We start from the raw sequence: 72089 nt of genomic DNA, 5'->3' as shown, positions 1-72089 counted from the left end.
ACACTATCCCCGATAATGTCACGGCTAACCTGGTGGCTGAACTTTGTGACTTTGTCCTTACCCATAACTATTTCACATTTGGGGACAATGTATACCTTCAGATCAGCGGCACTGCTATGGGTACCCGCATGGCCCCACAGTATGCCAACATTTTTATGGCTGATTTAGAACAACGCTTCCTCAACTCTCGTCCCCTAAAGCCCCTACTCTACTTGCGCTATATTGATGACATCTTCATCATCTGGACCCATGGAAAAGAAGCCCTTGAGGAATTCCACCATGATTTCAACAATTTCCATCCCACCACCAACCTCAGCCTGGTCCAGTCCACACAAGAGATCCACTTCCTGGACACTACAGTGCTAATAAACAATGGCCACATAAACACCACCCTATACCGTAAACCTACTGACCGCTATTCCTACCTGCATGCCTCCAGCTTTCACCCTGACCACACCACACGATCCATCGTCTACAGCCAAGCTCTGCGATACAACCGCATTTGCTCCAACCCCTCAGACAGAGACAAACACCTACAAGATCTCTGTCAAGCTTTCTTACAACTACAATACCCACCTGCAGAAGTAAAGAAACAGATTGATAGAGCCAGAAGAGTTCCCAGAAGTTACCTACTACAGGACAGGCCTAACAAAGAAAATAACAGAACGCCACTAGCCGTCACCTTCAGCCCCCAACTAAAACCCCTCCAACGCATTATTAAGGATCTACAACCTATCCTAAAGGATGACCCAACACTCTCACAAGTCTTGGGAGACAGGCCAGTCCTTGCCTACAGACAGCCCCGCAACCTGAAGCAAATACTCACCAACAACCACATACCACACAACAGAACCACTAACCCAGGAACTTATCCTTGCAACAAAGCCCGTTGCCAATTGTGCCCACATATCTATTCAGGGGACACCATCACAGGGCCTAATAACATCAGCCACACTATCAGAGGCTCGTTCACCTGCACATCCACCAATGTGATCTATGCCATCATGTGCCAGCAATGCCCCTCTGCCATGTACATTGGTCAAACTGGACAGTCTCTACGTAAAAGAATAAATGGACACAAATCAGATGTCAAGAATTATAACATTCATAAACCAGTCGGAGAACACTTCAATCTCTCTGGTCACGCAATCACAGACATGAAGGTCGCTATCTTAAAACAAAAAAACTTCAAATCCAGACTCCAGCGAGAAACTGCTGAATTGGAATTCATTTGCAAATTGGATACTATTAATTTAGGCTTAAATAGAGACTGGGAGTGGCTAAGTCATTATGCAAGGTAGCCTGTTTCCTCTTGTTTTTTCCTACCCCCCCCCCCCAGATGTTCTGGTTTAACTTGGATTTAAACCTGGAGAATGGTCAGTTTAGATGAGCTATTACCAGCAGGAGAGTGAGTTTGTGTGTGTATGGGGGTGGGGGGGATGTGAGAAAACCTTGATCTATGCAGGAAATAGCCCGACTTGATTATGTAAAGAGTTGTCACTTTGGATGGGCTAGCACCAGCAGGAGAGTGAATTTGTGTGGGGGGGTGGAGGGTGAGAAAACCTGGATTTGTGCTGGAAATGGCCCACCTGTTGATCACTTTAGATAAGCTATTACCAGCAGGACAGTGGGGTGGGAGGAGGTATTGTTTCATGATTTCTGTGTGTATATAAAGTCTGCTGCAGTTTCCACGGTAAACATCTGATGAAGTGAGCTGTAGCTCACGAAAGCTCATGCTCAAATAAATTGGTTAGTCTCTAAGGTGCCACAAGTACTCCTTTTCTTTTTGCGAATACAGACTAACACGGCTGTTCCTCTGAAACCTGTCATTATGCAAGGCACTGCATTTAGCCGTATGGAGTGGAAATCTATCAACTGCATGAAGAAACTTGTACAGATACAGACAGACATCATCTTCCTTTCCAAATGCAAACAGATGGACATCGTACCAAAAGGACTGAAGGTCAAAAATCCATTACAATCTACATACCACACAGACTATGCTGACAGCTTGTGCCTCACGCTCTCAAAGAAACTGCGGAATCACCTGATCAAGATCCTCTACAGCAAACAGGGAAAGATTAAGAATGAGCTCTCAAAAATGGATACTCTCATAAAGAACCAACCTTCCACACAAACTTCCTCGTGGCTGGATTTTACTAAAACTAGACAAGCCATTTACAACGCACACTTTGCTTCTCTACAAAAGAAAAAAGACACTAAACTTTCTAAACTACTACATGCTACAAGGGGCCACAGCAATGGTTCCCTCACCCCACCTAGCAATATTGTTAACCTATCCAACTATACTCTCAGCCCAGCAGAAGCAGCTGTTCTATCTCGGGGCCTCTCCTTCTGCCCCTCCACCCCCACGAACATGATACAGTTCTGTGGTGACCTAGAATCCTATTTTCGACGTCTCCGTCTCAAGGAATATTTCCAAAATACCTCTGAACAACATACTAATCCACAGAGGTCTCCCTGCCAACACTACAGAAAGAGGGATTCTAGATGGACTCCTCCTGAAGGTCGAAACAGCAGACTGGACTTCTACATAGAGTGCTTCCGCCGACGTGCACGGGCTGAAATTGTGGAAAAGCAGCATCACTTGCCCCATAACCTCAGCCATGCGGAACGCAATGCCATCCACAGCCTCAGAAACAACTCTGACATCATAATCAAAAAGGCTGACAAAGGAGGTGCTGTTGTCATCATGAATAGGTCGGAATATGAACAAGAGGCTGCTCGGCAGCTCTCCAACACGAGTTTCTACAAGCCATTACCCTATGATCCCACTGAGAGTTACCAAAAGCAACTACAGCATTTGCTCAAGAAACTTCCTGAAAAAGCACAAGATCAAATCCGCACAGACACACCCCTGGAACCCCGACCTGGGATATTCTATCTACTACCCAAGATCCATAAACCTGGAAATCCTGGGCGCCCCATCATCTCAGGCATTGGCACCCTGACAGCAGGATTGTCTGGCTATGTAGACTCCCTCCTCAGGCCCTACGCTACCAGCACTCCCAGCTACCTTCGAGACACCACTGACTTCCTGAGGAAACTTCAATCCATCGGTGATCTTCCTGATAACACCATCCTGGCTACTATGGATGTAGAAGCCCTCTACACCAACATTCCACACAAAGATGGACTACAAGCCGTCAAGAACACTATCCCCGATAATGTCACGGCTAACCTGGTGGCTGAACTTTGTGACTTTGTCCTTACCCATAACTATTTCACATTTGGGGACAATGTATACCTTCAGATCAGCGGCACTGCTATGGGTACCCGCATGGCCCCACAGTATGCCAACATTTTTATGGCTGATTTAGAACAACGCTTCCTCAACTCTCGTCCCCTAAAGCCCCTACTCTACTTGCGCTATATTGATGACATCTTCATCATCTGGACCCATGGAAAAGAAGCCCTTGAGGAATTCCACCATGATTTCAACAATTTCCATCCCACCACCAACCTCAGCCTGGTCCAGTCCACACAAGAGATCCACTTCCTGGACACTACAGTGCTAATAAACAATGGCCACATAAACACCACCCTATACCGTAAACCTACTGACCGCTATTCCTACCTGCATGCCTCCAGCTTTCACCCTGACCACACCACACGATCCATCGTCTACAGCCAAGCTCTGCGATACAACCGCATTTGCTCCAACCCCTCAGACAGAGACAAACACCTACAAGATCTCTGTCAAGCTTTCTTACAACTACAATACCCACCTGCAGAAGTAAAGAAACAGATTGATAGAGCCAGAAGAGTTCCCAGAAGTTACCTACTACAGGACAGGCCTAACAAAGAAAATAACAGAACGCCACTAGCCGTCACCTTCAGCCCCCAACTAAAACCCCTCCAACGCATTATTAAGGATCTACAACCTATCCTAAAGGATGACCCAACACTCTCACAAGTCTTGGGAGACAGGCCAGTCCTTGCCTACAGACAGCCCCGCAACCTGAAGCAAATACTCACCAACAACCACATACCACACAACAGAACCACTAACCCAGGAACTTATCCTTGCAACAAAGCCCGTTGCCAATTGTGCCCACATATCTATTCAGGGGACACCATCACAGGGCCTAATAACATCAGCCACACTATCAGAGGCTCGTTCACCTGCACATCCACCAATGTGATCTATGCCATCATGTGCCAGCAATGCCCCTCTGCCATGTACATTGGTCAAACTGGACAGTCTCTACGTAAAAGAATAAATGGACACAAATCAGATGTCAAGAATTATAACATTCATAAACCAGTCGGAGAACACTTCAATCTCTCTGGTCACGCAATCACAGACATGAAGGTCGCTATCTTAAAACAAAAAAACTTCAAATCCAGACTCCAGCGAGAAACTGCTGAATTGGAATTCATTTGCAAATTGGATACTATTAATTTAGGCTTAAATAGAGACTGGGAGTGGCTAAGTCATTATGCAAGGTAGCCTGTTTCCTCTTGTTTTTTCCTACCCCCCCCCCCAGATGTTCTGGTTTAACTTGGATTTAAACCTGGAGAATGGTCAGTTTAGATGAGCTATTACCAGCAGGAGAGTGAGTTTGTGTGTGTATGGGGGTGGGGGGGATGTGAGAAAACCTTGATCTATGCAGGAAATAGCCCGACTTGATTATGTAAAGAGTTGTCACTTTGGATGGGCTAGCACCAGCAGGAGAGTGAATTTGTGTGGGGGGGTGGAGGGTGAGAAAACCTGGATTTGTGCTGGAAATGGCCCACCTGTTGATCACTTTAGATAAGCTATTACCAGCAGGACAGTGGGGTGGGAGGAGGTATTGTTTCATGATTTCTGTGTGTATATAAAGTCTGCTGCAGTTTCCACGGTAAACATCTGATGAAGTGAGCTGTAGCTCACGAAAGCTCATGCTCAAATAAATTGGTTAGTCTCTAAGGTGCCACAAGTACTCCTTTTCTTTTTGCGAATACAGACTAACACGGCTGTTCCTCTGAAACCTGTCATTATGCAAGGCACTGCATTTAGCCGTATGGAGTGGAAATCTATCAACTGCATGAAGAAACTTGTACAGATACAGACAGACATCATCTTCCTTTCCAAATGCAAACAGATGGACATCGTACCAAAAGGACTGAAGGTCAAAAATCCATTACAATCTACATACCACACAGACTATGCTGACAGCTTGTGCCTCACGCTCTCAAAGAAACTGCGGAATCACCTGATCAAGATCCTCTACAGCAAACAGGGAAAGATTAAGAATGAGCTCTCAAAAATGGATACTCTCATAAAGAACCAACCTTCCACACAAACTTCCTCGTGGCTGGATTTTACTAAAACTAGACAAGCCATTTACAACGCACACTTTGCTTCTCTACAAAAGAAAAAAGACACTAAACTTTCTAAACTACTACATGCTACAAGGGGCCACAGCAATGGTTCCCTCACCCCACCTAGCAATATTGTTAACCTATCCAACTATACTCTCAGCCCAGCAGAAGCAGCTGTTCTATCTCGGGGCCTCTCCTTCTGCCCCTCCACCCCCACGAACATGATACAGTTCTGTGGTGACCTAGAATCCTATTTTCGACGTCTCCGTCTCAAGGAATATTTCCAAAATACCTCTGAACAACATACTAATCCACAGAGGTCTCCCTGCCAACACTACAGAAAGAGGGATTCTAGATGGACTCCTCCTGAAGGTCGAAACAGCAGACTGGACTTCTACATAGAGTGCTTCCGCCGACGTGCACGGGCTGAAATTGTGGAAAAGCAGCATCACTTGCCCCATAACCTCAGCCATGCGGAACGCAATGCCATCCACAGCCTCAGAAACAACTCTGACATCATAATCAAAAAGGCTGACAAAGGAGGTGCTGTTGTCATCATGAATAGGTCGGAATATGAACAAGAGGCTGCTCGGCAGCTCTCCAACACGAGTTTCTACAAGCCATTACCCTATGATCCCACTGAGAGTTACCAAAAGCAACTACAGCATTTGCTCAAGAAACTTCCTGAAAAAGCACAAGATCAAATCCGCACAGACACACCCCTGGAACCCCGACCTGGGATATTCTATCTACTACCCAAGATCCATAAACCTGGAAATCCTGGGCGCCCCATCATCTCAGGCATTGGCACCCTGACAGCAGGATTGTCTGGCTATGTAGACTCCCTCCTCAGGCCCTACGCTACCAGCACTCCCAGCTACCTTCGAGACACCACTGACTTCCTGAGGAAACTTCAATCCATCGGTGATCTTCCTGATAACACCATCCTGGCTACTATGGATGTAGAAGCCCTCTACACCAACATTCCACACAAAGATGGACTACAAGCCGTCAAGAACACTATCCCCGATAATGTCACGGCTAACCTGGTGGCTGAACTTTGTGACTTTGTCCTTACCCATAACTATTTCACATTTGGGGACAATGTATACCTTCAGATCAGCGGCACTGCTATGGGTACCCGCATGGCCCCACAGTATGCCAACATTTTTATGGCTGATTTAGAACAACGCTTCCTCAACTCTCGTCCCCTAAAGCCCCTACTCTACTTGCGCTATATTGATGACATCTTCATCATCTGGACCCATGGAAAAGAAGCCCTTGAGGAATTCCACCATGATTTCAACAATTTCCATCCCACCACCAACCTCAGCCTGGTCCAGTCCACACAAGAGATCCACTTCCTGGACACTACAGTGCTAATAAACAATGGCCACATAAACACCACCCTATACCGTAAACCTACTGACCGCTATTCCTACCTGCATGCCTCCAGCTTTCACCCTGACCACACCACACGATCCATCGTCTACAGCCAAGCTCTGCGATACAACCGCATTTGCTCCAACCCCTCAGACAGAGACAAACACCTACAAGATCTCTGTCAAGCTTTCTTACAACTACAATACCCACCTGCAGAAGTAAAGAAACAGATTGATAGAGCCAGAAGAGTTCCCAGAAGTTACCTACTACAGGACAGGCCTAACAAAGAAAATAACAGAACGCCACTAGCCGTCACCTTCAGCCCCCAACTAAAACCCCTCCAACGCATTATTAAGGATCTACAACCTATCCTAAAGGATGACCCAACACTCTCACAAGTCTTGGGAGACAGGCCAGTCCTTGCCTACAGACAGCCCCGCAACCTGAAGCAAATACTCACCAACAACCACATACCACACAACAGAACCACTAACCCAGGAACTTATCCTTGCAACAAAGCCCGTTGCCAATTGTGCCCACATATCTATTCAGGGGACACCATCACAGGGCCTAATAACATCAGCCACACTATCAGAGGCTCGTTCACCTGCACATCCACCAATGTGATCTATGCCATCATGTGCCAGCAATGCCCCTCTGCCATGTACATTGGTCAAACTGGACAGTCTCTACGTAAAAGAATAAATGGACACAAATCAGATGTCAAGAATTATAACATTCATAAACCAGTCGGAGAACACTTCAATCTCTCTGGTCACGCAATCACAGACATGAAGGTCGCTATCTTAAAACAAAAAAACTTCAAATCCAGACTCCAGCGAGAAACTGCTGAATTGGAATTCATTTGCAAATTGGATACTATTAATTTAGGCTTAAATAGAGACTGGGAGTGGCTAAGTCATTATGCAAGGTAGCCTGTTTCCTCTTGTTTTTTCCTACCCCCCCCCCCAGATGTTCTGGTTTAACTTGGATTTAAACCTGGAGAATGGTCAGTTTAGATGAGCTATTACCAGCAGGAGAGTGAGTTTGTGTGTGTATGGGGGTGGGGGGGATGTGAGAAAACCTTGATCTATGCAGGAAATAGCCCGACTTGATTATGTAAAGAGTTGTCACTTTGGATGGGCTAGCACCAGCAGGAGAGTGAATTTGTGTGGGGGGGTGGAGGGTGAGAAAACCTGGATTTGTGCTGGAAATGGCCCACCTGTTGATCACTTTAGATAAGCTATTACCAGCAGGACAGTGGGGTGGGAGGAGGTATTGTTTCATGATTTCTGTGTGTATATAAAGTCTGCTGCAGTTTCCACGGTAAACATCTGATGAAGTGAGCTGTAGCTCACGAAAGCTCATGCTCAAATAAATTGGTTAGTCTCTAAGGTGCCACAAGTACTCCTTTTCTTTTTGCGAATACAGACTAACACGGCTGTTCCTCTGAAACCTTTGTATTTACATTGTTTTCTCAGTAAATCTGCTTTGATTTCTTGTGAGTTTCATTCCCCTGCTTGAAGTCCTGTGCAGACCATAATAAAACATCTTTGGTATTTCTAAACTATACAGCTGATGATTTTCTAACTCAAAAGGTGTTGTACCCAACACAGGATAATTCTATTTTGGACCTCATCCTGACTAGTAAAAATGAATAAATCCCTGGACACAGTACAAAAGGTATTAAAAAAATAAAGGATTCCATTCACACTCTATATTTTGCTAACACATACTTTAATTATGTACATTAATTATTTTTCTCCATTTCTTTTCTCCATGATTCCTTTTCAGAGCAACTTCAAGAGCAAAGGGGTGAGTTTACTGAATAACTATCCAGTCAAAGGGCCAAACCCTTCAGCCCGTCCATGGCCTCTGACAGTCCCACATGCAGCCAGGATATTATATTAGCACTTCCTAGGCAGTTTGGGAAGTGGAGGGACCATGCTGAGGGATCCCTTGTGCATCACGGAGCTGAGACCTTACCAGCTGTCTGCAAACCAGTGCAGAGGGGAGAGACTAAAGGCCAGTGTGCAATGAGCATGATCTCATCTACAAGCTCCAAGAATGGAGCATATTGGCTCTGGATGAGGAATGCAGCCAGACAATGCTGCTGGAGCTGTGCCTGGCCTATAATAGTTTCCCCCAAATCTGGGCACATACAATCTCTGCAGGAAAACCAGAGGAGATCCTTGGAAACTTCTTTTCAGTGTCTCAATGCCTGGGTTTTCAATGGAGCTCAGCATGTTGCGTGCTGAGCCCTTTTCAGACTCTGGCCATGTGTCCCTGTGGCTGCTGCTGGGTGCTGACACTTTAGAAAATGGGCCTCAGTTGTTGTTTCTGAGTCCCTAAAATTATGGTATGAAGCTCTTTGTAAAACCTGGTCTTGAATATTTCTAGATTCCTTCACCCATCCCCTACAGCTAGGTGGTAACTCTGTAGGGTTTTATTAGCATCCTCCTCTGTCCCATGTGGACTCTTGGAAACTCTGAGCCAAATCATCCTGTACCATGGGGGGAAATCAGCTTCTGGGAGTTCCAGCAATCTCTCAGTTGGGTGTTTCCTCTGCATCCCGTGGCCAAGGGGATGGGGGTCTGAACTCTTAGAGGAAGCAGAGTCATAGAGAATGACAGGAATAAAACGAAACTGTAAATTCAATCCCTTTTTCATTGGCATCAATAGAAGTTTGTCATGAACTTCTTGGGGAGAATTTTAGTCCAATATTTGTGTGTGTCTTTGGTGTGTCTTAAAGACAAAAAGGAACTCCACATTTAATTAATGAAAATTGTGTGTTTCTTGTCCTTGTTTAGAAAGAAAAGAAGAGTTTCCTGAAGCAGGTAAGGTTCCTTTCTGCTTCCATCAGCAAGGATCAAATCTCTGCCACAGTGGCCACATCTACTTTTGGAGCTAGATGAGTGATTCCCAGGTCATGTAGACATACGCGCGCTAGCTCTTATCTGGTGAGGATGGTCGAAAAAGTAGAGTTGCTGGGGTAGCACAAAAAGAAAAGGAGTACTTGTGGCATCTTAGAGACTAACCAATTTATTTGAGCATAAGCTTTCGTGAGCTACAGCTCACTTCATCGGATGCATACTGTGGAAAGTACAGAAGATCTTTTTATACACACAAACCATGAAAAAATGGATGTTTACCACTACAAAAGGTTTTCTCTCCCCCCACCCCACTCTCCTGCTGGTAATAGCTTATCTAAAGTGATCACTCTCCTTACAATGTGTATGATAATCAAGGTGGGCCATTTCCAGCACAAATCCAGGGTTTAACAAGAACGCTGGGGGGGGGGGGGGGAAGGAATAAACAAGGGGAAATAGGTTACCTTGCATAATGACTTAGCCACTCCCAGTCTATATTCAAGCCTAAGTTAATTGTATCCAATTTGCAAATGAATTCCAATTCAACAGTCTCTCGCTGGAATCTGGTTTTGAAGTTTTTCTGCTGTAATATCGCAACTTTCATGTCTGTAATCGCATGACCAGAGAGATTGAAGTGTTCTCCGACTGGTTTATGAATGTTATAATTCTTGACATCTGATTTGTGTCCATTTATTCTTTTACGTAGAGACTGTCCAGTTTGACCAATGTACATGGCAGAGGGGCATTGCTGGCACATGATGGCATATATCACATTGGTGGATGAGCAGGTGAACGAGCCTCTGATAGTGTGGCTGATGTTATTAGGCCCTGTGATGGTGTCCCCTGAATAGATATGTGGGCACAGTTGGCAATGGGCTTTTCCTGGGTTAGTGGTTCTGTTGTGTGGTATGTGGTTGCTGGTGAGTATTTGCTTCAGGTTGGGGGGGGCTGTCTGTAGGCAAGGACTGGCCTGTCTCCCAAGATTTGTGAGAGTGTTGGGTCATCCTTCAGGATACGTTGTAGAGCCTTAATAATGCGTTGGAGGGGTTTTAGTTGGGGGCTGAAGGTGACGGCTAGTGGTATTCTGTTATTTTCTTTGTTGGGCCTGTCCTGTAGTAGGTGACTTCGTGCATGTGGCTTCATGGGCCAATATTCATGCTAATCAACAAAGAAAGGATCTCATTCATCCTCTTCAATTCATAAGTCAATGGACAAACCCTGAACTGTATTCTTCTTCTCCCCATTTTTCTTTTGCTGAGGAACTCCAGGAGCAAATGGGTGAGTTTGCCTACTTTACTCAATACTTACAGTCCACTGACCAAACTTCATGTGCCCTGTATTAGTTCCAACAATTTCAACTGCAGAAGGGATGCTCTCATTGCATGCCCCGTGCATCTGGGAAGTGGAGGGTCTGTGTAGCTTATTCTGGAATCGTGGTATCTCATCAACCTGAGACCTCACCAGCACTTTGCAAAGAAAGTCAGAGGGGTCGGGGTTCAAGGGAAGTCAGGCATGTGAGAAAAAACATCCATGTGCTACAGGAACTGAACATATCCACTGAATGGAAAAGCTCTGAATGGGGAGTGTGGCAGGACTGAGTTGCTAGTGCTGTGCCTGACCTTGTAGGAGCTGAGGCCATGCAGACACTCCAGCTTGTACATCAGGGATGGAGGGAGAAATGTCTTCCCCAAAGAGCTTCCCCCAAACTGGGAACCCACATCCAGTGCAGAGGACCCAGAGGAGGCTCTTTCATAATTCCCTTACAAATGAAGTGCTGATAGTCACACAGAAATGTTTGGAAGAGCAGGAAATAGAACCCAGATATTGTCCCTTCTGGTCCAGTGTATTCACTACTAGACTGAGGGCTGGTCAAAAACTTTCCATGGGAACATGTCTATTTCTAAAAAGAACTGTTTGGGGGCAAGCAAGCAAACAAGCAAGAAATTATTTCAGTCATATTCTAACTTTCCTTTTGACTATATTGAAATGGAACCTTTTGATTTTTTTATTTCACAATGACATTACTTTTGTAATGAAATTTTCAAAACTGGAACAAAATGTTTTAATTTTATAAAAACAGAACGTTTTGATTAACCTAAAAATGTTGCAGAGAATTGCAAAATTCTGTGTGTGTGTGTGTTCTCTTTTGAAACAAAAAGTAATTTTAAAATCCTGGAAATTCCCACAAAATGCAAATTCTGGTTCCTCTGTAAGTAGACCATGTATCTTACTGTGAGATGTCTTTTCCCAGACTCTAACTTCCCATTGAAATCAATATAAATGTTAAGTGAACCATCATAAGTTCTTGAGAATGGAATCTGATTCAATAATTGCTCATTTATGAAACTGTGTTCAATCATATTTCTACTTACTCTGTTCTCTTTTGAGTCATTTATTGAGTTCTGCACACATTGAAATTTCTAATGCTAATCTTATCAAAATTGCTCTGTCTTTCTCCATATCTATGACACCTTGTATAGTTTGGTTTTCATTTGTGGTTGGTTGGATTAATTCTCCTCTTTTAACTAAGGAAACACGCAGTTCAGAGAAATGATGCTTACATTTCAGTCTGAAGATGGTAAGCTGCAGAGTGGTGTTTTCAACAGACAGACACTCTAGTCTCAGTCTTGCTCCCATTAAAGTTAAAAGATGTTTTCCATTAGCATCAATGGTTGCGGGATTGGGCAATGGGAAGATGTGTTTGTGTGTGTGTATGTGTGTAGACATGAGAAATACAAATATGATTAGTCAATGAAAAATGTTGTTTTCTTCTCCACATTCAGAAATGAAAGAAGATCATTCTCAAGCAGGTTAGATTTCCCCTCTCTCTCTTTATCCATTAGCAAAAGTTGTCTTTTTTCACAGAGCAATGGTATTTACTTTGATTCCTCAGTAAATCTGTTTGACTTCTTGCCAGTTACACTCCACTGCTGGAAGTCCTGTGCAGACTGTCATAAACACCATTAGCATTTCTAAAATATACAGTAGGATGGGAAATGATGAATTAATCACTGAGCTGGTTCTGTAGGCACCTGTGATTAACGCCTGATCACATTGAGGATGGGGAAACAGAGTGCATTCCCAAACAATTATATATATATAGTTTAGACTTCAGAAGGGCTAATTTCCCAAAGATAAGGGAAAATATAAGCAATATTTTCTGAAAATAAAAAGTTAAACTGAAAACTGTGAATGAAAATTGGGAGTTCTTTCAGAAGAGCTATAAAATGGACCAAAAGACAATTTGACAATCATGAAAGAGGCCAAAATAGGAGCATTGAGTGCCTTTTTTGCTAATTAGTTTTGGCCATGAGCCTTCTTGTTAAATGGATTCAAACAAGAATAGAATCTTGTCTTTCTACTATCTTGGGGGAAAGGGATGGGACTAGCCCACAGATTGACTAATCTATGAGCAGTCTTCACTAGCTATGGCCTTTCTTTATGTTACTCAAGAACGAAAAGATCTCATTCACCCTGTTAAATTTGTAACTCCATGGATATACACTGAACTGTTTTTTCCCTCTCCCTATTTTTCTTTGCAGAGGAACTCCAGAAGGAAATAGTGAGTTTGCCTATTTTATTGAACACTTACAGTCCACAGACCAAACTTTCCGTCCCCCATATGGGTTCCAACAGCCCTAACTGCAGCAGGGATGTTCTCATTGCATGGTTCTTAGGTCTGGGAAGAGGAGGGTTCACTCTGCAATGATTTATATCATATCTAGGAAAGAGCTCTGAATGTGGAGTCCAAGACTTGAGCCATTCTTCACTGCATTCAGTGGCAAGACTTCAAAGGGCTACACTGGGATCTGGACTGGGTCCCTAATTTGATAACAATAAAGTCCATATATTGAAAAGGTCTTTTTTTATATATATTTTCTTTTGAAGCCCAAATCAAGGAGGACAAGGGTAAGTTGGCTTTGACTTCTGCAGTTTGAATCATAGAATCATAGACTTTAAGGTCAGAAGGGACCATTATGATCTTCTAGTCTGACCTCCTGCACAAAGCAGGCCACTGAATCTCACCCACCCACTCCTGTAACAATACCGTGACTTATGTCTGAGCTATTGAAGTCCTCCTCAAATCGTGGTTTAAAGACTTCAAGATGCAGAGAATCCTCTAGCAAGTGACCCCTGCCCCATGCTGTAGAGGAAGGTGAAAAAACCCCAGGGTCTCTGCCAATCTGCCCTGGAGGAAAATTCCTTCCTGACCCCAAACATGACGATCAGCTAAACCCTGAGCATGTGGACAAGACTCACCAGCCAGACACCCAGGAAATAATTCTCTGTAGTAACTTAGGTCCCACCCCATCTAACATCCCATCACAGGCCATTGGGCACATCTATCGCTAATAATTGAAGATCAGTTAATGGCCAAAATTAGGCTATCCCATCATATCATCTCCTCCATAAACTTATCAAGCTTTGTCTTGAAGCCAGATATGTGTTTTTCCCCCACTGCTTCCCTTGGAAGGCTGTTCCAGAACTTCACTCCTCTGATGGTTAGAAACCTTCATCTAATTTCAAGTTTGAACTTCCCGATGGCCAGTTTATATCCATTTGTTCCTGTGTCCACATTGGTACTGAGCTTAAATAATTCTTCTCCCTCTGTGGTATTTATCCCTCTTACATATTTATAGAGAACAATCATATCTCCCCTCAGCCTTCTTTTAGTTAGGCTAAACAAGCCAAGCCCCTTGAGTCTCATAGAATCATAGAATATCAGGGTTGGAAGGGACCTTAGGAGGTCATCTAGTCCAACCCCCTGCTCAAAGCAGGACCAATCCCCAATTTTTGCCCCAGATCCCTAAATGGCCCCCTCAAGGATTGAACTCACAACCCTGGGTTTAGCAGGCCAATGCTCAAACCACTGAGCTATCCCTCCCCCCATAAGTCAGGTTTTCCATTCCTCGGATCATCCGAGTAGCCCTTCTCTGTACCTGTTCCAGTTTGAATTCATCCTTCTTACACATGGGAGACCAGAACTGCAAACAATATTCCAGATGAGGAAGGGTCAGGGTCAGTCATTTCCCCATTCAGAGAAGTGCAGGTCAGGGCCTTTCACCTTTTTCAGTGAGCGGGAGGTGAGTGAGTTTTGCAATTGGGACTGAGGAGAATATGGGTATTTTTCACTGGCAAGTTGTCTCTTTTTGTTCAGGTTTGGGGTGTCAGACTGAGAAAATACATGTTCATTAACCCAATGTTAAGCAAAAACAAATATGACACATGGAGGTGTTTGTCATTTGGTAAAGTAGTAGCTGTATGACAAGGGTGATCTTGCTTTGATTTCTGAGATGATCACAGGGAGAGGGGTTTTATCAGGAAAATGTTTAGCAGTGAGTTCTAGATTGCACCAAGAAACTCTCTGTAAATCTTAAACCATGTGGTGGGCTTTAATACCCTGCCACAAAGGGGAATGCTTCATAGTGAAGGGCCAGAGCATGCCCTTTGATGGGAAACCTCTGCTAGGTACTTGAGGGGCCTTTCACTGTATCCTCCACTGGTGATGAAGGTTGTCCCATCACACAGCAGAGTGCAGAGCACCTTGGAATCATAGCAAAGCCAAAAGTCTGCTGGAAGCCAGGTCTTGTGCTCAGAAGTCCTGTTTCTTTCTGAGAGAAGTGTCCTGGTTTCTTCTGCCCCCGGCAGCCGGGTGCTGAGGGTGCTGTCCACTTCCATGCCTGGAATCTCCAGGAGGAGCTGTTAATCTCTTGAGGCACAATCCTATCCAGAGCTCCCCAGAGCGGTGCAGTTTAGCAACCCACTCATCTTGCCTAACACATGGCTGGGCCTATCCCAAACACATGCTCTGTGATGAGGAGAGGTGGAATTTCAGTCTCAGCAGGGCTGTACCCCTTTTGCTGGACCTCACAAAACCCCTTCTGTATGAAAGTATTGGCTAGGCACCAGGCCAGAGGGCATGGGGATAGTCTTAACTAGGACTACAGAAGTTATATTGCTCTGTATTTTGCTCTGATGCTAAAATACTGTGTGCGGTTCTCATGTTCCCAACTGAAGAAGGAAGTTGACAAACTGGAGAGGGTTCAGAGAATGGAACCAGAATGACTAAAGGATTAGATAATATGTATTATAGTGATAGACTCAAAGAGCTCAATCTTTTTAGTTTAACAAAGAGAAGGGGTGACTTGATTACACTCTACAGGTATGTACACAGGGAACAAACATTTGATAATGGGCTCTTCAGTCCAGCAGAAAATGGTCTAAGAAAATCCAATGGCTGGAAGATGAAACTAGAGAGAGACTAGAAATAAGGTGTACATTTTAAAGAGTGAGGGTCATTAGCCATTGTGACAATTTATTAAGGGTTGTGGTGGATCCTCCATCACTAGAAATTTTTGAAATTACGATTGTACATTTTTTTCTAAAAGGTCTGCTCTCATACAAACATGAATCATTTTGGGGAAGTTCTCTGGCCCATTTTATAGATGATGAGAGTGATTCCTTCTGGCCTTGGACACTGTAATACTCATTGTGTTGCCTGCTCCCTCACAGCTATTCTCCAATAAATACAATACAGCTTTCAATATTTAACTGTTAGTAGTTACCTTCCTCTTTGATCATATAATGGCAATAGCTGCTGTCATTATCATTAAACATTTGTTTCTTTCTTAGGAGACATGGAGAAGAAAAGAAGTAACTCTGTTTCCTTTTTCTTCTGTGTGCTCTATTATTGTGTAGGAGTCTTGCAGAATGAAAAAAAAAATTAGATATCACCCCTCCTTCCTGCTTTTGATAGAGCAAGTTACTTGGCTAGTTTTGTCAATAATACATATGAGCATCTGTTGATTCTGAGCAGTGCGACTCATTCATTGTTGAAATTTAAATAGACTAGCCCAGTTCTGTTTTGTATTCTCCAAGAACCATAACACTCCTGCAAAGAGACACAGTATGAAAGGCAAAGGTAAATGGTGTTATTGCTCCTTTCGTAGCATATCCCATATTAGCAGAGCATCATCGTGTGTCATGTTTGCCTCTTTTGCTAATTAGTTGTGTCATGAAGCTTCTTCTTAAATTTATTAAAGCAAGAATAGAATCTTCTTTTTCCTCTCTAGGGGGATAGGAATGGGACTAGCTCATGGATTGCATTGCTTGCCTCCCATGACCAATATTTATGCTAATCAAGAAAGAAAGGATCTAATTTACCATCTTCTATTTGTAACTCAATAGACCCTGAACCGGTTTTTTCTCCCCATTCTTCTTTTGCAGAAGAACTGCAGAAGAAAATGTGTGAGTTTGACTACGTTACTCAATACTTACAATCCACTGACCAAAGTTTGTGTCCCCTGTATGGGTTCCAACAGCTTCAACTTCAGAGGGGATCTATCATTGCACGGCCCATGGATCTGGGAAGGGGAGGGTCTGTGTAGGTTACTTAGGAATCATGATATGTCATGGAGCTGAGACCTCACCTTCACTTCGCAAAGAAAGTCAGAGGGGAAGAGGTTCAAGGGGAATCAGCCTGTGAGTGAAAACATCCACGTGCTACAGGAGCTGAACATATCCACTGTATGAAGAAGCTCTGGATGGGGAGTGCAGCAGGGCTGAGTTGCTAGTGCTGTCCCTGAGCTTGTAGTAGCTGAGGCTATGCAGACACTCCACCCTGTGCCTCAGGGATGGGAAGAGAATAGTTTTATCCAAAGAACTTCCCCTAGACTGGGAATCCACACCCTTTGTAGAGCACCCACAGGAGGCTGTTTGATGATCCCCCTAAAAGGGAAGTGGTAATAGTGAAACAGGAATGTTTGCTACAGCAGGAAATAGCATCTAAATACTCTGGCTTCTGCTCCAATGTATTCACTATGAGGGCAAGGTGATGGCAGAAAATTTCCATGGGAATGTGTGTATTTTGAAAAAAAAAAGGATAAAAAAAAGAATGAAATGAAAGCATCTCAGCGGTCAAAAGTTTCTATTTCTTCCATATTAAAAAGGAACATTCTGTTTTTTCCCTTCAAAATGACTTTTCCTTTATTTATTTTTCTTACAATAAGCCTAATCTGCTTTCACAAAACATATCCCAGGAGACATTGTTAAGATTCCATTCAGTTACCTAATCATGTGGGGGCAGCATAGGTGTTTCAGGAGAAAAAACCCCTAGCGTTATCCAATCTATCACAATGGTCTACATCTCTCCCACCTACCCCAATATTGAAGTTTTGAGAACTTGGTTGAGGTCCCGAGACACCTCCACCTAGACCATGTGATGCAACAATCAAAAATTATCCACCAGTTTGGTGACCATCTGATCCCATTCTACCCAGCATAGTAGAAAATCACCTCAGATAAGTGGGTAGTGGAAATCATCAGCAATGGATACTTGATTCCATTTCGATCCCTTCTATCCCTTCACCTGTCCTTCTTCAGGACCTTTCTCAAAAATGCCTTCTATGGGAAGAAATAAACCACTTTCTCCACTTGGGTGCTGTAGAATGAGTTCTGTTTCAACATAGAGGGAATGGTTTTAATTTCAGCTACTTCTTAATTCAGATAAAGACCTGGGGTTGGAGACCTATTCTAGACTTAAGAAAACTCAATAGGTCTCTCAAACTACAATTATTCAGAATGGTCATGCTAACACCAGTTATCCCAGCGCTGGACCAGGGGGATTGATTCTCGTCCCTCAACCTCCAAGACACATATTTTCACATTATCATACATCCTTCTCACAGGAGATTCCTCACATTCGTTCTGTGGATGGATCACTACAAGAATAATATACTACGCCTTAGCCTCTCTACAGCACCTAGAGTATTTTCCAAAGTCCTGGCGATGGTGGCAGTGCACCTCATCAAACAAAGAATTATGATATTTCCACACTTGTCTAATCAAAGGCCCTTCTCGAGATGACATGCTAGTTTCTAAACAGAAGGCTGTGGAATTTTTCTCACAACTAGGCCTATAAATAAATACTGGAATTTCAACATTGACACTGGCACAACACCTAGAATTAATAGGGGCCTACCTCAACATGGTGGTGACCAAAAGCCTTTTTACTTACACAAAAATTTGTAACCCTAGTCAACTTGATATCTACTGTGCAAACCAGTCAGAAGGTTGTTTACAACTTAACTTGTTTACAACTACTAGGATATATGGCAGCAACCACCTTCGTGGTAAAACATTCCAGACAACATTTGTGCTTCCTTCAGGGCTGACTCTTGACAGTATATGTCCCGCACAGACATAGCCTGATCAAACCTTTCTCAATACCGATCAGCATCAATTGGACTGGTTGATGAAGCCCCACAAAGTTTGCACTGGATTTCCCTTCCTCCAACCACCACCATCACTAATACTGACAAGAGACACCTACCTACTGGGTTGGGGAGCACACCTACAGGACTACACCATTCAAGTCAAGTGGTCCTCATTAGAGACAATGTTACATAATCTGCTGGAACTATGTGCAGTTGGGAACGCATGCTCACACTTTTTAACACTACTCAAGAACAAAAACATAAGAATAATGGAGGACAACATCACCTTCATGTTTTACATCAACTGGAAAAGGGGAGTTAGTCCACAATCCCTGTGCACTGAAGTAATAAAATTGTGGAACTGGTGCATACAACATGGCATCAACATTCGGGCACATACTTACTGGGTCATCAGAACACCACAGCAGACACACTGAGCAGAAAATTCTCACACAAAAAGGAGTGAGTGTAAGATACTGCAATCCTACAGAAACTATTCAGCAGTTGTGGATTCCTGAATATAGATCTTTTTTCCCACACCAGGAAACAAGAAGTGCCCACAATTCTGTTCAGGAGCAAGCCTGGGTCACCAATCTCTGGGGAATGACTTCCTTATCAGATGGAATGCATATCTCTTCAATGTCTTTCCACAATCAATAGAATGCAGACTTATCCCGAGAACTCCTGAGTAAGTGTATAACAGGAGTGGAAAATCTATAGAATGCAGTAAGGAAGCATCGTGAGACAGGAGCAGAATTAAGGCATCTACAAGCTAATTAGCTCACATTTAAAACTTCAAACAAGATACAGGAAAACATCAAAAAATCTAATAATAGAATTATAGAACTGGAAGAGATCTTGAGAAGTCATCAAGCCCCCTCACTCATGGCAGGACTCAGTATTATCTAGACCATTCCTGACAGGTGTTTGTCTAACCTGTTCCAGGGCTTAACCACCCTGACAGTTAGGAAGTTTTTCCTAATGTCCAACCTAAACCAAATTTGCTGCAATTTAGGCCCATTGCTTATTGTCCTGAACTCAGAGGTTAAGAAAAACAATTTTTCTTCCTCCTCCTTGTAACAAGCTTTTACATACTTGAAAACGATTATCCTGTCTCCTCTCAGTGTTTTCTTTTCCAGACTAAACAAACCCAATTTTTAAAATCTTCTCTCATCAGTCAAGTTTTCTAGTCATTTTTGTTGCTCTTCTCTGGACTTTCTATAATTTGTCTACATCTTTCCTGAAATGTGGCTCCCAAAACTAGACACAACACTCCAGTTGAGGCCTAATCAGCATGGAGTAAAGCGGAAGAATTATGTCTCGTGTCTTGCTTACAACATTCCTGCTAATACATCCCAGAAGAGTGTAAAAGTGTTACACTCATAGCTTTTCATGTATGGTCCCCAGATCCCTTTCCGCAGTACTCCTTCCTAGGCAGTCATTTCTCATTTTGTACATGTGCAACTGATTGTTCCTTCCTAAATGGAGTACTTTGTACATGTCCTTATTGAATTTCATCCTATTTGAAATTTAATGTTGATAAATGGAAAGTAATGCACATTGGAAAACATAATCCCAACTATATATACACAATGATGGGGTCTAAATTAGCTGTTACCACTCAAGAAAAAGATCTTGGAGTTATTGCGGATAGTTCATAGAATCATAGAATATCAGAGTTGGAAGGGACCTCAGGAGGTCATCTAGTCCAACCCCTGCTCAAAACAGGACCAATTCCCAACTAAATCATCCCAGCCAGGGCTTTGTCAAGCCTGACCTTAAAAACCTCCAAGGAAGAAGAGTCCACCACCTCCCTAGGTAACCCATTCCAGTGCTTCACCACCCTCCTAGAGAAAAAGTTTTTCCTAATATCCAACCAAAACCTCCCCCACTGCAACTTGAGACCATTACTTCTTGTTCTGTCATCTGCTACCACAGAGAACAGTTGAGATCCATCCTCTTTGGAATCCCCTTTCAGGTAGTTGAAAGCAGTTGATATCACCCCTCATTCTCCTCTTCTGCAGACTAAACAATCCCAGTTCCATCAGCCTTTCCTCATAAATCATGTGCTCCAGCCCTTTAATAATTTTTGTTGCCCTCCAATTTTCCAGTTTTGTCACATCCTTCTTGCAGTGAGGGGCCCAAAAATGGACACAGTACTCCAGATGAGGCCTCACCAATGCTGAATAGAGGGGAATAATCACGTCCCTCGATCTACTGGCAGTGCTCCTACTTATACAGCCCAAAATGTTGTTAGCCTTCTTGGCAGCAAGGGCACACTGTTGACTCATATCCAGCTTCTCGTCCACTGTCACCCCTAGGTCCTTTTCTGCAGAACTGCTGCCGAGCCATTCGGTCCCCAGTCTGTAGCAGTGCATGGGCTTCTTCTATCTTAAATGCAGAGCTCTGCACTTGTCCCTGTTGAACCACATTAGATTTCTTTTGGCCCAATCCTCTAATTTGTCTAGGTCCCTCTGTATCCTATCCCTACCCTCCAGCGTATCTACCACTCCTCCCAGTTTAGTGTAATCTGCAAACTTGCTGAGGGTGCAATCCACGCCATCCTCCAGATCATTAATGAAGATATTGAACAAAACCAGCCCCAGGACCGACCCTTGGGGCACTCCACTTGATACCGGCTGCCAACTAGACATGGAGCCATTGATCACTACCTGTTGAGCCCGACAATCTAGCCAGCTTTCTACCCACCTTATAGTGCATTCATCCAGTGCATACTTCTTTAACTTGCTGGCAAGAATACTGTGGGAGACCGTATCAAAAGCTTTGCTAAAGTCAAGGAATAACACATCCACTGCTTTCCCCTCATCCACAGGGCCAGTTATCTCATCATAGAAGGCAATTAGGTTAGTCAGGCATGCCTTGCCCTTGGTGAATCCATGCTGACTGTTCCTGATCACTTTCCTCTCATGCAAGTGCTTCAGGATTGATTCCTTGAGGACCTGCTGCATGATTTTTCCAGGGGCTCAGGTGAGGCTGACTGGCCTGTAGTTCCCCGGATCCTCCTTCTTCCCTTTTTTAAAGATGGGAACTACATTAGCCTTTTTCCAGTCATTTGGGACCTCCCGGGGATTTTCAAAAATAATGTCCAATGGCTCTGCAATCACATCTGCCAACTCCTTTAGCATCCTCGGATGCAGCACATCCAGCCCCATGGACTTGTGTTTGTCCAGCTTTTCTAAATAGTCCTGAACCACTTCTTTCTCCACAGAGGGCTGGTCACCTTCTCCCCATACTGTGCTGTCCAGTGCAGTAGTTTGGGAGCTGACCTTGTTTGTGAAGACAGAGGTGAAAAAAGCATTGAGTACATTAGCTTTTCCACATCCTCCGTCACTAGGTTGCCTCCCCCATTCAGTAAAGGGCCCACACTTTCCCTGACCTTCTTCTTGCTAACATACCTGTAGTAACCCTTCTTGTTATCCTTCACATTCCTTGCTAGCTGCAACTCCAAGTGTGATTTGGCCTTCCTGATTTCACTCCTGTATGCCCAAGCAATAGGGGGGGAGGGATAGCTCAGTGGTTTGAGCATTGGCCTGCTAAACCCAGGGTTGTGAGTTCAATCCTTGCGGGGGCCATTTAGGGATCTGGGCCAAAAATTGGGGATTGGTCCTGCTTTGAGCAGGGGGTTGGACTAGATGACCTCCTGATGTCCCTTCCAACCCTAACCTTCTATGATTCTATGAATATTTTTACACTCATTCCTGGACATTTGTCCAATCTTCCACTTCTTGTTAGCTTCTTTTTTGTGTTTAAGATCAGCAAGGATTTCCCTGTTTAGTGAAGCTGGTTGCCTGCCATATTTACTATTCTTTCTACACATCAGGATGATTTGTTCCTGCAACCTCAGTAACAATTCTTTAAAATACAGCCAGCTCTCCTGGACTCCTTTCCCCCTCATGTTATTCTCCCAGGGGATCCTGCCCATTAGTTCCCTGAGGGACTCAAAGTCTGCTTTTCTGAAGTCCAGGGTCCGTATTCTGCTGCTCTCCTTTTTCTCTTGTGTCAGGATCCTGAACTCGACCATCTCATGGTCACTGCCTCCTAGGTTTCCATCCACTTTTGCTTCCCCTACTAATTCTTCCTGGTTTGTGAGCAGCAGGTCAAGAAGAGCTCTGCCCCTAGTTGGTTCCTACACTTTCCAAAAACTTCTTGGATTGTCTGTGCATTGCTGTATTGCTCTTCCAGCAGATATCGGGGTGATTGAAGTCACCCATTAGAACCAGGGCTTGTGATCTAGTAACTTCTGTTAGTTGCCTGAAGAAACCCTCGTCCACCTCATCCCCCTGGTCTGGTGGTCTATAGCAGACTCCCACCACGACATCACCCTTGTTGCTCACACTTCTAAACTTAATCCAGAGACACTTAGGTTTTTCTGCAGTTTCATACCGGAGCTCTGAGCAGTCATATTGCTCCCTTACATACAATGCAACTCCCTCACCTTTTCTGCCCTGCCTGTCCTTCCTGAACAGTTTATATCCATCCATGACAGTACTCCAGTCATGTGAGTTATCCCACCAAGTCTCTGTTATTCCAATCACATCATAATTCCATGTCTGTGCCAGGACTTCAAGTTCTCCCTGCTTGTTTCCAAGGCTTCTTGCATTTCTGTATAGGCACTTAAGATAACTCGCTGATTGTCCTGCTTTGTCAGTATGGGGCAGGAGTTCTCCCCTCTTGCGCTCTCCTGCACATGCTTCCTCCTGGTATCCTACTTCCTCGCTTACCTCAGGGCTTTGTTCTTCTTCCCCCGGTGAACCTAGTTTAAAGCCCTCCTCACTAGGTTAGCCAGCCTGCTTAAGAAGATGCTCTTCCCTCTCTTTGATAGGTGGAGCCCATCTCTGCCTAGCAATCCTAGCAAGTTCTCTGAAAACATCCACTCAATGTGCAGCGGCATTCAAAAAAGTGCACAGAATGCTGGGAATAATTAAGAAAGGAATAGCTAATAGGACAGAAAATATCATCTTGCCTCTATATAAATCCATGGTACGTCCACATTTTGAATACTGTATGCAGATGTGGTCGTCTCATCTCAAAAAAGATATATTGGAATTGGAAAAGGTTCAGAAAAGGGCAACAAAAAGTATTAGGGCAATGGAATGGCTTCCATATGAGGAGAGATTAATAAGACTGAGGCTTTTCATCTTGAAAAAAAGATGGCTAAAGGGAGATATGATTGAGGTCTATACAATCATGACTGGTATGGAAAAAAGTAGATAAGGAAGTATTGTTTACTACTTCTCAGAACAGAAGAACTCGGGGTGACCAAATGAAATTAGTAGGCAGCAGGTTTAAAACAAATAAAAGGAAGTATTTCCTCACACAACACACAGTCAACCTGTGGAACTCCTTGCCAGAGGATGTTGTGAAGGCCAAGACTATAACAGGGTTAAAAAAAACAACTAGATAAATTCATGGAGGATAGGTCCACCAATGGCTATTAGCCAGGACAGGCAGGGATGGTGTCCCTAGCCTCTGTTTGCCAGAAGCTGATAATGAGCAACGGGATGGATCACTTGATGATTACCTGTTCTGTTCATTCCCTCTGGGGCACCTGGCATTGGCCACTGTCAGAAGACAAGATACTGAGCTAGATGGACCTTTGGTCTGACTGAGTATGGCCATTCTTATGTTCTTATGTTCTATTTACTTCAGACTATCTCTCCAGTTTGTCCAGATAATTTTGAATTTTAAGCCTCTCCTCCAAAGGACTTGCAACCCCACCCAGCTTGGTATCGTCTGCAAACTTTATAAGTCTACTCTCTATGCCATTATCTAAATTACTGATGAATATATTGAAGAGAACCATACCCAGAACTGATCTCTGTGGGACCCCACTCGCTATGCCCTTCTGTCATGGCTGTGAACCACTGATAACTATTCTCTTGGAATGGTTTTCCAACCTGTTTTGCACCCATCTTATAGTAGCTCCGTCTAGGTTGCATTTCCCTAGTTTGTTTATGAGAAGGTCATGTGAGGCCGTGGATGTTTTCAGAGACCTATCGTGACTTCAAGGGCTCTTTCTTGGGTGGTAACTGCTAATTTAGATCCCATCATTTTATACATATATTTGGGATTATGTTTTCCAAGGTGCATTACTCTTGGGTGAATACCATCTGGCCTGGTGATTCTGCTTTCAGTTTCAAACACAGGAGTTAACCTCAAAATGACTGCAGTCTCTTTCTCATTCAGCACTTCTGACACCATGGAATGATTTTGGAATTCATTAAAGAACAAACCACTGAGTATCTGTGGTAAACTGCTGTAGACAGCTATATTGTGTGTTCACCCTCTGTTTTCAGGGCACAGATCAGAATTCCTATAGCCCTTTATGAGCGAGCATCTCTAAATAATAATCTTGCACAAACACATCTCCACACCTGCTGTCCCTGCAGTGGGAGAGAATGGATTAGGTGACATCCACCCAGCTGCCCTAGCAGGTGATCCACGTCCAGTGCTTCCTTATCATAAACTTGTCCCTGTTTTCCATTGAAAAAAGTTTGAAAATTTTCACCCAGCTCTGCTAATCCCATTCAGAGATGTCTTCAAAGCAGTACATGGGATTTGGGCTGGTATTTATAAAGGAACCTAAGGGCTGTTTACCTGAGTTTTGCAGAGCAATAAATCCACAGCCCTACCTGCTCCCTTACTGCCCATCCCCCCACTGAGAAAGCTGCTTTCATTTTTCACTCCTCACTTAACAAATAACTTTGGGAAATGACTGCTCCAGCTTCACTATCAGCAATGACGCAGTGCCAGAGTTTAAAGGTAGCAAGCAGCCATAACCAGCCCCACCAGCTACTCAAGGTTACTGGATTTGGATCTCCAGGAAGCATGGGTGGAAGTTACTGAAGGCCAGGGAGGCTAAGCCTCCCCTAACCCAGGCCATGAACCCACCTGCACTCCACCCTGAGACGATGCCCCTGCTCCCCCTCTCCCCTGAAGTTGGTGGGGACTCGGCTCCAGCCAGTGGCCTGGAGCTCAGGGCTCGGGCCAGGGGCTAGGGGAGCCAGAGGTGGCTTGGGCCGGGACTCAGTCTGGCCAGCAGTCCAGGACAGCTAAGGCTGGGCCTGGGTGACTCGGGTAGGCATGGGGCTCAGGCCAGTTCAGGCTCCTCCAACAATGGGGGTTGGTGCTTGAGGCTCTGGACATGACATGATATATGTTGTGGTATGTTCTTGTGATGGTCACTGAATTAACCATGGTGTCTTGGATAACTTACAATTTTGTTAACCAATGCTTGGCTACATAAATTCTCTTTGCAGTCTCAGGTGAATGAAGTGTTAAATTCCTGTTCTAGCAGCATTGTACTTTGTACTTTGTACAAGGAAGTAATTTATATTTGAGTTTGTTATGTTTGTGAAGCCCTTTGGGAAGAAAAATACTGCAGTAGCTGTACATAAATTGTTACTATATGACCTGATTCTTCAAGGCTCACTCACAGAGACGTTAAGTACTTACTTCTCCTATGTTGGTCTCTACCTTAGAAGGTGTATGACTGTCATCTGAGTAGCAGTTGAATCAGCATTGTGGAAAAAGAAATACAGTGAATTTATAAGCCAATATATCCTGAGTTTGAATTTGAATTTTTTTCTTTTAAATAATTTTTGTGTTAGTGAAAAGTTCTCATTTGAGATCAGCAAAGAATAGATTCCTTCATGACATCTGCAGCAGAAATAATAATAAAAAGAAGCACAAATTCCCCAGTCTTGTTCTAAAGACTACAATGATGAATGCCATGTCATGTCTACTCTACACAAGCCCCATGCAGCAAAGGAGGAGATTAGTACTAATTTGTTTGTTTTGTGAGTGTTTTGTTTCACTTTTTAATGAGAACATTTTGCTATTAGAAACTTGGCTGGAAAAATCAGCACATTACACATAGCCCAGAATACAATCACTGAAGGTGCTGAGTTTACGTCACCTACAGCTTGGTCTGCATTTTATCCATGCAGCCACTGACAGGTGAAAGTGTCTAGGGTTAACTAAATATCACATGAATTATCTTGTCTTCCCTCAGTCTACATCCACAAAGGATATTTTTTTCTTAGTGTTTTGTTTTTCAGGAAAGTAGAAGTTGCCATGTAAAATGAATGCAGTTTTGTACAGAGCTGGTCAAATTTCAAAATTTCCATTCTGTTGTAAATTCTGAAATTTTGAAAGTTTTAATTTTGATTGGGAACAAATATTGGAAAGTTTGAAATTTCTCTCATAAAGGAAATTCTGAAAATATATATATATTTTTAAAATCAAATGGTTTTGATTCAGTTTTCCCAAAATGAAATAGAGCAGCAGGCTGCCCCAAGTTCTCGAGACTCCCTTGGCTGTATGGGGAGTCCCCCATAGTTTGGGGAGTCCTCTGATACAGAAGTCCAGACTCCCCTGGCCAGGTGTGCTGTTTGGTTTTGATGAATAAGCATTTTCGGATGCAGTAACATTGTAGAAGAATTCCTGACCAGCTCTAGTTGTGTGTACACCTCATGCTACAGTCTGTGATGTTTTTGATTTCCATTGGCAGAGAGTTGGATGAATTATATTGCGATCACTTAACAATGCTGTCAGGGTTCCCTCCCCACTCTGAACTCTAGGGTACAGACGTGGGTACCCGCATGAAAGACCCACTAAGCTTATTTCTACCAGCTTAGGTTAAAAGCTTCCTCAAGGCACAAATCCTTCCTTGTCCTTGGATGGGTACTGCTGCCACCACCAAGTGAGTTAGACAAAGATTCAGGAAAAGGACCACTTGGAGTTCCTGTTCCCTAAAATATTCTCCCAAGCCCCTTCACCCCCTTTCCTGGGGAGGCTTGAGAATAATATGCCAACCAAATATCAGGGACCTCAGGAGATCATCTTGTCTAATCCCCTGCTCAAAGCAGGACCAAGTAGAAAGTTAAATTCTCAAATATATTAATCATTTGGAATTATTTGCCAAATGGACATTCTAACCACAGCATAACCCTCACTTGCCTGGCAGATAATTGGAGACTCCCAAGAAATAATACAAATTACATAACAGGGTAAAACCCTACTCTTAGGGTCACCGGTGCACACACAGATAATGCCAATGAATTTCCCCAATCACATGACCCAATATAGCAAACATAAAATTTAGTGTCCTGCTAGTATGTGTACTTTGTAGGAGCCCTTGATGATCTGTGACCACAATATCTTCTGTGCAGCAGCAGTTAGCAGCTTGGCTAACTGGGCTCAGTGCCACCTAAACAACTCATATGTAGGATAAGGCAGTAAGTCCCTCCACAGGTTCAATGGGCAGCAGGTAGTGAAATCTCCACATCCTTACGCCTTGGCTTGAGGACACAGTTCAGGCAGTAGGGGGGTCTCGCAAACAATCTCCCTGACTATCTAACTAAAGATGGTGCACTCCGTGAATGATCTTCAGGTTCAGAGACGGATCTGGCCTCCTCAGTCACTGCAGATGATTGCTGCTGGCAGGAGTGAGGCTGTTTCTGGTCCCAGGATTTCCCCTCACCACAAAGGGGGGTGGGCAGGGCTCAAGGTGCAGATTACAACAACTCTACTAAAATCCTAACTGTAGTCTCCCACCCTAGGGCTCAGAAACACTGACAGCAGGAGGCAGCCCTGAACCAATGGCCAGAGCAGTGGTGCCATGTGGTGACTGAGGCCTTGTCTTCACTACGGGCTGAACTGGCACCTCTGCGATCTATGCAGTGGCGTTGATTTAATGGGTCTGGTGAAGATGTGATAAGTCAATAGGCGAGCACTCTCCACCTGAATGAGAAGCAGAAACTATATCAATGGGAGACCTTGTTAAGTTGATGTAAGTCACGTGGATGTAAGTTACATAAGTTACATAAAATATGTAACTTAACTAGCGTAACTTAGGTTGACTTAGAGCATTAGAAAAGGGCTGAGTTTCCCTAGGGAGCTGAAAGGTTAACTCAGCCTGGCTGGGTGGGGAAGTTTTTCCGACAAAACTCTACAGGCTGGGCGTCACCTTGAAGACTACAATTGCTTTCCCTATGCTCAGGGACTTCTCCCTCCTACTTCTTACAGAGGCATAAGCCACCCAAAAGGGTTGGGCAGAAAGCAGGATCATAACTAGGCTTAGATTTTTATCAGTAAATGTCGATAAAGTGTCAATTTCACTGTATGCACACAAACTGATGAAAAATATTTCCATCACTGATAATTAAAATATTCAGAGATGCAAAGTAAGAAATTAGTTTGACTTAACAGTAAAATGTTTATATATGCGGTTGACAGTTTGTGTTTTAATGCTTATCAATTTAATTGTCTGACCCACCCCCATTCTGTGCCCCTCCATAATTTCCTGTATCTGTGAACATTTAAATTGATACAAATAAAAAAATTCTTAAAACCCGTAAGTCTGCAAAACTCTTGAAAATTTCAGTAGATTAAAAATAGAAAAAATGATTAAAAATAAACATTGATATCATCCATCAAAATTATTTTTTTAAAATTGAATTCAGCCAAATCTAACCCTAGCTTTGCTGTCCACCTCCCCATGCTGTCCGGCCACAGAGAGGAGAACACACTGTAACATCTTTAATGATGGCACAGGATCCTGCTCTGCCTGGGGTTTCAGGAGGGACTATGCATCCTGCAACTATCCCTCAGAAGTTCAGTCTGCACCACATCGTGCTCAAATCTGTGCATAGCTGAGCTACCAGTGAGGACCTCAAACACTCTCGCCATTCTGAAAGGGGGTAATTAGATTAGATGGGGTGAGTTTCTCCCAGGGAACATAGCACTGCTGTTGTGTCTCAATAATTGTATCTAGTTTTTCTTTTGTTCTTTTTACACCAATGTCAAGCATTTGAAGAAAATCAGTGATCATGATTTATTTCTTTTCTTGTAGGTGATTTTACTGTCACTGTGCATGTTAATCCTACGGTTGTCTTGGCTGGACAAGCTGTGATGTTGTCCTGTCAGCTCATAGGCCAGGTCCCCACTAACATTCAAGTGCATTGGTACAAATGGGACAGTAACAAAAATACGACATTATATTTTTACAATAGCACAGAAAAAGGGACTGAGCTGGGCTGGGCTGGGGACCAGCACAGGATCAAAAGATGATATGGGAATGGAGTGATTAGGGTGAAGCTCTTTCCAGTGCAAGTAGAAGATAGTTGGCAGTATGTGTGTGCGGTGACAAGCGATGGTGTCTATCAAGAAGCTATCGCCCAGGTGACTGTTGCAGGTAAGCATGGAGATGTTGATACAAAAGTGTTGCTGGCAGGGAACAATGCTGCACTGATCACAGTGGCGCTGATTCTCCATTGCCTTGCCCTGTGTGTAGCAGCTGTATTTTCATTCAATCCTTTCCTCCCAACAGGGAGGGTTCATCAGCTGGCAGGGGAAGGAGAAACACCCACGTGTGTGCAATGTTATGGGAAGTGGGCAGAGGAAGTGCTGGACTGGGAAGGACGAGGAGAGAAGTGCTGGACTGGGAGTCAGAGAAGCTTCAGCAGTTTGGTGTCCATCTCGCACAGGATATGCAAATTTTACCCAGTGTAGGCACACAACATGAACACATCATGTACATTTTTCTCTGGCTTTTTGCTAGTGGCATGTGCAATTCTCATCCACCTGCCTTGTGTGTGCTGCTGTTGCACAAGAGCAATAAAATGAATAAAGCGCAGGGGCAAAGCTGGGCCATTACCTCCCATCACACACACATATGCATCCAGGCAATAAATTACAGAGTCCTGCGGTGATGTGAGGTCATTGTCAATCTGTGGTTTGTATGCACTGTGCCTGATTCTCAGTTACACTAAGGCCCTTTACATGGAAATGAACTACTGCAATTACCCCTTGTACAGAGAAGGTTCTCCTTGGCCAGTGTAGAGCTGATGTAAGGGCTCTGTAGTGGCCTTGCTTCCGGACGTGGTGTAAGGGGCATGTCAGGGTTGTGGGAGAGAGGCTAAATGCTGGTAGGGGTATGGCTGGAGCACACTGTGCTTTGGCTATGCTCTGCTTCCCAGGGATCATAGGGGACCATGGGAAGCAAAGTGTAAGTTAGAATAGCCCTAAGGCTGCTCTGAATTATATTGGGACCTAGTGGGGTCCCTGAATGTGCCCAAAATATGGACAGTACAAAGGTGAATCTCTCCTTTTCTGAAAATACTCTTTCCTGACTAACTTGCTGCCATCCCAAAAGTGAAGCTGTCACATACATATGACAAAGTCAGGTCTACACATGGGATCAGCTGGTGAAGTGTTTGGTGATCTCTTGAAGTGGAGATTTCTCTCTATGAATTTAAGATACTTGGAAATGCAAGATTATAGTTCAGTGTAGATTCAGTAGGACATGGAGACTGTAATGATAGTGGTGATAATTCATCATTAGCACTTTTTGTTTGGTGTGTAAGCTAGCTATTCAGCCTGTTAAACATTTTTTGAAATTGGTTTTCACTCTTGATTTTGGATCAGCACCTCGCCTAACTATAGAACATCAGCAGAATAATTCAGCCACTCTGAGGTGTACATCCCAAGGGTGGTACCCACAACCAGAAGTAGGCTGGACTGATAGCACAGGACAAAACATAACTGCTATGGCTGAAATAAGAATCCAAAAAGATGTGACAGATCTGTATCAAATCCACAGTACGCTCAGGGTAGCAGATATTCCTTCTGACACTTCTCATGCACTATAATAAACCCCTTGCAGAAGAGGCACGGCAAAAAAGTTATTGCAATTTCAGGTAAGAGATGTAGTACTCTCAAAGCAAATATTCCTGCTCTTACAAAATAGGGCTAAATGCACCTGCCTTATGGCCAGCCATGCCATTCAAGCTTGCCTACACGGAGCACCAACACGCATTAGTGGGGTGTGATTTCTAAAGCTCATTAAAGGGTTGCACATTAATTAGTCCATGTAGACCCCAGCTGGTGCTCACTAAAGTTTCCCAGTTGTTCTTTACCATATTATTGTTTGAAACAGTAATATGGTAAACCAAAACCAGACCAGAACCTAAACCAAAATGGAACCAGATTGCTGGTCCTTAAAATTAAAAAGGTCGTAGAACAGTTTTTAAACTAAGGGTTGGGGGAAAGCCAACACATGCGGAGGAGCATGTGGTTCAGACATCCCTTAGGGGAGGATATATAAATGGAGATTCCCTGTGTCCTAATAAGGAGGAGAGGAGGGAAAATCATAAAATACAGGGAGGATCTGTTGAGAAAGAGTCAAATGAAAAAAGTCCCATTCAATTACATGAATGCAATAGGGGACACCTAAAAAGTGACAAGTTTTTAAAATGCTTACATACCAATGCTAGAAGTCTAAATAATAAGATGGGTGAACTGGAGTTCCTAGTATTAAATGAGGATATTGATATAATAGGCATCACAGAAACCTTGTGCAATGAGGAAAATCAATGGGACACAGTAATACCAGGATATAAAATATATTGGAAGGACAGAACAGGTCATGCTGGTGGGGGACTGGCACTGTATGTGAAAGAAAGCATAGAATTAAATGGAGTAACAATCTTAAATGAACAAAATTGTACTATAGAATCTCTATGGATAGTAATTCCATCCTTGAAAAATAAGAATATAGCAGTAGGGCTATATTACAGACCACCTGACCAGGATGGTGTTATTGACTCTGAAATGCTCAGGGAGATTAGAGAGGCTATTAAAATAAAAAACTCAATAATAATAATGGAGGATTTCAACTATCCCCAGAGTGACTGGGTACATATCACCTCAGGAAGGGATGCTGAGATAAAGTTTCTTGACATCTTAAATGACTGCTTCTTGGAGCAGCTAGTCCTGGAACCCACAAGAGGAGAGGCAATTCTTGATTTAGTCTGAAGTGGAGCACAGGATCAGGTTCAAGAGGTGAATATAGCTGGACCCCTTTGTAATAGTGACCATAATATAATTAAATTTAACATCCCTGTGATGGGGAAAACTCTACAGTGGCCCAACACTGTAGCATTTAATTTCAGAAAGGGGAGCTACACAAAAATGAGGAGGTTAGCGAAACAGAAATTAAAAGGTACAGTACCAAAAATAAAATCCCTGCAAGCTGCATGGAAACTTTTTAAAGACACCATAATAGAGGCTCAACTTAAATGTATACCCTAATTTAAAAAAAAACATAGAGAACCAAAAACAAGCCACCATGGCTAAACAACAAAGTAAAAGAAGCAGTGAGAGGCAAAAAGGCATCCTTTAAAAAGTGGAAGATAAATCCTAATGAGGAAAATAGAAAGGAGCATAAACTCTGGCAAATGAAGTGTAAAAATATAATTAGGAAGACCAAAAAAGAATTTGAAGAACAGCTAGCCAAAGACTCAAAAAGTAATAACAAAAAATATTTAAATACATCAGAAGCAGAAAGCCTGCTAAACCACCAATGGGGCCAATGGACGATCGAGGTGCTAAAGGAGCATTCAAGGACGATAAGGCTATTGCGGAGAAACAAAATGAATTCTTTGCATCGGTCTTCACGGTTGAGGATGTGAGGGAGATTCCCAAACCTGAGCCATGCTTTTTGGGTGACAGATTTGAGGAACTGTCCCAGACTGAGGTGTCATTAGAGGAGGTTTTGGAACAAATTGATAAACTAAACAGTAATAAGTCTCCAGGACCTGATGGTATTCACCCCAGAGTTCTGAAGGAACTCAAATGTGAAATTTCAGGACTACTAACTGTGATTTGTAACCTATCATTTAAATCAGCTTCTGTACCAAATGACTGTAGGATAGCTAATGTGATGCCAATTTTTAAAAAGGGCTCCAGAGCTGACTCTGGCAACTACAAGCCAGTAAGCCTCACTTCAGTACTGGGCAAATTGGTTGAAACTATCGTAAAGAACAAAATTGTCAGACACATAGATGAACATAATTTGTTGGGAAATAATCAACATGGTGTTTGGAAAGGGAAATCATGCCTCAACAATCTACTGGAATTCTTTGAGGGGGTCAACAAACATGTGGGCAAGGGGGATCCAGTGGATGTAGTGTATTTAGATTTTCAGAAAGCCTTTGACAAGGTCCCTCATCAAAGGCTCTTAAGCAAAATAAGCAGTCATGGGATAAGAGGGAAGGTTCTCTCATCGACTGGTAACTGGTTAAAAGATAGGAAACAAAGGGTAGGAATAAATGGTCAGTTTTCAGAATGGAGAGAGGTAAATAGTCGTGTCCCCCAGGGATCTGTACTGGGCCCAGTCCTATTTAACATATTCATAAACGATCTGGAAAAAGGAGTAAACAGTGAGGTGGCAAAATTTGAAGATGATACAAAACTACTCAAGATAGTTAAGTCCCGGGCAGACTGCGAAGACCTACAAAAGGATCTCTCAAAACTGGGTGACTGGGCAACAAAATGACAGATGAAATTTAATGTTGATAAATGCAAAGTAATGCACATTGGGAAACATAATCCCAACTATACATATACAATGATGGTGGCTAAATTAGCTGTTACCACTCAAGAAAGAGATCTTGGAGTCATTGTGAACAGTTCTATGAAATCATCCACTCAATGTGCAGCGTCAGTCAAAAAAGTGAACAGAATGTAGGGAATCAACAAGAAAGGGATAGATAATAAGACAGAAAATATCATATTGCCTCTATATAAATCCATGGTACGCCTACATCTTGAATACTGCATGCAGATGTGCTCGCCCCATCTCAAAGAAGATATGTTGGAATTGGAAAAGGTTCAGAAAAGGGCAACAAAATGATTACGGGGTATAGAACAACTTCCATATGAAGAGAAATTAATAAGACTGGGACTTTTCAGCTTGAAAAAGAGGCAACTAAGGGGGGATATGATAGAGGTCTATAAAATCATGACTGGTATAGAGAAAGTAAATAAGGAAGTATTCTTTACTCCTTGTCATAATACAAAAACAAGGGGCCACCAAATGAAATTAATATGTAACATGTTTAAAACAAACACAAGAAAGTATTTTTTCATGCAACTCACTGTGAACCTTTGGAACTCCTTGACAGAGGGTGTTGTGAAGACCAGTCCTATACCTGGGTTTAAAAGGGAGCTAGATAGATTCACGGAAGATAGGTCCATCAATAGCTGTTAGCCAGGATGGGCAGGAATGGTGTCCCTAGACTCTGTTTGCCAGAAGCTGGGATTAGGTGAAAGGGTATGGACCATTTGATGATTATCTGTTCTGTTCATTCCCTCTGGGGCACCTGGCATTGGCCACTGTCAGAAGACAGGATACTGGGCTTGATGGACCTTTGGTCTGATCCAGTATGGCCATTCTTATGTTCTTATGTTAACAGTAATTCAGGAAAGCACACTAGGGAACTCTTTGTGTCCATCATCAAGGTCTACACAGACCAATTAATGCACAACACATTGGTGCATTTTATTAATCACTCTCCCGTACTGCGCATTACCCCACTGATTAGACAAGCCTTTGGTGCAGCATAGTGAAGACCTGTACAACTCAGCGATTCTTTTCAAATTCTATTTTTGAGATCACCACAGATGTAAAAGATAGTATTGCTCTGATTCTCTTTTTACTTATCTGTGTGTATATTAGGAGTGAATCCCCAGAAGCGATTGAATTTACACTATTATAAAAAGAGTATAAATAAGAGGAGAATTAGGGCTGTCCTCTTTTTCACTCTCTTACATATTAATATGAAAAAAGAAAAGGAGTACTTGTGGCACCTTTTTAACAAATTTATTAGTCTCTAAGGTACCACAAGTATTCCTTTTCTTTTTGCGGATACAGACTAACACAGCTGCTACTCTGAAACCTGTCATATTAATATGAGTCATTATGTGCTGCAGGTGCAAATATAACCCCCTGAACATTTTTCAGGTTTTTTTGATGTGGAGGCAGAACATGACATCATTACCACTGTAATTGGAGAAAATGCCATTCTTCCCTGCCGGCTGATTACAAAACCTCTGCGCCTCTCCCTCCCCCCCCTCCCCCCCAGCATGGAGCTGCAATGGAGGAAAGTTGGACTTGGGGAGGATAAGACAATCTATTTCTACCTGTATGATGAAAGCAGCCCCCTGGTTAATTCTTATCCACATGATGACAAATGCGCAATGGGTTATTTGTCTCCTAATGGAGTCAACAGCAGAGAATGGCTCAGGAAGGAATATGAAAAAAGGCAGAAATTTTTAAAGGAAAGGAGTTTGGGAAAGGAAATATTTCTCTGAAACTGAACAATATTCAGGTGGAAGATGAAGGGAAATATGTATGTTCTGCCACAGCCAACTCATTTCAAAGAGAGATCATCATCGAAGTCTTGGTTATAGGTAAGAAAAGCCTAGAATTGGAGAAAGCAGATTTATCAAACTTTATTATTCTGTCTCCCCAGGAGCCAGCACAGGCTTGTCCCTTCTCCACAGCATATTTTATTGCTTTGTCTATTATTGTTTTAAAACTCCTAAATGATGGAGTTTCCACTTCTTCCATTGTGTAGCTATTAGATGGTCTAATGCATCTCACTGTGAGATCAGTTTCCTGATTTCAGAAGTGATTTCAGACTGTCTGCTGTTAGAAGAGATACCAATAATCACTCTTCCCTTTATTTGCCTTTAAAATACCAATTCTTGGATATGTATTATTAAATCTACCTTCTAAAAATTAAAGTGATGTTAGAATGTAATTTAAACTACTTTTTAATAAGCCCCTTTGAAGCATTGTTAATTTTACAACAGAGTTTGTTAGCATGCTAAGAAGAGGAGAACCTTCAGCCATAACGACAGAGAATCAAAGGAATGTGGGGCTGCAAGGGACCTGAAGAACTTTGTGAGAATTATTATGGCAACAATTTGTTTACAACAGAGAACAGATGTTTTTCTTTCCATACTCAGGTTGAAAAAAATACATTTTATTCCATGAGGATAACATTTTCAAAAGTGGTAAAATAAGTTAGGATCTTGAGTCCCATTTTCAAAAGTTACTGAGTTGTTGTCTACACAGAAAAACTCTGGAAAATTAATTCCAATTAACTTAAATTTGAATGTAAAGTGGATTAGTTAAATTTCATTAACCCCCTGTGGGGATATCCTTATTCAAATTAAGGCCACTTTAATTCTGAATAAGAATATCCACATATGTTTACTGTGGTTTAATTCATACATTTTAAAAATTGATCCAAATTAATTTTCCTGAGTGTCCCAATCCAGATAAGTCCTTAGATACTTTGGAGACTAAGTCCCATTAACTTTCCAAAAAACTTAGGTTAAGTCTACACTACTGAACTTATCTCATTCTTTTTTTTTTTTTTTGAACCCCATTATACTTCTGGCCTTTACAACATACTTTGGCAATGAGTTCCACAGGTTGACTGTGTGTTCTGTAAAACAGTACTTCCTTTTGTTTGGTTTAAACCTACTGCCTATTAATTTCACTGGGTGACCCCTGTTTATTGTGTTATGTGAAGGGGTAAATAACGCTTCCTTATTCGCTTTCTTCAGCAATTCATGATTGTATAGATGTCTGTCATATCCCCCCTCAGTCATCTCTTTTCCAGGCTGAACAGTCCCAGTCTTTTTAATCTCTCCTCATACAGAAGCTGTTCCTCACCTCTAATAATTTTTTGTTGCCCTTCTCTCTACTTTTTCCAATTCTAGTATATCTTTTTTGAGATGGGGTGACCAGAACTGCATGCAGTGTTCAAGGTGTGGGAGTACCATAGATTTATATAGTGGTATTATGATATTTTCTTATTATAATGTATTCCTCGCCTAATGATTCCTAACATTCTGTTAGCTGTTTTGACTGCCACTGTCCATTGAGTGGATGATTTCTGAGAACTATCCACAATGACACCAAGACCTCTTTCTTGAGTGGAAAAAGCTAATTTAAACCTCACCGTTTTGTATGTGTATTTGGGATTATGTTTTCCAGTGTTCATTGCTTTTCATTTATCAATCTTGAATTTCATCTGCCAATTTATTTCCTAGTCATCCAGCTTTGTCAGATCCCTTTGTAACTGGGCTATTGGGTATTTTGGGACAAGCACCCCCCCCTCTTTTGTGCAGACCCCCAGGCAGGATAGGCAGGGAGAAGCCTATTTTGTGAATACCACTTTGCGGCCGCTGGGGGTTACATGTGAGTGAGGGCTCCGAGCTGCTCATTAGCTGTGGAGCTGCATCAGGATTTAGTTGGCTTTGTGACTGCTGACCAGAGAAATGTAGATACCATGCGGATTTCTGTCACCTATGTGGTTAATTGGTAGTTGAGATTTGGGTTTGAGAATGTCAGTGATGCCTCAATGCTGGATTTAGGCACCTGAAGAGGCACTGAGATGGCTACGTTCTTCTGTGAATCTGGTGACAAGTGACTGATTCAGAATCCACTGAAGTGAATGGAAAGTCTCCCCTTGACTTCAACAAATTTAGATCTGGCCCTAGGCCTGCACTGATTTTATATCACTGTCACATGTATAAGGGAGAGGTTTCCTCTCTCTTCCTTGAGGCCTCTCTCTTCTGGGACAGAATCACATGTGCGAACCCATGTGTCTTTTTCATAGGACAAAACCAAGGGGAAAATGTGAACTTTACAATCACACATTTGAGGGTGTATCAGGTTTTGCTCTTGCCAGAGAATTATAATTACATAATCAAGGGCCCAGTTCTTCTCCCAATGAAATCAATAAAAATATTTACATGAGAAGTAGCAGGATTACAGAGACTTGGTGGGATAACTCACATGACTGGAGTACTGTCATGGATGGTTATAAACTGTTCAGGAAGGACAGGCAGGGCAGAAAAGGTGGGGGAGTAGCACTGTATGTAAGGGAGCAGTATGACTGCTCAGAGCTCCGGTACGAAACTGCAGAAAAACCTGAGTGTCTCTGGATTAAGTTTAGAAGTGTGTGCAACAAGAGTGATGTAGTGGTGGGAGTCTGCTATAGACCACCGGACCAGGGGGATGAGGTAGATGAGGCTTTCTTCCGGCAGCTCACAGAAGCTACTAGATCGCATGCCCTGATTCTCATGGGTGACTTTAATTTTCCTGATATCTGCTGGGAGAGCAATACAGCAGTGCATAGACAATCCAGGAAGTTTTTGGAAAGCATAGGGGACAATTTCCTGGTGCAAGTGCTAGAGGAGCAAACTAGGGGGGGCGCTTTTCTTGACCTGCTGCTCACAAACCAGGTAGAATTAGTGGAGGAAGCAAAAGTGGATGGGAATCTGGGAGGCAGTGACCATGAGTTGGTTGAGTTCAGGATCCTGACGCAGGGAAGAAAGGTAAGCAGCAGGATACGGACCCTGGACTTCAGGAAAGCAGACTTCGACTCCCTCAGGGAACGGATGGCCAGGATCCCCTGGGGGACTAACTTGAAGGGGAAAGGAGTCCAGGAGAGCTGGCAGTATTTCAAGGAATCCCTGTTGAGGTTACAGGGACAAACCATCCCAATGAGTCGAAAGAATAGTAAATATGGCAGGCGACCAGCTTGGCTTAATGGTGAAATCCTAGCGGATCTTAAACATAAAAAAGAAGCTTACAAGAAGTGGAAGGTTGGACATATGACCAGGGAAGAGTATAAAAATATTGCTCGGGCATGTAGGAATGATATCAGGAGGGCCAAATCGCACCTGGAGCTGCAGCTAGCCAGAGATGTTAAGAGTAACAAGAAGGGTTTCTTCAGGTATGTTGACAACAAGAAGAAAGCCAAGGAATGTGTGGGCCCCTTACTGAATGAGGGAGGCAACCTAGTGACAGAGGATGTGGAAAAAGCTAATGTACTCAATGCTTTTTTTGCCTCTGTTTTCACTAACAAGGTCAGCTCCCAGACTGCTGCGCTGGGCATCACAAAATGGGGAAGAGATGGCCAGCCCTCTGTGGAGATAGAGGTGGTTAGGGACTATTTAGAAAAGCTGGACGTGCACAAGTCCATGGGGCCGGACGAGTTGCATCCGAGAGTGCTGAAGGAATTGGCGGCTGTGATTGCAGAGCCATTGGCCATTATCTTTGAAAACTCATGGCGAACCGGGGAAGTCCCGGATGACTGGAAAAAGGCTAATGTAGTGCCAATCTTTAAAAAAGGGAAGAAGGAGGATCCTGGGAACTACAGGCCAGTCAGCCTCACCTCAGTCCCTGGAAAAAGCATGGAGCAGGTCCTCAAAGAATCAATCCTGAAGCACTTACATGAGAGGAAAGTGATCAGGAACAGCCAGCATGGATTCACCAAGGGAAGGTCATGCCTGACTAATCTAATCGCCTTTTATGATGAGATTACTGGTTCTGTGGATGAAGGGAAAGCAGTGGATGTATTGTTTCTTGACTTTAGCAAAGCTTTTGACACGGTCTCCCACAGTATTCTTGTCAGCAAGTTAAGGAAGTATGGGCTGGATGAATGCACTATAAGGTGGGTAGAAAGCTGGCTAGATTGTCGGGCTCAACGGGTAGTGATCAATGGCTCCATGTCTAATTGGCAGCTGGTATCAAGTGGAGTGCCCCAAGGGTCGGTCCTAGGGCCGGTTTTGTTCAATATCTTCATAAATGATCTGGAGGATGGTGTGGATTGCACTCTCAGCAAATTTGCGGATGATACTAAACTGGGAGGAGTGGTAGATACGCTGGAGGGTAGGGATAGGATACAGAGGGACCTAGACAAATTAGAGGATTGGGCCAAAAGAAATCTAATGTGGTTCAACAGGGACAAGTGCAGAGCTCTGCATTTAAGATAGAAGAAGCCCATGCACTGCTACAGACTGGGGACCGAATGGCTCGGCAGCAGTTCTGCAGAAAAGGACCTAGGGGTGACAGTGGACGAGAAGCTGGATATGAGTCAGCAGTGTGCCCTTGTTGCCAAGAAGGCCAATGGCATTTTGGGATGTATAAGTAGGGGCATTGCCAGCAGATCGAGGGACGTGATCGTTCCCCTCTATTCGACACTGGTGAGGCCTCATCTGGAGTACTGTGTCCAGTTTTGGGCCCCACACTTCAAGAAGGATGTGGATAAATTGGAGAGAGTCCAGCGAAGGGCAACAAAAATGATTAGGGGTCTGGAACACATGAGTTGTGAGAAGAGGCTGAGGGAGCTGGGATTGTTTAGCCTGCAGAAGAGAAGAATGAGGGGGGATTTGATAGCTGCTTTCAACTACCTGAAAGGGGGTTCCAAAGAGGATGGCTCTAGACTGTTCTCAATGGTAGCAGATGACAGAACGAGGAGTAGTGGTCTCAAGTTGCAGTGGGGGAGGTTTAGACTGGATATTAGGAAAAACTTTTTCACTAAGAGGGTGGTGAAACACTGGAATGCGTTACCTAGGGAGGTGGTAGAATCTCCTTCCTTAGAGGTTTTTAATTCAGGCTTGACAAAGCCCTGGCTGGGATGATTTAACTGGGAATTGGTCCTGCTTCGAGCAGGGGGTTGGACTAGATGACCTTCTGGGGTCCCTTCCAACCCTGATATTCTATGATTCTATGATTCTATGATTAGGCTCCTCATCAGATCATACAGTGAATATAATGAAAAGTGTTTGTGTTTTTTTTTTCCTCAGGTCAACCAAGGGAGGACAAATGTAAGTTTTCTCCGATGGCTGCAGTTTGAAGGGGGAACAGCCTAGCATTTCCGTAGTGAGGGATATGTGGTAGGCAGGGTCCCTTCAGTTGAGTGGGGGGATCTGGACCTTTGCGCTTTTGCAGTGAGGGGGAGGAAGGTACATATTTGCTGTTGGGACTCGAGACAGTTTGGATATTTTTCACTGGCAGGTTGTGTCTCTGCTTGGTCGGGGTGAGGGTTTCAGAACAGGACTTCTCAGAGGAAAGATGTGTTTGTTAACCCAATTTGAAGAAAAACAACAAAAGGGCTGACACACTGAGAAGTGTCTGCCTTTGCAAAACAATGGCAGGAAGGCAAAGGTGGAATTGCTTTGACTGAGAGCCAATCGCACAGAGTGAGGTTTCATTATGGAAATGTTTAGCAGTGAGGTCTGCCTTCCATGACACAAATTTATATAATAACTGTAGGATAAATACTTTCTTTCTGCCAAGGAGAATAATGTCTACTGAAGGGCCAGAGCATCCCCTCTTATGGGAAACTTCTGCTGGGAGCTCCAGGAGTCTCTCCCAGGGATGTTTCCTTGGTATCTGGAGAGTTCTCACCTCACAAAGCAGAGAGTAAAGCGGCCACAGACCCAAGATTGATGGGAAATGAGGCCTCTTGGGCTTTGTGTACAAGGATGCTCTTTTCCAGAGCAGTTTCCTGGGCTCCCTCATCTTTGGCAACAGGGTGCTAAAAGTGCTTTGTCCCTCTCTATGCCTGGGATCTCAAGGAGGAACTGTTCATCCCTTAAATCACAATCCCCACTGGTGGTCTCCCCTGGGCAGTGTGGTTCTGCAACTCACTCCCCTTCCACAGTGCAGGTCTGGGCCTATCACGCAGAAATGTTTGATAGTGGAAATAGGTGCCATGTCTTGAATGAAAAGTTTTCAGCAAAGAGGCTTCACCAGATATTCAGTATACGAGCCTAGTCATATGCCCACCCCCATATAGACGATTAAAAGAGAGATTAGAGCCCAACCTTTTTTGAACAATTTTGGCAAGAACATTCATAGTCACTATTAAATAGAAAAAAGCTCAATAGGACACAATCCAAGTCTCCTAATATGGGCATCAGCTATTAAAAGTGTCATGATATCATTTATGTAATGAATTATGTTCCATTTTCTGTTTCCATGTGCAGTCCTTTTCATATGTACATTTTCTTTCATACAATATTTGATTTCTGGAGAGTTATATTTCTAGAGGATATTGAACAGCATGGGGGTGTTCATTTAAAAAAGCCAGAATAGAAAAGCAACTCTCCTCAGATCTAGCAAATATTCAGAGATGCTCTTGTGAAGCCAGGAAAAAGGGATCATGAAAGGCAGGAGAGAGCAGAGAAGTTTAAGAATAAATTCTTCCACTTTCCACTCTACAAGATTTGTGTATATTGACCAGACTATATATAAGAGAAATAAGACACAGACTTATCTATTGTCTTCTCTAAGTTTTCTGAAAATGAAACAAATGTTCCATGATAATGACTGAAACTTCCATTGTGTAAGGGCCAGGCAGGAAGGTAGCTACCTGTTAAAGGTTAAAGATGTGTGGTATTGTCCCTTCTGTGCAATCAGAGGGGGTAGGAAGGGGAGCAATGTGCATTATCCCCACTTCCCCCACACCAGTCCCTCCAGCCTTTGCAGTTGTATGTATCCAAGGACCAGCTAAAAGGCTTTGTGACATCTGGGTGAAGGGCGACAGCACGGTAATCAGCTGAGCCCTCCTCTTTTGTGGGGGAGAAAAACTTGGTGTGGAGGGATTTAGTTTGGCTGAGGCTCACTGGAGCATGTAAGAGACACTCAGCAGGAAGAGGAGATCACCAACATGGCTAATATTTATTCTATTGACAGGTTTCAGAGTAGCAGCCGTGTTAGTCTGTATTCGCAAAAAGAAAAGGAGTACTTGTGGCACCTTAGATACTAACAAATTTATTTGAGCATAAGCTTTTGTGAGCTACAGCTCACTTCATCGGATGCATTCAGTGGAAAATACAGTGGGGAGATTTATATACATAGAGAACATGAAACAATGGGTGTTACTTGTCAACTGCTGGAAATGGCCCACCTTGATTATGACTACAAAAGGTCCCCCGTCCCCCGCTTTCCTGCTGGTAATATCTCACCTTAAGTGATCACTCTCGTTACAGTGTGTATGGTAACACCCATTGTTTCATGTTCTCTATGTATATAAATCTCCCCACTGTATTTTCCACTGAATGCATCCAATGAAGTGAGCTGTAGCTCATGAAAGCTTATGCTCAAATAAATTTGCGAGTCTCTAAGGTGCCACAAATACTCCTTTTATTTATTCTATTGTAACCCTTCTGCCAGATGGAGCCGGCAGCAGCCAGGGCTAGGTTCAATATCTAGGGGTTCCTTTTCAACAATAGAACACATAACTGGCTTAAGCCCCCACCTAGTAACCTGGGAAAATTACACACCAGGGAACCTCTGAGAGGCAATACTTCCCCATTTGCAAGCACAGAGGCTGAGTGTAGGAAATAAACTTTTAATGAAAGCAGGGAAGTCACCCAACATTAATTGGGGAAAATGCCACAAACAGGATTGATGAAGATAAAACTGTGAGCAGGACACCCTCCCCAGAGTGCATGGGGCAGAGTCTTCTGCCTCCTGTTCTTGAGTTCTACAACCAAAACCTCCTTTTCTGAGCCCCTCTCTGCTCCTTCACCATACCCCACTCACAGTGATTGCCCTTGGTGAGGATCCAGGTTTCAGAGGTGCATCTGTTTGAGTTCACCTCCCATCTGGGGAAGAAGACACCTTGCTTGCTCTGCCATCTGAGCACTTGCTCTGGCTGGCTGCCCCACCTGTCACTGTTCCTCCCTAATGCCCTCCCTGCCAGTGAAGGTTTCTCCCCTGCTGGCCACCGTACCAGCTGCTATTCCTCCCCGACTTGTTCCACTTGCTGGTCACCTTCTGCCGCCTGCCTCCCTACTGTGACCTCTGCAGGTCAGTCTCTTGAGATTCTACCCATTGTCAGCTCTTAGTGACTTTCAGCTCTTAGCAGGCTGGGCAGAAACACTGCCCCACCACGTGCGATTTCAGCTCTTATTGAGCACTAAATAACAAAAGACTCCTAATGGAGCCTATTTCACTCTGTTTTTAAATAGTGGGGAGGAACAGGTTAAACCAGACTGGGGACTCTAAGGTAGAGTCCACACCTCCTGGCAGGGACATCTGTTCATACCCCATCATTGTTCATATCCCATCAAACGTCCGTCACTGTTTAGGTCCAAAACTGTAACACTTAGAAATACCTGCCATGTCTGAGGCTACATGGTGGTGATAGTAACATGTTCTATGTTTCCGTAGGTGCCTTAATCTGTTTGCTGTCTATTGCTGTGACCGTCATTCTTTTTCTTGGAAAATGCAAAAGTAAGTGAACTTAATTTTCTTTTGTTTAATTTGTATAAGGTGTACATTTTTAATAGTGAGGGTGAGTAAGCATATGAACAATTTACCAAGGGTTGTGGTGGTGTCTCCAACCCTGGCAATTTCTAAATCAATATTGGATGTTTTTCTTTTTTAAAAACCCACTGCTCTAGGAATTATTTTGGGGCAGTTCTCTGGCCTGTGTTCTAGGGGTGATCAGACTAGATGATCACAATGGTCCCTTTTGGCCTTGGAATCAATGAAAAAACTGTCATACTGCAAGTGAATGAGATTAATTTTGCTTGAAAGAAACAATGGAGAAGCTGACTGACAGCAGCACAGACAACACAATGCTGGTCAAATTTACTGATAGCAAAAGTACTGGATCCAAATATTTGTCCACATGCACCTCACTGAAGGTGGCTAATTTATGATGTTCAAGATGTTTAAAATACAATTAGCAAATTTTAATATCGCCTAGTAATGAGTTCCATGGGTTGACTGTGTGTTGTGTGAAAAGCACTTCCTTTTGTTTGTTTGTTTTAAACCTATTAATTTAATCAAGTAACCCCTAGTTCTTGTGCTATGCAAAGGGGTAAATAATATTTCCCTTTTCTCTTCCTCCACAGCATTCATGATTCATAGATCTCTGTCATATTCCCCCTTTGCCATCTCTTTTCCAAGCTGAACAGCCCTAGTCTTTTAAATATCTTCTCATATGGGAGCTGTTCCATACCCTTAATCATTTTTGTTGCCCTTCCCTGTACTTTTCCCAATTCTAACATACATTTTTTTAGATGGGGTGTCCAGAACTGCACACAGTATTCAAGGTGTGGGCGTACTATGGATTTATATAGTGGCATTATGTTATTTTCTGTCTTATTATCTATCTCTTTCCTAATGGTTCCTAACATTCTGTTAGCATTTTTGACTGCTGATGCACATTGAGTGGATGTTTTCTGAGAACCATCTACGCTTTTGAGAATTTTACCTGAGTTACACCTGAATAAGATTTATTGATTTGGCCAAATATGAATTGAGGATGCTCAGTACTTCACAGAAGCAGGAAGTGACACACAAAGCTATTGACATAAGCTACTACCTAATCTAACTTTTTCTTTTTTGCAAAAATATTTTTTGCACATCTTTTTCTCCTCGTCTCTTCTTTCTCTGTGGTGTGGCTGGGAAAGCTACAATTGCTCTGGAACCAGTGAGATCTGAGGCCTTCTCGCATGCTTCAGAGGCAGCTACTTGATCTTTTTACAGCTGCTAGGAGCCTCATCTGCTCCTCTCACAAGTTCAAAAGCGTGATTGACCATTTCATGGTTCATGTGGGAGCCCTCAAGACAGATCTTGCTGTAAGGTAGACAAGCGTATTCTGTCATATCTTGTTTACATATCAAAAATCTCCTTAAAGTTGAGCTTCTTTGAGTTTGTTTGCTTCTTGTCTTCTAGGGAAGAAACAAGATCATTCTGAAGAACATAAGATTTCCTATATACCTCTTAATCCATCAGCAAGGGGCACATTTCACCTGGTCAGAAAGATAGAGCACACATGAAAATATGATTGGTTATTTCATGTGCCAAGAGCCACTGCAGGGGAGTATGAAGCTTTAAATGTCTTTTGATCTTCCAACAGCAGTTAACTGGATAAAGGGTATTAGATAAATAGATAAATTAGATAAAGGGAATTAGACTGGGCTGAATTAGACTATCTTGACCTTCTGCCTGCCTTTCGTTCAGTGCTATGAACACTGAGAGCTAGATTAGATAAGAGAGGTGTATTTCCATATATTTCTAGCAAATACAGTCATTTACTCAACATAAACCTATTGGACATCACAACTCATATGGCAGTCATCCTTCTAAAGAAAGAGGATATGGATTTTCCGTTATAAAACTCTATTATAATCAGTTCCTCATAATTTAGTGAAATAACCACAGTTGGAGTTGCAAGTGCTCAGTCCCTGCCTGTCAAGGTTCCCTCCCCACTCTGAACTCTAGGGTACAGAAGTGGGGACCTGCATGAAAACCACCTAAGCTTATTTCTACCAGCTTCAGTTAAAACTTCCCCAAGGCACAAAGTCTTTGCCCTTGGATTAGGTAAAATGCTGCCACCACCAAGTGTTTTAGACAAAGAACAGGGAAAGGATCACTTGGAGTTCCTATTTCCCCAAAATATCCCCCCAAGCCCTTACACCCCCTTTTCTGGGGAGGCTTGAGAATAAACAAGATGAGCACAAACCCCTTGGATTTTTAGGACCCAAAAAACCCAATCAGATTCTTAAATATCAGAACTTTATTAGAAGAACAACAACAACAAAAAAAGATAAGAGAACAACTCTGTAAGATCAGAATGGAAGATAATCTTACAGGCAGTCAGATTCAAAACATTGAGGATCCCTCTAGGCAAAACCTTAAGTTACAAAAAGGCACAAAAATAGGAATACACATTTCCTCCAGCACAGCGAATTTACAAGCCAAAACAAAGAAAAACCTAATGCATTTTCTAGCTAGATTACTTACTAACTTTACAGGAGTTGGAGGCTTGCATCCTTGATCTGTTCCCGGTAAAGGTATCACACAGACAGACAAAACCCTTTCCCCCCTCCAGATTTGAAAGTATCTTGTCCCTTCATTGGTCATTTTGGGTCAGGTGCCAGCGAGGTTACCTTATGTTCTTAATCCTTTACAGGTGAAAGGATTTTGCCTCTGGCCAGTAGGGACTTTATAGCACTGTATACAGAAAGGTGGTTACCCTTCCCTTTATATTTATGACACTGCCTTTCCTCAAATGCAATAATTTTGTTTTTCTTCTGGAAAGTTTAAACAAAAACTTTTCTTCCATTTTTGATAAAAGTCTGAATAAATGGTGTTTCTTCATTTTGCTAGGGCTCCCAGCTCCCTTAAAAGGGAGGGAGACCTCTGCCGGATTGCAACCTGGGTTCAGAATCAAACCTGTCTGTCACTGGCAGCAGTGGAATTCCTCATCCCCTGCAGTCCCTGACTCCCTGCCAGTGTTGTGACTCACAGGAGTCAGAGGCTCCTCCAGCCCTCCTTGCTGCAGAGACAGCTTTCTGAGGGAAACACCAATGTTGTATTTCATGTAGCCCCCTTTTCCCCCCACCCCCCATGTGGCTTAAGCCGCCTCCCTGCTGCTTGCTAATCAGAGTGGCTTCTCTCCCCTCCTGGGATGCACTGGGTCCTGGGTTCTTTCTTTCAGCTCCTGGTGCCTCCACCCAAGGTGACTCCTGTCTGTGCTTGGGACACAGGGTTTAACATCTCTTGGGAAAATAACTAATGCTACTTATCTATTTACAAGAAATATAACCCAGCACAATACACTAATACAAGCCCCAACAAATGAAAGGCCACATTCAAAAATAACAGTATCACAAAGGGAACTTTACTGGGGACAGGGAACAAAGTCTGTAGGGAAGCAGCATAAGAACAACCATACTGTGTCAGTCCGATGATCCATCCAGCCCAGTATCCTGTCTTCTGACAGTGGCCGGTGCTTGATGTATCAGAGGGAATGAACAGAACAGGGCAATTTATCTAATGATCCATTCCCTTTCATCCAGTCCCATAGTCAGAGGCTTAGGGAAACCCAGAGCACTGGATTGCATCAGTGACCATCTTGGTTAATAACCGTTGAAGGAGTTATCCTCCATGAACTTATCTTATTCTTTTTTTTAAAAAAAATATATTTTTGGTCTCCACAACATGTTGCCCCTACTATACCCCTTCCCCCAAGGCCTCACCCCTACCCCGCCTCTTTCCGGTCCCAGTCTACCTCTTTCTGCCCTGTTCCACCCCTCTCCTAAGAGCATCCAACCCTCGTTCCATCTCTTCCTTTCCCCACTCCTCCCCCACAGTGCCTCCTGCCCTCTGCAGAACAGCTGATCAGTGGCAGGCAGGAGGGGCTGGGTTGGAGGGGGAGGAGCTGATTGATGGGGCCTGCTGGGGAGTGCAATTTCTGTCTTGGAAAAACTGTACCTCTTTCACTAGAGCTCACACAAGCCCTTCAGTAGGAAAATGTTCATTAGGCCCCAGACTAGAGGGCATGGGGATGATCTTAATTCGGACTATAGGGGATATATTAGCTCTGTGCTTGGCTCTGTCGCTGGAATACTGTGTGCAGTTCTGGTGACCCCAACTGAAGAAAGAAGTTGTCAAACTGGAGAGGGTTCAGAGAAGAGCACCGGAATGGTTAAAGGATTAGATAACATGTGGTATTGTGATAGACTCAAAGAGCTCAATCTATTTAGCTTACCAAAGAGAAGGGGTGACTTGATTACACTCTATATGTATGTAGATAGAGAACAAACATGTGATAATAGGCTCTTCAGTCTATCAGAAAATGGTCTAGCAAAATCCAATGGCTAGAAATTGAAACTAGGAAAGTCAGACTAGAAATAAGGTGTAAATGTTTAAGAGTGAGGGTGATTAGCCATTGTAACAATTTAGCAAGGGTTGTGGTGGATCTTCCAGCACTTGTAATTTTTCAAATCAAGATTGTATGTTTTTTCTAAGGGGGGAAGTTCTCTGCCCCATGTTATAGATGATGAGAGTGCTTCCTTCCAGCCCTAGACAGTATGATGTTCATTGTGTCACTTGCTCCCTCACAGCTACTCTCCAATAAATACAGCTTTTGATATTTTAACCATTAGTTACCTTTGCTCTTGGCCATATTATTAGAAAAGGTGCTATTGTTAGCTTGAAATATATTTTTTCTTTTTTAGGAGACTTGGAAAAGAGAATAAGTAAGTCTGGGTCCTTTTTCTTCAGTGTGCTCTACTGTTGTGTAGAAGTCTTGTAGAATGAAAAGAAAATTGTTGATTTATTAGACCTCACCACACTTTCCTGTTTTTGATAAAGCAGAATACTTGGCTAATTTTGTCAATAACATATGTGAGCACTTGCTGGTTCTGAGCAGTGCTGCTCATACATTGTTGAAATTTAAATAGACTCACCACTCCTGGTTTGTATTCTCCAAGAACCATAACACTCTTGCAGAGAGGCAGTATGAAAGGCCATGTACACATTAGAAGGACTCTGCATTGAAACAGCAAATGGAATGCAGCTCATGATGTAAATGATGTTACTGCTCCTTTCATAGCAGAACCCATATTAGCAGAGGAGCGTAGTGTGTCATATTCACCTTTTCTAATTAGTTGTGGCCATGAAGCTTTTTCTTAAATTGATTAAAGGAAGAATATAACCTTCTCTATCTACTATGTGGTGGGATAGGAATGGGGCTAGCCCACAGATTGAATAGCTAGCTCACTACGCATGGCCAATATTTATGTTAATCAACAAAGAAAGGATCTCATTCACCCTCTTCAATTCATATGTCAATGGACATACATTGAACTATTTTCTTCTCCTCCACATTTTTCTTTTGCAGAGGAACCCCAGGAGTAAATGGGTGAGTTTGCCTACTTTACTCAATACTTACAGTCCACTGACCAAACTTCATGTGCCCTGTATTGGTTGCAACAACTTCAACTGCAGAAGGGATGCTATCATTTCATGCCCGTGGATCTGGGAAGCGGAAGGTCTGTGTAGAAGACTCTGGAATTGTGGTATGTTATGGAGCTGAGACCTCACCAGCACTTTGCAAAGAAAGTCAGAGACGTAGGGGTTCAAGGGCAGTCAGGCATGTGAGGAAAAAATATCCACATGCTACAGGAACTAAACAGATCCATTGAGTGAAAAAGCTCTGGATGGGGAGTGTCGCAGGACCGAATTGCTAGTGCTGTGCCTGACCTTGTAGTAGCTGAGGCCATGTGGGCACTCCACCCTGTGCGTCAGGAATGGAGGGAGAAATGTCTTCCCCAAAGAGCTGCCCCCAAACTGGAAACCCACATCCTGTGCAGAGCCCCCAGTGTTGGCTCTTTGACATTACCCCTGCAAAGGAAGGGCTGACAGTCACACAGGAATGTTCGCTAGACCAGGAAATAGAATCTAGTTATTCTGTCTTCCAGTCCGGTGTATTCGCTGTGACAGCAAGGTGTTGGAGGAAACTTTCGAAGGGAATGTGTCTATTTCAGGTGGAAAAAAACTTTTTGGATGAAAAAAAGAACAAGAAAGAAGCAAAAGCACCTCAGTGGAATCAAAAGTTTCTATTCCTCCGTATTAAAAAGGAACATTCTGATTTTTCACTTAAAAATGAAGGAGCCATTGTTAAGGTTCGATTCAGTTACCCAGTCATGTGGGGGCAGTGTAGGCACAGGTGCCAACGTTTTGATTTCCTCAGGGGCGCTTGACCACCTCTCTGCCCCAGGCACTGCCCCTACTATATACCTTTCCCCAAGACACCACTCCTGCCCCACCTCTTCCCGCTCCCACTCCGCCTCTTCCTGCCCCATTGCACCCCCTCTCCCAAGAGCACCCCACACTCGTTCTGCCTCTTTCTTCCCTGGCTCCTCCCCACCATCGCCTCCTGCCCTCTGCAGAAGAACCAATCAGTGGCGGGTAGTAGGCGGGCAAGGAGCTGAATGGCAGGGCCTGCTGGTGAGTGCAATTTCTATCTCAACAAAGCTCTACCCCTTTCACTGGAGCTCACACAAGCCCTTCAGTAGGAAAGTTTTCACTGGGCCCCAGGCCAGAGTGCATGATGATGATCTTAATGAGGACTATAGGGGTTTTATTAGCTCTGTGTTTGGCTCTATTGCTGGAATACTGTGTGCACTTCTGGGTTTTGTTTACACTAGAAAATTAGGTAGATTTTATAGAAGTCGATTTTTAGAAAGCGATTTTATACAGTCAATTGTGTGTTGTCCCCACTAGTGTCCACAGTACCGAGGCTAGCATCGACATTTGGAGCAGTGCACTGTGGGTAGCTATCCCACAGTTCCCGCAGTCTCCGCCACCCTTTGGAATTCTGGGTTAAGCTCCCAATGCCTGATGGGGCAAAAACATTGTTGTGGGTGGTTTTGGGAACATGTCGTCAGTCGTCCCTTCCTCCATGAAAGCAATGGCAGACAATCGTTTGGTGCCTTTTTTCCGTGCAGGTGCTATACTGCTTTCAGCAGACGATGCAGAAGGTCTGGAAACCGTCTTCATCATCCACCACTTCCGCTGCCACTCTGCTTTCCTGGTGCCATGAATCCACCTCGCAGGTCCTCTCATCGTTCTTTACAAATATCTATTCTCTGCTGCTTCCATTGCCACTCTGCTCTCCTGGTGGTCTCATAGGACCACTTCCGCAAAAACTCTGCTCGGCTGCTCTTGACTCACCATACCACGGCAAGCATGCAGCCTGCTCAGCTGTTGTGTCCTGACAGCAGATGGTGCAGAAGGTCTGCAAACCATCTTTGTCATCCACTGCTTCCACTGCCACTCTGCTCTCCTGGTGCCATGAATCCACCTCGCAGGTCCTCTCATCATTCTTTATAAATATCTATTCTCTGCTGCGTCTGCTGCAACTCTGCTCTCCTGCTCTCCTGCTGGTCTCGCAGGGCCACTTCCACTGCAACTCTGCTGTCCTGTAGATGCCATACTACAGCAAGCATGGAGCCCGGTCAGATCACTGCGGCAGTTATGAGCATTGTGAACACCTCATGCATTATCATGCAGAACCAGAACCTGCAAAAGCAGGCGAGGAGGCAATGGCAGCGCGGTGATGAGAGTGATGAGGACATGGTCACAGACTTCTCTCAAAGCACAGGCCCTGGCAATTTGACCATCCTTGTGGCAATGGGGCAGGCTCATGCCATGGAACACTGATTCTGGGCCTGGGAAAGAAGCACAGGCTGGTGGGACCACATAGTGTTGCAGGTGTGGGATGATTCCCCATGGCTGCAAAACTTTCGCATGCATAAGGACACTTTCATGGAACTTTGTGATTTGCTTTCCCCTGCCCTGAAGCGCAAGAATACCAAGATGAGAGCAGCCCTCACAGTTCACAAGCAAGTGGTGATAGCCCTCTGGAAGCTTGCAATGCCAGACAGCTACCAGTCAGTCGGGAATCAATTTAGAGTGGGCAAATCTACTGTGGGGGCTGCAGTGATCCAAGTAGCCAAAGCAATCACTGAGTTGCTGCTATCAAGGGTAGTGACTCTGGGAAATGTGCAGGTCATAGTGGATGGCTCTGCTGCAAAGGGATTCCCTAACTGTGGTGGGGCGATAGACGGAACCCATATCCCTATCTTGGGACTGGACGACCTTGGCAGCCAGTACATAAACCACAAGGGGTACTTTTCAATGGTGCTGCAAGCACTGGTGGATCACAAGGGACGTTTCACCATCATCAACATGGAATGGCTGGAAAAGATCCACGATGCTTGCATCTTCAGGAACTCTGGTCTGTATGAACAGCTGCAGCAAGAGACTTACTTTCCAGACCAGAAAATAACTGTTGGAGATGTTGAAATGCCTACAGTTATCCTTTGGGATCCAGCCTACCCCTTAATGCCATGGCTCATGAAGCCATACACAGGCACCTTGGACAGTAGTCAGGAGCTGTTCAACTATAGGCTGAGCAAGTGCAGAAGGGTGGTAGAATGTGCATTTGGATGTTTAAAAGCATGCTGGCGCAGTTTACTGACTCAGTTAGACCTCAGCGAAACCAATATTCCCATTGTTATTACTGCTTGCTGTGTGGTCCACAATATTTGTGAGAGTAAGGGGGAGACGTTTATGGTGGGGTGGGAAGTTGAGTCAAATCGCCTGGCCACTGATTACGCACAGCCAGACACCAGGGCATTTAGAAGAGCACAGCGGGGTGCGCTGTACATCAGAGAAGCTTTGAAAACCAGTTTCATGGCTGACCAGGCTACGGTGTGACAGTCCTGTATGTTTCTCCTTGAGGAAAACCCACCCCCTTGGTTCACTCTACTTCCCTATAAGCCAACAGCCCTCCCGTACCCCCTTCGATCACCACTTACAGAGGCAATAAAGTCATTCTTATTTTAAAATCATGCATTCTTTATTAATTCGTCACACAAATAGGGGGATAACTGTCAAGGTCCCCAGGGAGGGGTGGGGGAGGAGGGAAGCACTGGGTGGGGTGGTGGATGAGGGGAGGAGGGAAGGACAAGGTCACACTGCACTTTAAAACTTATTGAATGCCAGCCTTCTGTTGCTTGGACGGTCCTCTGGGGTGGAGTGGTTGGGTGCCCCAGTAGGGTGCACTAGAGAGTTTACAGTGGCGCAGCTGGATCAGTGCAACTGCACCACTGTAAGTTCTCCAGTGTAGCCGTTCTGATGGGAGACAGCTCTCCAGTTGATTTAATTAATCTACCCCCAACAAGCAGCCATAACTATGTCAGCAGGAGAAGCTCTCCCACTGATATAGCGCTTTCCACACCGGCACTCAGATCAGTGTAACTTACATTCCTTGGGGGGTGGGGGGAGAGGGAAGGGCTTATTCACACCCCTGAGTGACATAACTTATACCGACCTATATATAGCCAAAATGTGTGTGTATATAGACAAAATCTCACTTAATCCTTATTTTGAGGGCATAAGTGAGTCTTTGCGGTGAATAGCCCTGGTGTAATCCCTTAGTGACAGATAGATTCATAGTTTCTAATATTAACAAAGGCCTAGTCCTCAGTGATTCCTTTACCTTGGTAAGGACTGATACCTCTGTGATTCATGTCTTGGAAAATTTCAGCATGCTATTGTCTTCATGAATCTGACTCAGGGCTGGATTACCCAATAGGCAGACTAAGCACATGCTTAGGGCACCAGCAAAGCAGGGGGCACCAAAAAAATGAGATTTTTTTTGGAAAAAATTGATATTTGATATTTCAAAAAAAGCTTTGAAGTAGTCATCATGGGAAAAATCAGAACTTTGTTAGACTTCCTTACACTCCACTACACACTCTTCCCCCATTTTTCTGTTCTCTTTTTATTACTTATCCCCACCTAAAACAGGGGGGCGTCCTACTAACATAGATAGAAATAATGCGAGGAAATCAGATCCTGTCATGTATTGCAATAGATATATATATACACATAAAAATAGTGTACATTGTGTAATTTTTTTTTAAGTTCAGATAACTGAGATAAGGGGCAGGATGAATCGTAACCAACTGAGTGGAGCACAGAAACGTAAACTGGAGGAAGAAAAGAAACAAAAAACTAGTGAAATTTTCCAAAATCTTCCAAAGCTGAAATCATTTTTGAAAGCAAATCCATCAGAAGCAACATCTTCTCTCAGTAGCACAGACATCGTTCCAAAACCTGTAGGTGTTTCAGAGACTGACCCTTCTTCTATTGGTGAAACAAACACCATTCCAGAACATGAGGACGTGTCAGAGACTGTAACTGATCATCCTACTCCTGGTGGTAAAACAGACATTGTTCTAGAAGGTGTAGATGTGTCAGACTGAACCTGATCATGCTGTAAATAATAGAAGAAAAGATCCTGGTATGTGGGTTGATTTCAGTGCCGATGATGTAGCTTAATGGATAGATCGTGGACCAAATGACTGTGAACACCACACTGGGCCATTTGAGAAATCACATCAGACTTTTACCAATGGCAAACAAGCAAGATATTGTCCACAAAAAATATTTTTCGGCATGAAAGTGAATGGTGAGAAATAAACTCGAGAATGGCTACTGTATTCACCATCAACAGGGCCTGTGTACTGTTTTGTTTGCAAACTTTTTACATATAAACCTTCAACATCCCGGTTCGCTGCAGATGGATTTAGTGACTGGCAGAATACTGTTTTAATTGAACAACAAGAAAATAGCACTACTTACAGAGATTCAATGTTGACATATTTAAATCGAAGACAGGGCTTTGGATTGACACAAAAATTGGAAGAACACATTAAAGGGGAGCATGAATACTGGCAACATGTTTTACAGCGTGTTATAGCTGTTATTCAAACATTAGCTGAACGTGGTCTGCCTTTCTGAGGATCAAATGACACATTTGGATCATTGCAAGAATGGAAATTTCTTGGGATTGTTGGAGCTTGTGGCTCAGTTTGACCCATTTTTAGCAGGCCATATCTCAAAATATGGGAATGCTGGCAAAGGTGTGAATGCAAGACAAGATGTGATGAACTCATTGTTCTAATGAGTGACAAAGTTCGTTCAGCTATTGTGGATGAAATAAGTACTGCCGGGTACTTCAGTTTATCTGTCGACTCTACACCTGATCTTTCACATATTGTTCAATTGAGTACTAAGATATGTGTCTCCCACAGATAGAAAACCAGTTGAACAATTTATAACATTCCTCAATTTGAAAAGCCACACTGGTGAAGAAATTGCAAATCAAGTACTGCATTATCTGTGCCAAGTTTGCAAAATAGATGTCTCCAAGTGCAGAGGTCAATCTTATGACAACACTGCCAACATGTCAGGGCGTTATCAAGGAATGCAGAAGAAGCTTTTAGAACAGAACAAATATGCCATATTCATACCATATTCATTCATGCACACTCTCTCAATCTTGTTGGCCGTAGTGTTGTTGATTGTTGTCTGGTGGCAGTAAGTTTTTTCTCAACAGTCCAGTTACTTTATACATTTTTCTCTACCTCAACACACCGATGGGCAGTTCTTAAAACATATTTGGGCAATGATCGTGTGTTAAAATCTCTTTCTAATACTCGCTGTGAGGCACATGCAATGGCAACAAGTGCAATTCTGGAGTCCTACTCAAAGATTGTGGATGCATTAGAAAGTATAGCTGAAGACCAATCACAAAAGGGAAAAACTATGCGAGAGACAGAAAACATTGCAAACAAGATGCAAGAACTAGAGTTTATATTCATGTTGACCATGTGGAATGAAATTTTACAACACTTTTACCACACACGTCAAGCTCTCCAAGAAAAAGTATTGGATTTGAAAACATGTGCAGACCTCTGTCAATCATTAGCAGACCACTTACACACTTTGAGGAATGATTTCGAAAGATTTGAAGACATATCAAAAGATATCTTGCCTGATACTAACTACAAAGAAGCCCAGTCCCGCAAGCGAATCAGGAAAAAACAAGCAAATGATAGCAGTGCAACAGAAACAGCATTGAATCCTAGAGACAAATTTCTCGTTTCTACTTACTACGCTATAACTGATACACTTGAAGCTCATATGAAGAGGAGAGGTGAAGTGTACAAAGAAGTATCAAGTAGATTTTCTTTTCTAAACAATATGGACTTATCTGACTGTCAAGGTTCCTTCCCCACTCTGAACTCTAGGGTACAGATGTGGGGACCTGCATGAAAACCTCCTAAGCTTACTTTTACCAGCTTAGGTTAAAACTTCCCCAAGATACAAACTATTTTACCTTTTGCCCTTGGACTTTCGCTGCCACCACCAAACGTCTAACTGGTATTATTAGGAAAGAGTCTGTTTGGAAATGTCTTTCCGCCCAAAATCGTCCCAAACGTTACACCCCCTTTTCCTGGGGAAGGCTTGATAAAAATCCTCACCAATTTGCATAGGTGACCACAGACCCAAACCCTTGGATCTTAAGAACAATGAAAAAGCATTCAGTTTCTTAAAAGAAGAATTTAAGAGAAGAAAAGGTAAAAAGAATCACCACTGTAAAATCAGGATGGTAAATACCTTACAGGGTAATTAGATTCAAAACATAGAGAATCCCTCTAGGCAAAACCTTAAGTTACAAAAAGACACAAAAACAGGAATATCCATTCCATTCAGCACAGCTTATTTTACTCAGCCATTTAAAGAAGTCAGAATCTAACGCATATCTAGCTAGATTACTTACTAAGTTCTAAGATTCCATTCCTGTCCTGTCCCTGGGAAAAGCATCACACAGATACAGAGAGAGAGGCTTTGTTTCTTCCTCCTCCCAGCTTTTGAAAGTATCTTGTCTCCTCATTGGTCATTTTGGTCAGGTGCTAGCGAAGTTATCCTAGCTTCTTAACCCTTTACAGGTGAAAGGGTTTTTCCTCTGGCCAGGAGGAATTTTAAAGGTGTTTACCCTTCCCTTTATATTTATGACACTGACGAACAATATTCACAAGGTTCCCAAAAGCTAGTTGACTCATACCCTGTTTACTTGAACATGAATCTCTGTGGAGAAGTACAGCAGTTCCACTGTTATATGCGCGCAAAGTTTAATGAAAGAGGAAAAATGAAATTCAGTCACATTGATCTTCATGACACAATATTGAAAGATGGAATACAATGTGTATTTCCAAATGTAGAGATTGCACTATGTATTTTTCTAACATTGATGATTACTAACTGCTCTGCAAAATGCTCTTTTTCTCAGCTGAAAAGAATAAAAAACCCTCAGAGAACAACAATGTGTCAGGGCAGACTTGATTCACTTTCCCTATTGTGTATGGAAGCGGACATGCTTCGTCAAGTCAGCTTCGATGAACTTATCCAGAATTTTGCAATCAGAAAATCTAGAAAGAAGCTATTTTAATTTCAGCATACATGTAAGTTTTGTGTCATTTCGAAAAATAAATTTTTTTTTACGGTATAGTATTTTTTTTATATTGAATTACATATGAGGGGGGACACCATAATCTTTTCAGTACTTAGGGCCTATAAAGGTCTTAATCCAGCCCTGATCTGACTCATATGGAAATATTCCTAACACCTTATGTTATATCACATCATAAATATATTTACTTTCTTTCATTGTTTCCTTTTCATTTACTGCAAACACAGGGAATCACATTTCAACATTAAGAAAAGGAGTACTTGTGGCACCTTAGAGACTAACAAATTTATTTGAGCATAAGCTTTCATGAGCTACAGCTCACTTCATCAGATGCATTCAGTGGAACATACAGTGGGGAGATTTATATACACAGAGAACATGAAACAAAGGGTGTCACCATACACACTGTAAGGAGAGTTATCAGGTAAGCTGAGCTATTACCAGCAAGGGGGGAGGGGGACTTTTGTAGTGATAATCAAGGTGGGCCATTTCCAGCAGTTGACAAGAACGTCTGAGGAACAGTGGGGGGCGGGGAGGGGACAAGTACGCCTTTTCTTTTTGCGGATACAGACTAACATGGCTGCTACTCTGAAACCTGTCATTTCAACATTAATTGCTCTTATAAGTTTCCCAAAGCCTTATTTCAGCAAAAAAACAGGTTTAAAAATTTGGTCAGATTCTCTCCGTGTAGGATAAACTTGCCTTAGAAGACAGGAAACAGATAGTTTTACTTGCAAATTATCTCCTCATTCATTCTTTCCGCCAATTCTCTGATTATGCAGAGAATCTGACCACATAAAGCAGCAGATGGCCCGTCACCTGTGAAATGTCAGGATGCTTTTGGAGGCCCCTTGCCTCTGCACATCAACCCCACACATATCACCTGACTTAGCAGGACAGCTTCTGAGTGAGTCAGACAAAACCATGAGTGAACAGGAACAGATACTAACTGGCAGAATGATTGGGGTGGGAAAAGAGGGCCATCAGACTGAAGTTTAGGGAGAGCTGACAAATAAAGAAAGGGGTCCAGAACAATTAAGTGTAGATGAACTGAAATAAATGGGACTGATCATGAGACCTAAAATCTGCTGAAGAAGACTGAAGTGAAGCTTTAATTGAGGAAGAAGATTTTTTACCAGAGAAATATTTTGAGTTGCTGAAATTTCTAGGAGGTCCCATGAATACACCCAAGGGAAATGAGTGATCAGAGGACTGAGATTCTCACCCGGCTTATTGAGAAATTCCAGGTCTTGCCCTAGTTCTGAATGAACCTTGTGGACCAAGAGCAAATCCATTATGACCAAACATAATTCCCAAGCAGACAACCAGCAGGAGTCAATTACTCCTGTTTTCTGTGCCTGTGTTATAAAAGGCCTTGCATTTTATCCTTTACCCAGTGCATATTGGGAAATGTAAGTGATTTCTCCATGTACATGAGCAACCCCATTTTAAAACTGTTAATGATTCTGGAACAATGTCAAGGGATGCCCATAGAGTAATGTAGGGCAGAATGCTAGCCTGCATATTATGTATTTTGATGACAAGATCTGTTTATGACAGAAGGAAACAAACTTTTCTGATGAGCCAGCAATAGCAATAGTCACTGTTGGTCAATACCCCAAAATAAATCCTAATTCCCTTTATATCACCTGGATGCCTACTGCAAACTTAAAAGCACACAGCCATAACATAACATAAGCACAGAACAAACTCACCCATCTCCTGTAATTTTTAAGCAGCTTCTCAAATCAGCACAGCAACTGCTATGTTAAACTTTTCTTCCAAAATGATAGAATCATAGAAATGTACGGCTGAAAGGGACTTCGAGAGGTCATCAAGTCCCAGCACCTGCACAGGGGCAGGATCAAGTAATCCTAGACCATCCCTGACAGGGTTTTGTCCAACCTGTTCTAAAAAAACCTCCAGCGATGGGGATTTTCACAGGCTTCCTGGGACTGTGTCAAAATCAAGATATAGAATATGTTCATATAAATTTCCTTTCACTTGCCCAGTCACTTACTCAAGCGAGATGTTGTGTCATTATTATCTGAAAAAAAGTAAAATGCTTTTTGAAAATGAGACACTTTCATCTTAGAATAATTTTGATGGAAACAGTCACTGGCATGAATGCTAAATCTGGAATCCTGAACCATTCATTGGTGTCTGTTTTGGCCTTGAATATATTTAAATGTGAGGAACTTACAAATTCTCTTGTCAGAACAAGGGACCTGTCTGGTAAGCAAATATAATTTACAGACCCTTATATTTCATTTTCTGAATGTGGCCATATTACTACGTACTACGTAAACCTAGACCATCCCTGACAGGGTTTTGTCCAACCTGTTCTAATTTCAGTTTTTGTTTCTTTTTATTATAATTAAAGACTTCCATATCATGTTTTAACATTTTCACCTAAATACATAAAAAGAAAAGGAGTACTTGTGGCACCTTAGAGACTAACCAATTTATTTGAGCATAAGCTTTCGTGAGCTACAGCTCACTTCATCGGATGCATACTGTGGAAACTGCAGAAGACATTATATACACAGAGACCATGAAACAATACCTCCTTCCACCCCACTCTCCTGCTGGTAATAGCTTATCTAAAGTGATCACTCTCCTTACAATGTGTATGATAATCAAGTTGGGCCATTTCCAGGACAAATCCAGGTTTTCTCACCCTCCGCTCCCCCCCCCCCCACACAAACTCACTCTCCTGCTGGTAATAGCCCATCCAAAGTGACCACTCTCTTTACAATGTGTATGATAATCAAGTTGGGCCATTTCCAGCACAAATCCAGGTTTTCTCACCTCCCCCCCCCTTGTTTTTTTTCCAAAAAACCACACACACAAACTCACTCTCCTGCTGGTAATAGCTTATCCAAAGTGACCACTCTCCTTACAATGTGTATGAAAATCAAGGTGGGCCATTTCCAGCACAAATCCAGGTTTTCTCACCCCCCCTCCCCAAAAACACACACACACAAACTCACTCTCCTGCTGGTAATAGCTCATCCAAACTGACCACTCTCCTTACAATGTGTATGATAATCAAGGTGGGCCAATTTATAAGGTACAGCAGCAAGAAGGGCTATGCTAAGAAATAAAATGACCAGTAAAGCAGCCATCCAAGGGGAGGCAGTCAGGAAGAAAACATCTGAAAAATATGTGAAAATGTCAGTAACGTTCCCCTAATTCTTAAGAAACATCTTGAAAATTATAAGGCCAACCAAATGGAGTTACTCAGGTTAATTTATATGCGTCATTTATATGTATGTACTGACATTAATTAACCCTTTCAACAACCATATGAAGTTGATGGGATAAGTATTATTACCCCCCCCCCCACTTGAGGTATGGAAAATGAGAGAAGTTGAGTAAATTCTCGGAGGTGATAATGGAAGTCAGTAGCAGGGCTTGAACTCAATACAGAATCCCTGTGCTCAACAGATATAAACAGGACAACTCACCTGGGTGAGGACTATAAAGCATGAGTAAGGGCTGTAAAATCTGCCCAATAACCACTAAATAACAAGGAAAAGTTAAAGGAATGTTAATGTTGGAAAATTAAGCACACAAGAATCAGGAAAGGCCAAAATGAAAGTTATATATAGCACCTTAACTCTGCCCTTTTCCCAGAATGCATTAGTGCATTGAATGAGACAGAATTTTCCATATCTTTAGTAAGATTGAAAATGCCATGCAACTTTGTTACATATTCATGTGCAATGAAAGCCATTAGAACCTGGGATCATTGTGCAGAAAGAAAATTCTTAATAATCTACTTGTGCAAATTATGATTTTTTAAAAAGTTTTAACACGGCTTTATCAAAATGGGTTTTGCTGGAAACTGACAGGCAAATATTTAAAAGAAGATAACTACTAGTTCATATAGCAGGCATTTCAATGGTAGATCTCAAAATATTTTACAAAGGAGGTCAGTATCATTATCCCCATTTGTGGGAAAACTGAGGCACAGAACAGGGAATGAATATGTCCAGCGTCACTGAACAGGTGAACAGCACATTGAGGAATAGAACTCAGGCTTCCTAAATCCTCACCTAGTACTCCATCTGCTAGGTCGGACAACATGGGTATTTATTTCTTACCAGAAAGGAGAGAGAAAAACAGGACCCATCTCATTAACCAAGCAGCCTCTTTATTCCTCCTTACAATCACTTACCCCAAATCTGCACTCACCTGAAATCAGGACTCTGGACTCGCTCTCTGTCTTTAGCATGCTGTTGATTATTTTGCAGGAAATTTCATTGTCTGATCCTGGTTCTATGTTAATGGAACTTTCAATAGTGTAGGTTCCAGCAGGTGTCTTTGTGCTTATGGTGGTTGGCTTTTCTGTTCGGTTTTGTCCTTTACTGTCTAGCCAGAGCACTTGGGGCTCAGGGAACCATCCCTCTGACCTGCAGGTGAGGACGATCCCCTGACCCGCATAATCATCCAGGAAAATGGAAGACTCACCACCCCTAGCTACAAAAAAAGAGTTTTTTTTTTAAAAAAAACTTGTCATGCCTTGCGCAAACAGAGCAGAGTCAGGGGAATTCCCCCACAGATGGCACCTTGTGTACAAAAGCCGCTTTTAAGGTCCATCACAATTTGGGAGCTGATCTTTTCATTAGAGGGAAATTCCCAGCCTCTCTTTCCCACTGAGCTTTGGTACGGGTTTCTCCCCTCATGTAAATCTGAAGCACTTTCATCATCATCAAGTTCATACAAAGATGTTGTGCCTCAATGTTCACTGCAGTCAGTAGTATCTTATTTTCCTTGATATCATTTCAGAATCTATAAGAAGAGTGAAATCCTGTGTGGACAAACTCTCTCTCTCTTATTCACTTGTGGCTAAGAGGTTAAGAGAGCCAAGTTGCTAGTGAGTTGGTTCATTCGACCATCTTGCTAATAAGCATTTGAGGCCAAGTCTATAGTTTTTAAGGCTAGAATGGACCATTCTTTTACAATGCAGGACATAGATTTAACCTGATTGTTTCTGGGTTGAGACCAGTGGCTTGTGGTGGTATCTTTTGGAAAGATATCCAATCTTGATGTAAAAGGGATGGAGAATTGACCAAATACTTTTGTAGTCTGTTCCAAAGGTTAATTACCCTTATTTAAAAGAAATTGAACCATATTTCCAATTTGAACTTTGCTGACCTTAAATTTAAGGCACTGGATCTTGTTTTTGCCTTTGTCTGTGTGATGAAAAAGCCTTCTAATATCTGAAATCTCTTCCCCATGAAAGTAATTATAAACTGTAATCAAACCACCTCTTAAACACCTTTTTGTTAAACTAAAAGGATTGAGCTTCTTTAGTCTCTCACCGTGAGGCCGGCTTTCTAGGGCTTCAATATTTTTGTGTCTGTTTTCTGAAACCACAAATCATTCTCACAGCTCTTCTCATTTGTGGTGTAATTCTGGACACGAAAAAAGAGGTGCAGAAAGGCTTAATTGAGCTCCTTCTCTCTTTCTTTCAATAACAAAATATCTGGTAATAAATGATTCAATATTACCTTCACTTACCTGTCATATCCAGTTCAATCACCACCTCATCATACCAGTTCTCAGAAACCACTCAGCACATGTAATTCCCTGTATCAGAAGCCTGGACATTCTTCAGCTTTAGAGACATGTTCCCTGTGTTCATTTCATGTTGAAAGAACTCCATTCAACCCTGGTATCTCTGATCCTGTTTTTCTTCTTTGTTTCCTCTGTTATAAGAACTCACATCTATATTTTCCTGGGGTCAAACAAGTCTCCAGTGGAGAGTGATGTCCCCAGGGATACTCGTGGCTATCACCTGGCAAGGGAGGGTAACGTCTTCTCTGAGGAATCCAATACAGGCGATTCAGGGTGAGTGATTTTATATTCACCTGTAGATAGATACAGATAGACATTTTCTCTGTTTCAGATCATTAATCAGTGAATGAACTTTATGATGTAGAAGCAGCCTCAGATGAAATGAGATAATGATAAAGTTCCTGCACTGAATTTTACAGTTGTATTTTCAGTTTTTAAATGTTGAATGGGATAATGAAATTGGTGCTTCAGGCTGTGATTTTAGGCACTATGTGGACTCTAATTATCCCTGCGAAGTTCACTAAAGTCCCGAGGAGCTTTACACAGTTCAGCTGGATCAGCTACAGTTCTGCCCAGCGCCCATGATCCCATATTCCCATATGCAGGAATGGGCAGGAGTCAGCAATCCTTGCAAAGTGCCCCAGAGGTGAAACAGCCTCTTCAGGCACTCCTAGGGTGATGCACATTCCTAGCCATGTGAGTTGCCGACAAGGCCCCTAAAGCACTCCTGTGGCTGAGAGCTTCCTAAGGGCACTGTTAGGAGTGCTGGTGCTAGTGTAGGATCCTGGCCTGTATTTTGGCCTGTATTTTGAGTTTTGCTTGCCTGTTTGGTTTTTTGATACACGGACATTCTTACTAATATGTGTGAACAAAGGACAAAGACACAGTGTATGTTGCTCAGGGACTCCCTTAGTCACTAAGGGAGTCAAGACTGCCTAGCCAGATGGGTTTGTTAGTATAATGGGAACAGATAAGAGAAGTTAAAGTGTTACTGGGCATGGTGGGAGTATGATATATGAGCGCACATTTGAAGACTGCCTCAACTCCTGTCTCAAGGCAAGGTCAAGTAACCGGTCGGGAGGGGTAAGGGGAGATGCAGGGGGAGGGAGAACACTAAAAGGCCAGAGAAATGCCTGCCCCTGATCGTAGCACAACCTCACTCCTTACCCCTCCCATGGGGTACAAAAAAGGTGGGACAAAGACCCCAGGTCCATGACCTCCCCAAATGGAACATGACCATAAGTTGCAAGGGGTGGGACCGTGGGCATGCATTTCAGGTATAATGATGACTGCATAGGAGCGGGGAGTCAGGACACTAGGAAACAAGGCTCTGTGGCATCAGAGTTATGATAAACATGCTTGCTGGAAATTAACACCAATAAACATTGCATTGCCTGCACTTCGGACTGCTGGTCTTCTGCTTTCTGTCTGTGTGGCAGGAACCAGGGGAGAGGGTAAAGGGAAAGCCCTCTAACAGGCACATCTACGCTGCAGTTAGACAACTGTGGCTGGTCTGTACCAGCTGACTCGGGCTTGCAGGGCACAGGCTAAGGGGCGGTTTAATTGCAGTGTAGATGTTTGGGCTCAGCTGCATTTTCTCAGGTACAAAAGCTTTAGAAAGCTGAGTTAATATTAGTACCCCAATTGTACAGCTAAGGAATCCAAGGCAGAGAAAGATGAAGAGACCTGCCCAAAGTCACAAAGGGAGTCAATGGGCAAGTCAAGAATAGAACCCAGGTCTTCTAACACTCAATATTGTGCCCTAACTAATAAACCAGATTAATCAGAAATGGGACTTACAGCCTTCTGAAATAACCTCTGAAATAATTTCTCATTGTTCGGTGAACAGATGTTTCACCACAAAACTCATGTGGACCAGTGTATGATAGATAGAGATGAATCTTACATTTTTATTGGTTTCAGAGTAACAGCCGTGTTAGTCTGTATTCGCAAAAAGGAAAGGAGTACTTGTGGCACCTTAGAGACTAACCAATTTATTTGAGCATAAGCTTTCGTGAGCTACAGCTCACTTCATCTTATGCTCAAATAAGTGAGCTGTAGCTCATGAAAGCTTATGCTCAAATAAATTGGTTAGTCTCTAAGGTGCCACAAGTACTCCTTTTCTTTTTACATTTTTACTGGGCTGCCTGGTGCTTGTCTGATGGCATATAAAATTATTTGCCTCTGAATAGACTTAGGAGTTTCATAGTGTGATGAGGGATTTGAAGCCTCCCATGAATGACGTTCAGTGAATATTCTGTGTCGGTATTGCATATGGCATTAGAGTTAAGCCATTTCTCTGCACATTGGGGTGAACAAAGAAGTGAACTGCATTGCACTGACAAATGAAAATGTTAGACACTATTAAAAATAAGGAAACCTTAGATTGTTGGTGCATATGATTTTTTTCCTCACCCTGGCAATGATTAATTACTTCATTAAAATAAATTCAACAAATAACTTTGTTTACCTCTTATCAAGTAGGGTATCTGTAGAAATGTCAGTATCTGAATAGCTGTTATCCATGGGAATAAGGAATCCATTGCTGGGCAGACATTCAAATTACCAATACATCAACAAACTTCTCAAAAGGCAACATGCTGGGGCAGGTATAATAAGGTACTCCCAGGCCCTTGAAAGGCAAGCACAATACATTTCAGTGTTATTGCTGTACAAGAAAGAGCAATACATTAGCGAGCAATGCTGCAATCCTTATTGCTATTGACTGACTTTTCTGATCGTTGCTCAAAAAACACATCCAAATCAAGTTTGTTACAGAGGTTCAGAGTTCTCCCCAGGTGCTGAACTAAGCAAAAAAATAGTTAAGAAAATGTAGTAATGTTACATGGGTCAGATCCTTAACTTGGATCAATGGGGTTACATCAGTTTACAACAACTGAGGATCTGGCCTCAAATTGTAAAGAAGGTAGAACATCTCTGTCTCATCCTTCAAATCCACTTCCCCAAAAGGATAGAGAGGCTGGATGTTTGAGCATCAAAATCACAATTAAATTATTAAGCCCATTCCATTAAGTGTAAAAGATTATCAAAATCTCCCTTGTCTGAAACAAATTTCTTCTAACCACCCTGCTTAAAGATCTCTAGTAGAGAGGAATGTCTTAAATTCTGTGGCGTGTAAACCTAAAACATTCAAAAATACCTGAAAATGGTAGTCAATTATCCTCCATGTTCTTTCAGATCAAGAATCTGACTGTAATTTCCCAATTAAATTAGGTGGCTAGACTTGCAATTATCTATCTATGATCATTTTTTGCTAAACTGATTGCTTACTTGCATAGCAGGGTCCTATGTACTGCCACATGCTCTACATGAACTGTGGCTTTGAGGAATTTTTCAGTCTTCACGGATATTTTTCCTTACAGTTGAAGTTTGCACTTTCAGTTTACACATTTATGTAGTTATTTATTAACCAAATACAATCGGAAAAACGAAAGCAATTTTCCTTCAGAAAGAAGCAGGCAGCCAAGCTCGAACGTGATCCGAGTGTGTGAGCCCTGACTGCACAAAAAAAAGTTAGTTGCCTAAATCCCTATTTTAGACCTATAGGCCCTGGTATCAGCACCACTGTGATGTACTGTGCCCCTTTCCCTCCCCACCACGACATCATGCAGGTGCCTAAACTCACTCGGCTCTTAAGTTTCAACAGGAAAAGTTCCCTCTACATCTATGTTCCTTCCTCTGGGCATGTGCACTGTAGCTTCCCTCTAGGCCTCCAGGTGCTGATCTCTGGCATAAGCCTGAGAGCGATCACAAACCTGGGGAAGATAGGCAGCTGACCATCTGTGTTGTGTGCAGGGCCCAACTGAGTAGGTGTGCTCAGAGGCTGCCTATTAGATCGGGCCACTCACACGAAATAGGCGCTGTGATAGAAGGAGGACAACCCTCATAACTTTTATCCCAGTGGTTCGGGGACCCAGCTGGGTTATAGGAAACCACTGGTTGAGGACCCCATTCACCTGCAGGGCAGAAGGGATTTGAGCTGGGATCTGCCATCTCTCAAGTAAGTGCTGTACCCAATGTGGTATGAGACAATCTGGTGTAAGACTCCCTCAGTCTCTCCTTTTGAAGCTGTTCCACTGATGCTGAGTAACTATAGAGTAATTGGAGCAGGGAGGCTGGATCCTGCATCTCTCACAGATCACATGAGCTACAGAGTCATTCTTATGTTAAACACCGAGCTACAGAGTCATTCTTATGCTTGCTCTTTGTCTCTCTCTATGGCCCAAAAGGCTCTTTAAGACTGAATGATGGAGAGCGAGAAAAAGAAAGCATGGAAGATTGATAGTAACTCGATAGTCTGCTGGTTAGCTCACGCTGGCAGGATGTAGAGACCCAGGAACCAGCTCTCCTGCTCCAGTGACTCGTTATTTATCTACAGTGGAACAGTTTCAACAGGGGAGCTTGACTATCCTGGAGCCCAATGATTAGAGCACTCCCTGAAAGGTAGTAGAGCACTATTCAAATAATTTCTTTGTCTTAGAAGTAGGGGGACCTAAACCTGGCTCATCAGTTTAACTGAATCTCAGTTTAAGGCTCCTATCACTCTTCATTCAGTGTACAGGAGATTAGGTGCTGAGCTCCAAGTCTGTGTATCACAGTGATTTTCCAGGGTGCCTACAAGTTAGGTGTTGTGATGCTGAACATCACATCACCTAACTCCTTTTGTGCATTCAGGCCTCACTCACTGGATGTTTAAGCAGCAAATACAGAAACTGGGATCCACTTCTTAGTGAAAATGTGGCTCTCAGTGCTAGAGACTGTTCATTATTAGCAGCAATAGGTCCCTTTTTCAACTGCTCTGACTGATTTGTAAAACTCCACTTTTGGAGGCCCCTCCTGACATCCCCTCGGCTTCTTCACTTTTCCCTATGATAACACAGCTCAGGGAGCAGCTCTCCATCTATGCACCTTCCTCCTGAAACTCAGCCACACAGAGAGTCATTCCACTGAGTAGAAAGAGAAAACCTCCTGTTTGTTCACACATCTTGGGAATCTTAAAAACCCTTCTGCAAACCCCAGTATTAAGGGTCGGTGATTTGAGCTGGCTGGGAATTTATGGACAAAATGTTTTTTGTGCTTGTTGAAAAAATGCTATTTTCTGAAAAATGAAACTGTGTATAGGACAGACTGGATTGTGATTAAACTTTTGCTGGGTAGGTTGCTGAAGTCCTGGACGTAATTTCTGTTAAAAACGAATGAATGATAAATACCCATCACAGATTAGGTACTAGCCCCATGTCACGCTCTCTGGAGCGGCTCAAAACTGTGAGTGCCGATCTCAGGGCAGACAGTCAGAAAACAAAGGCACATACTGCAAACTGATGCACATACCCCAAACTGATGGTAGGTTCTATAATTAGTTTTCAACAATCCATTAACAAATGTGAACTCCTGGATCACTGAACCAGTCTTACAAAGGAGACACAGATTGTCCCATTAGCGTCTCCAGTCTATCTTGCCACCCAGACAAACTGAAGTTTGTGATAAAAGAAAAGGAGTACTTGTGGCACCTTACTTGTGCCACAAGTACTCCTTTTCTTTTTGCGAATACAGACTAACACGGCTGCTACTCTGAAATTTGTGATAAAATGTTACTTAAACCTAAAATCACACCACATCAGATTTTGCTCAGTCCCAAGAGACCAATGCCAGACCAACTGGTACTCTGGCTCTTACACCAAGGACAATGCTGGTAGCCAATTCTATAGTAAACTAACTAACATTGTATTAGATAAAAAAAGGAAGTGAGAGTTATTGAGAGGTTAAAGCAGATCAAATATAATAACAGGTGAGTCACAGTCTATAATTCCAGTTCGAAGGAGAGATGTAGTAATCTGACAGTTTCCCAAAAGTCTTTTCACAGTACCCAGATTGTCTCTGTGGATCTCTGCTTTGCATCTGGTACACTTCCCTGTAAGTGTCCAAAGAGTCCAGAGATAAAGGATGTTTCTTTGATTCCATATTTATAGAAGACAAGCTGACAGTCTGTCTACCCACCTGGGTTTTTCCTTTGATAATGTTACGAATTACACCTGATAGGACACGCACACAAGTGCTACGAATTACACCCGGTAGGACACGCACACAAGTGCTACGAATTACACCTGGTAGGACACACACACAAGTGCTACGAATTACACCTGATGGGACACACACACAAATGCTGCGAATTATACCTGATAGGACACGCACACCAGTGCTGCGAATTATACCTGATAGGTCACGCACAGTTCGAATCTAGGCTGAGGCACAGAAACAAAGTCCACAACTGCAGAGTTCCCAAAAGACACTAAGTTTATTACGCTCGAGCGTGGTGCCCCCTTGCTAGCCAGGAGGGGACCCTGAATGCAAATTATACAAAGGTTATATACCTTTTAGCAAAGCATGTTGCCCTCGTGCATCGGAAACCTTAGCCAATAAACAAACCCTTGTCTTACCTACCACCTATCCCTGCTTGGTGCATTCCTCGTGCTATACCAGTATGTTAATTACACAGCATGGTCCTAAAGCTATGCATCAGTAACTTTTATTATCAGGATGGGAGGCCTCACATCAAGGCCAAGAGACAGGGAGTTAGAGACTGACAAAAACCAGATACTGGGAGTCAAGGCAGGCTGGAGGCAAGGAGGAGGATTTTCACAGGGATTTGATATCTAAGGATTACTCCTCCTGGTGTATGATGTGCTGGCATTTAAACAATGGTGGGCCCCAAACCAAAATGGAGTCACATGTGCTAACTTTTCCTTAACAGTCCTCCCTTTTTTTTTTTTACGTCAGTAAGCTATATCGGGGCTGAGTAACCGCACTGCAGGGTTAGCAACTGCCGACAGCACATACTGCAGCATTGTAGGCATACAAAAAATAACGCAAAAACAATAACAATCAAAAAAAGTAAATACAAAATACGCCGTCCCCAAGTCCCAACATCCGGTAGCCATGAGGTGAGCCAGTCCCAGACCTCCCAGTGATGATTTAACTGGGAATTGGTCCTGCTTTGAGCAGGGGGTTGGACTAGATGACCTTCTGGGGTCCCTTCCAACCCTGATATTCTATGATTCTATGATTCTATGATTCTCCTGGAATCCGGCGCTGGTAGTGTTAAGGCTGATGTGGTGGAATAGGGCTGCCTGTTGCTTGAGGATGTGGATGTCAGTTTCCACCCTATGATGCTGATTTACAAATACGCAACAGCTTGAATTGACCAGAGCACAAACCCCACCCTGATTTGCAAGGAGATAATCCAGGGCTAGGCGGTTTTGCAATGTAGTTTGGGATAGCTGGGTGACTTCAATTTGAAGGGCAGAGAGAGCATCTGCAGTAGCATTTGCCATTAGTTCCAAAGCAGCTGAAATGTTAACTATAGCTTTTTCCAGCTCGCTTACTCCCAACCATGGCAAAAACCAACGCACAAAGGAGTGAAAGCCTTTGGGCCGATAAGAAAGGGGGTTTAAAGGAATACTTCGTCGGTCCCTCCATACTAGATTGCGGATCTCTCCCCGGGTCAGGTTCTGGTGTACTGTCACGGCGGGTACTATAGCCCCTAAGGTACATGTACCACACCATCCTGCTGGGAGAACCTTATAGGCTGTGTGATTGCATAACCAATACCAGCCAGACCCCTCGGGGACTGGCCACGGGGTTCTGGAGTAGGTAGAGGGGCCTCCCGCACCAGAGCTGATTTGGGTGGTGTCCTTGCACCCTACAAAATTCCCTACAAAAACTGTATTTTCTATGCCCTTACGTCGTGACACACATAAAGCATAATTACCCTGGGCCACCATATCAATAGACCATATTTGGATTGTAACATTCCAATTAAATGTAGTGTTTGCCCATAGCTTGGTTTGGAGCGTTCGATTAAGGGGGATAGGTACCCCTACCAACGGGACTCCCTGACCTAAATATGTGGGGGTATGAATGCAAATCCAACACTGCGTTCGATTTACACCCTGTTTGATAGCACGGGTTAAATTTAAAAAGCTATTGCCCTCCCATCCTTGTACTGGACTTGGGAATAGGGAGAGGATCCCCCAGGCAAACCATACCAATGTCGACATCCTCCCCTGTACCATACAAAAAACATTACCCCCAATGTAAGTCCAATAAACAGGAACACAAAAAGTCTTGGTGGGCTATGAAGGTCCCAGTAGCTGGAAAGCTCAGTCCATGGGTTGGTTGTAGTGTTCATTCGTGAAGTGGCTCGTCTGCTGGCTCGCCAGGGTCAGGTGGGGGTTCTGTTGCCAACTTGACGTAGCTATGGTGAATCCAGGAACCTTTACCTGCAACTTTTAAAGCAGAATAAGTACATAACAGAACCTGGTACGGCCCCTCCCACCGGGGTTCCAGGGGGTCGGTGCGGGGGATCTTTTTTA

The 72089-nt window shown here is 43.0% G+C and overlaps 2 pseudogenes; one reads left to right on the top strand and one right to left on the bottom strand.

The window, feature by feature from the left end:
• Positions 1-28184: 28184 nt before the first annotated feature.
• Positions 28185-46270, top strand: LOC140901849 (butyrophilin-like protein 2; annotated as a pseudogene).
• Positions 46271-58272: 12002 nt separating this feature from the next.
• Positions 58273-66239, bottom strand: LOC140901847 (butyrophilin subfamily 3 member A3-like; annotated as a pseudogene).
• Between the last annotated feature and the right edge of the window lie 5850 nt (positions 66240-72089).

Source organism: Lepidochelys kempii, chromosome 23 (genome assembly GCF_965140265.1).
Source record: "Lepidochelys kempii isolate rLepKem1 chromosome 23, rLepKem1.hap2, whole genome shotgun sequence".
Lineage (NCBI taxonomy): Eukaryota > Metazoa > Chordata > Testudines > Cheloniidae > Lepidochelys > Lepidochelys kempii.
This window is presented reverse-complemented; position numbering and strand designations above follow the sequence as displayed.